Below are 60,948 nucleotides of genomic sequence, written 5' to 3'. Positions count from 1 at the left end.
AGTTATGTTTGTGATCATTAGAATAACCCTGTGAAGTAGTATAGAGAAGTTATCTTCATTTTATAGATGAGGAACTCAAGGCTCACAGAAATGAAATATTTACATTTTTGTAGTAAGTTGCAGAACCAGTACTGGAACCTGGGTCTTCTGACTCCTGGCCTTGCATTCTTTAAACTGTACTAGCTATCCCACTTTTAAAAGAACGTATGAGACACAATTGCAATCATACCTACTCCATCTCCAAGGGAGAATGGATGTATTCTTGTCATGGTATATTGACCTAAAATTTTCTGCTTGAAATTACCCAGATTCTGAACCTGTTTATAGAACGTATACTTGAGGAATGGTGAGAATTAGAAGAGTCCACAGTCCTTGAGGTTTTCTTTGATAATAATATCTGTAACTGCATCAAATACAAATTTGACATTCTGGGTGTCTGTGGCACAGGTCATGTGACTGTAGATTTCTTTGACATCTTTTCTCATGTTGAGGTCAAGGAATTGACTCTTGATATAATTCCCTGCATCCTCGTAAGAGTTGTTCCCTGGTTTTCCAGAAAAATAGTGAAGAAGTGGGATAAATTAACCCTTCTTAGTTGCTCACTTTTTAAGTGACTCACTTGATCCTTGAAATGTTGTATTAGACAGCTGCAGTTGGGGGCCTATTTTTAGAGGGAGGGCCCTCTCCTTTATTGCACTCCAGTGTTTCCCACTTGAGCTGAGCAAAGAAATTGAGGAGAGAGGTGTCTCTATGTCTCCACCCTTGGTTTCTGGCAGTTATCATCTGAGCAGTCTGTGGGTCTCCTGAATCTAATGTCTGCTCTATTCTGGAGACATCGGAATTTAAACCTCTAACTGAATGCTCAACTTTCTCGGGTTAGACATCCAAATATCACTTGGACATTAGAAAGCTCATAAGAGGAACTGAATATTAAAGGGATAAGGGATCATCAACTTGGCAAAGCAGAGGAGTTTCACTTACTACTCCTTGAAGACAAGTTCCTTTATGTCTCCTTGGTATAGGAAATGAGGCAGCCACCTGTCATTACTATGAAAGAATTGTCTCCAGCCCCTGGCACTTACCATCATACTCTGGAAAACAAATGCTGAGATGGACTTTCTTGATTTTTTCCTCAAAGAGGTCCTTCTTGTTGAGAAAGAGGACAATGGAAGTAGCCGCAAAGAACTTGTGGTTGCATATACTGTTGAACAGGTGCAGTGACTCATGCATACGATTCTATTAAGAGGAAACACCATCAGAGATATCAGGTTGGGCTTATGGGATATCTGCCTACTTCCTGTTCTTGCTCCCCTTGAAGAAACCAGTGTTCCAAATGTAAAAGGAAAGATGGGGAACAGCTTATCTCTTTTTTAGTGTGGTAGAGTAGAGCCAAAGAGATCTGACTTCCTTCTAATCCTCTTTATATCACAACTCTATGATTTGAGGGAAAGTCCTGAGCTTTTCTGAGTCTCAGTTTCCCTATCAGGATTATTATGAAGGTTAGATGAGATCATGTATGCATAGTGTCCATGATAGTAGGTGGTGTATAGGTGTACAGTAAATGTTATGCAGATCTTTGGCAACCAGGGCACAGCTTAGGATTTTGATATCCTTAAGGGCTGCTGATTCAGGGTTGAAACTGGGCCCAAGTTAACATGTCCACATACATCTCCAGGATGATTTTGATAGGCTTCTGTTATAAAGTCCAAGATCTCAGTTCAGGCAGGAACATAATAGGGATTATTTGGCCCTTGTGCCAAATGGTAAGGGCTAAAGAATTTCCCAGTGCCACAGCACAAGCACTTCTGCCTTATTTCCTTCTCTGATTGCCACTTTCAATGAGTGAGAAGTAGTGCTGTAATCTGCAGAGTCCAGAGGTTACCCAGTGCCCCAAACCAGCCTATTGTTAGGGAGTAGACCTTTAGGGTCTTGAAGTGTGCTATTAGCTGACTTGGGCTCAGTCTTTTCACCTTATAAAACTAATTAGTAGCCTTTTCTCATTGCTAATACTCCTATAAAAACCCTTTAAGGCCTTCTAGACTTCAAGGTTAAAGATGGAAGAGATCTTGGAAAATGCATGACCCTCTAAGACATTTTGGCTAGAAGATATTCAGAGTGCTCTAATGTGAACCTGAACTACTAAGGAGAAGGGAGAAGAACTGGAGCAGGGAATAGAAGGATAGAAGCTTTGTCTTCTATCAGTAAACTGTGGGCCTCCGTTTATAGAGCAGATGCATTTGTAAAATTGGCATTTTCCATGCCTTTGACATGCCCTGTCTTAAACTTGGAAGGTACCTGGATGGGCTGACACTGTTCCTGCAGAGCTCCTGTCTTGTAAAACTCCACAGGCTCAAGAGAACCACCTTCAGGTAGTTCTCCAGCTGCCAATTTAAGTGGCATGTGAGAAAACTGGTTTGCCAGTCTCTCTGTAGTCCTGTTGACACTGAGTATATATTTAGGCTTCCAAGTGAGGTTAGTATGCAACCCCACTATCATGTTGCATAAAGATACACATCGTATGTTGTTCTTTCTGCTCTATCATTTTCATCTCCTATCCTTTACTTCCATAGGCAGCCTGGGAGACTACTAAGTAACTCCTTTGCCTTGCGAAGTTAATGATCACTTATCCCTTTAATACTCAGTTTCTCTTATGAGATTTTTGATGTCCCAAGTAATACTTGGATGTCTAATTGGAGACCAAGCTCTCAGTAAATCTGGAGTTCTAAAGTGCTAACCTAGAACCTGCAGAAGAAGAGGTTTTCTTAGAATTATTTGCTTGAGACATTGGTCTGCTAGAAGACTGCTAGACTATTAGTGTTAGCTGAAATCACCCAAGTTGGGGTAATGGAGTGACACAAAGTTTAGAGGAAAGGTCACAGGGGAATTATCTATCAAAGCTGCTTGGTGCAAGGGTCACTCACCACTTCGTCATCTTCCACCAGCACCATATCATAGGCACTGAGGGCTGCACAGAAAATGATGCAGGTGACTCCCTCAAAGCAGTGGATCCACTTCTTTCTCTCTGATCTCTGCCCTCCCACATCAAACATCCTGAGAGAAGAAACACCTGTTTTCAAACGTATACCTACTGTGTGACCCACATGCACTTGGTGTTTACCCCACAGAGGTGGCAACTTTGGGGCCAGTTAGCGGTAAGATGGGAAGTGGAAAGGAAAGGGGGAGAAGTAGGAGGAAGTCAGACTGGGCTTTTGTGAAAGCCAAGAAGCATACCTATGTCCCTTTTTGGGTATCTGACATGCTCCCAGGGAACCGTGTACTCACCTGAAGTTCAAGTCTTTGACAGAAAACTTGGTCTCAATGATGCCTGTGGTTTTGACTCTGGATCGTAGCACATCTTGCTCATTAGGGAGGTAGTCAGGGGCTGTAATTCGGTCTAATTGATTCAGGTAGCTGGAAAAAAGTGATTGGCATTGATAATATTAAATTTTCCACAGCCAAAGTCAAGAAAGGTGAAGGGTTTTCCCAAAGGCATATAGCTAACTTAGTGATAGAACCAGCCTAGAATTCATATTGTTAAATATAGGAGTCTTTCCTTCAAACCCTCTTGTGTCCTTACAAAAGGAAGTGTGGGATGGGCTGAGGGACAAGCCCATTTGGGGCAGAGGTTCTGTCCCATTTAAGTCAAGTCAGATAACTTTTCCTTGTGTTTCACCTGACTACAAGGTTTTCTAGACCCTTGAATGAGACTTGGTGGTTTAAATGGGTGCCAAAATTCCATCAAGAAGCAGGAGTAGATTAAAAGAGATTTTAGAAATATATGAGATGTGAACCAGTGCAATGCATGGACCTTGTTTATATCCTGAATCAAGTTGAAGGGAAAACATTCGAGATAATTGGGGAAAATTGAATGAACACTGACTTGGATATTTGATGACATTAAGGAATTATTAAATATTTAGATGTGATTATTATGTTGTGATTCTTTTTTTTTAAAGAATCTTTTATTTTTTAGAGCTAACATAGTGAAATTTTTAGGATGAAATTATATATCTGGAGTTCACTTCAAAATATTCCAGTGGGAAATGGAGATAAAATGAAACAAGAGTGGCCATCGGTTGGTAACAGTTGAAGCCAGGTGATTGATTGTATTATTCTGCTTTTGTATTTGTTTGATAGTTAGCATTAAAAAGTAAAAAAAAAAAAAAAAAACAGATGTGAAGTGAGAGGACTGAGAGAAAGAGGGAGGGCAAATTAAGTATATGCCAGACATTTTCACATTTAAATTCTCATTTAACCTCATAAACCTTCAAGTTTCATATCCCATTTTACAGATGAAGGAAAAATCCAGAAGAGTTAAATAACTTGTCCAGGACAAGAGGCATTGTGCTATATTGTAAAAAACATTCAACTTTGTGGACAAATAGACCTGGATTTCAATCCAGCCTCTGCCATTTATCTATATGACTTTGGGCAAGTTAATTTTCTTCTCTGAACCTCAGGTTTTCCATCTATAAATAGGACTAATAAAAAATACTATCTACCATAAAGGCATATTGTGCAGATTAAATGAAAAGGTGTACCTAATGCACTGAGCAGTGCCTAGGCCTGAGCGAGTGAGTACTCCAGGGATAGTAAATGATAACTTTATTATAAGATAAGGTGATAAAACAGGGGCTAAACCCAGGTCTGTTTGCCTCTGAAGCTCATGCCCATCTATGATATCATGCTGTTTGAGGTAGGATTGATAAACTCTGCGTACCTTATCTTTTGGGGACCAACTTTGCATAGCTGGTACTCTCTAACCCCTGACCAACTTTCTTTGGTTTGCCCTGGCAGTTTGTGTCCTGTGCCCTGGCACCTTGACATAAGATGCTGTGGGTGAAGGAGATTTTCATTTTAGGCTAGTGACTTAAGTACAGCCTGTGTTGCCAGCTAGAAATTTCAGCCCTGAGAGGGCCATGATGAATCATGCCTCCTAGGAGAATGCGTGGCAGAACCGCAGGGCTGTATTAGTGTTCATGATTCTGAAAGGAGAGGCTACGTGTGTGAATTAAGAAGGCAGGGGCTGAGGGCTGTTAAACAGAGCACCTCTGTTTTGAATTTTGAGTCTTCAGCTTTGTAGGCTGCAGTGAACCAGTGTAAAGCAATACAGAGTGGTGGGAACTGTGGCAAATGTCCCAATGTAAAGGCATTAAATTCAAAGCATAGTAAAACACTGCTCAAGCCTAATAAGACAGGCATGCAGCCTGAATTCAGTCCTTGGGTCTCCAGCTGTCAGTGCCTAAAATTTTCAGCTGGCTGTGATTTCTCCTAGAAGGTTGCCGACGCCTCATCCCACCCCCTCCCCAGTCAGAGTCTTACTAGGATGCCGAGTCATTGAGCTGGTACTCTGCAGCTCTGTCAAAGCAGGCTTGCACCCCACTATCCTTCCACAACTTCTTGATGACCTCCACCAGCTCGGGAGGCATAGTGCCCTCCTCAATGGAGTCAGCCAGGTTGTTGAGCTGTCGCCCATCATCCTGTAAGGCAGAAACCAGGATGAGAATTACATGGGAGTAATGGCTTTCCAGGAGGCTTTTGGGAATTCTGCTGAAAGGAAAGCATTTTGCATTGCAACCAAAGCCTAAGGTGGAGATGGTGTCCAGCAAAGATTCTAAAATAAACACTGATTAATTTTTGAGGGTGCTTCTGAGATGCAGAGGGTGGCAATATATCCAGTCCTGGGATATCTAGTGGATAACAGAGGTCCCAGGGGCTTCCTCTGTGGTGTTTCCATCTTCCATCCTTAGTCCAAAAGTGAGTGTCCTGCCACAAAATATGGGTGCTCTGCTGCAGGGAGATTGGAAGTTTAAAGACCAGATTGATCATGAAATGGACAAGATGATAGACAGGAACCTATCACCTTTGTTTTTTCAATGATTGAAATCTAGGAAAAGGACAATAACTGGAACTAGGAATTTGGCCTATAAAAGTTCCACAGCCAGGGCAAAGAACCTGAGGGGAACAATTTAAATGGTAAAATAAGACCAAAAGGCAGAGGAAGCTGAGAGCAGATTTTTTTTTTAATGAACATTTATTATAAAGGTAGGAATTGCATGCTTTGCTAGGACTGAAGTAAAAAGATTTAAAGCTCAGCAAATGGGATTTTAGTTACATAAACTTTTTTCTGACCCATGTTTCCTCATAGCTCGTTGGCCACTGGCCTGTTCTCCTCATTAGCCTTTCCTCCCACCCTTAACCACATAGCGTTAACCACGTACCACACAGCTTGCTTCAGCAAAGTCAATGCCCAGCGTGGGCATGGCCCGGATGATAGCCAGGATGGACTGTAGCACATTCCCATAGATGATGGCCTTGTACTCCAGGCATTCTTCTGGTGAATAGCCATCCTGATGAATGATCCTGCAAGGAGGAGACACCCAGCCCTTAGTTGGACCTGAGTAACCAGACCTAAGGGATTGGGACTCTGGGAGGATTTAAAGGGTCATAAGAACCCAATCTCTCTATTCTTACTGCTGTACGGAAGTGGAGAGTGAGGGACACGGGGCATGCAGATGAGGGACATTGGGAATAAGATCCTTTATATCCTTTACATCTGGGTTCCTTAGGAACCCAGATAAAGAGCCCTTTATCCTCCATGCTTCCACTGGCTCTACTGACGTCTTCACCCTACCTCAGTCCTTTGGGGCTTTGTTCCTACTCACTTCATCTGTTTGACGATAGTGCTCTTTCCTGACTCCCCAGCACCTGCAGGGAGAAATGCTTATGCTTCAGATTTCCACCGGCTCTCCCCAACCCTCCAGGAGATGGCCCGTGAGAAGTCTAAGCCACTGCTCGCTTGGGAGCCTTGTTAGGGGAGAACACATAGGGATGATTACTGCCCCAATTTCTGCCAGCTTTGAGCTCAGGCCATTTGATCTGGAATTAGAGGAGAGTTTCTCAACCTCTGCAGTATTGACACTTTGGGCTGGATGTTTTTTTCTGTGGAGGGCTGTCCTGTGCATTGTAGGGTGTTTAGCAGCACTCCTGGCAGAGGCCAATAGCACTCCAGTCTTCTAGCTGTGACGACCAAAAATGTTCCCGACGTTTCCAAGTGTCTTGGGGTGGGGGTGGAGATGTACAAGATCTCGTTGAGAACCACTGATAGATTCAGGGGAACTCCTTTAACACATTTCTACTCTGCCTATTTTTACTCAGGAGAGTGATCTTGGGGTGGGATTGGAGAAAGCTGGATCACCTCACTGAAATACTATTTTTTCGTTATCTTACTGTTTCCATTATTGGCTAAAATGTTCTTAGATCCTCATTCACAGCCCACTCTCCCTCTATCAAAGACCCGCATACCCTTCAGCTCTCTCCCCCACTCTATACTATCCCTGATGCCTTAACCCCCCCCCCCCACTTATCCTGTGCTTGGTCCCTCTAAGCTTCTTACCCTGAATGTAGAAGAAAGCTGCTTAGGCTTAAAAGATCTCTCAGGGGCCTTGCCATCTCTTTCCCCTCTGTAGCCTCCTGGGCTCCTTGGAGTCTGCTTACAGAGATGTGATCTTTAGTGTGTCCTTAGGGCCATGCCACAGATTGGCTGAGGGAAAGGAGGTGCCTTAGTTTGGGGCTCTAGTTCCCAGGCTCCTCATGGGTTTGGAAACCCAGCCCAGCCAGCCAGTCTTCTGCTATAAAGATCCTACCTGCTCCAGCTTGCCTACCTCTGTACTACCATTGGGTTTCTTTCCTAAGCCAGGTGTCCCAAACTCTATTGTTTTGGCTCTGTTTACAGCCATGATCAATTTCTGACCGACTGAGGTGCTTTTCTTTTTTCAGCACAAACCTGTGATCTGCTTAGGAGCTCATCAAGCTGATGAGCCTCCCATCTGGCAGGGGCTTTAGAGGCAGCTGCTGAATAGAAAGCCAGGAAAGGACTTCTCTAAAGACTCCATTCATCCCCACTCAGGGCTCCCCACTTCTAATATTTTTACAAATTTTTTTACTGAAAGCAAGGAGAAGGAACCAGTATACTTGGTAAGAACCATTAGGCCTATCCTTGGCACTACATGACACTGATTATATGGTAGGACTTCTGAGTCCACTGTCCTTTTCTGAGTCCTTGACTCAGAGTTTCTGTTTGTAGATTCAGTAAGTGTCTGCAAGCCCAGAGTTCATGATATTTGCTAAGTTGTTAGGTGTTAGGTTTGGTTAAATTTGGAGATGGGTGGGTGCGTCCTGGCCCTCACACACTATTCCTGGTTCAAGGAAGAGCAGAACAGTTCCAGAGTAACTTTGGCATTCTGCATCTCATTGGGGTGGCTGTGCTCAGCCCTAGAGCTCCTGATCCCCTAGCCTGAGACTGGATGGAGAGAGGAAAAATGACCTTCCATCCCTCCTCCCCACACAGTGGGCTAGAACCCACCTACCATCCAGGATAAGCAGGAAGGAGCAGTACCTTCTCCTTCTCTGGCCCATCTTCCCATCTCGCTCACCCAGCAATAGCAGCTTGACGGTCTTGGCTTCCTTGTCAGCATCCTCCTGCAGCTTCTTTTCTAGCTCTTTGGACCTCTTGGCCAGTTCTTTGTCCTCAGCACTGGCTCCACTCCCCATCTTTCTGCCGTCTCCTCCTTGGTGGCTTCCTCTGGCCCTTAAGCTTGTCCTCTAGGGTTTCCTATCTGCGAGATGGAAGATAAGGAAAAAGTAAATTGGGATCACGTATCAGTTTCTTAGTCCTCCTAAAAAGCCAGTCTGTAGGGAGCTGGGTGAGGGAGTGGGCTCTATATTCTCGTACCCTGCCTGTCTTGCCTGAGGCTACGTACCCCAGCCAGAGACCTACTTAGTCTAGGGATTGTAGCCTTTATATGTAGCAATGTGATGGGTTGAGCCAATTAAGAGCTCAATATGACAAAGGGCAAAGACCTAGGGAAATGATGTGCTGGATTCTGACACAGGAGGATAGGATGCAGATGCTGGAACTCTCTGGAATAAGATAATGGTTGCCCCATCCTTTTGAGGGACTGATCCCCTAAAAGTCTCTTCCTTCTTAGATTCACTTGCATCTTAGAGCTAGAGATTAGAGACACAAACAGAGGAAGCTTTCCCCACGTTGAGACTCCAGGTTACACAGCTTCAAGACACCAACGTACACTCTTCCATCATAGCAGGCCACACCTGGCAAGGAATCTTTGTTTGGGGTTTACCCCTTTTTGGAAAGATTAGAAATGTTTCCTCCAGCTCCTCCAGTGGCTGCTGCATCAGGAAGCTATTAGCGTTGTTCCTTTATGTTGGCTCGTCTCTTTATACATACTCCTGTTATTAGCACTTAACTTCATTATTGTCTGTTTTACAGATGGGTTTCCTCCAGACTGAATTCCTCCCCCCGAAGGTCAGGTACCAAATCTGATTCATCTTTGAATCCTTCAGACCTTGTGGTTTATTAGTGGATCCTCAATGAAGTTTTGATGAGTGAGGGAAAGAAGGAAAAAGGGTATGTGGTAGAGAGAACGGGGCTGCTTACCCACTAAAGCCACCTGGGACCTAACTTCACTTGGCAAGTGAACTTTGCTGGTATTCAGTGTAGAGGGTTTGTGCTGCCTCACATAACAGTGCTTCCTTGGGAAATTAGACTCTAGCCTCTGGCTCCTCAAAGGTCAGGGCAGCCCTTCCTCTGGCTCTCGTCGCAGCTGCCCCTTCCCAGGGAGAAATGAATGTGCAGCCTACAAACTGCCTCACAGACATATCAAAGACTCTCTCCATTGGTCATACTTGTCTATGCCAATTATTTCAGTTTACTTAAATGAGTTGCTGTGGAAGCTCCTCAGAGGGACATACTTTAGAATGTTGCTACCGAAAATGTGGTGAAAGGCCCAGCACAGATCACCTGGGAGCTTCTTATAAGTGCAGAATCTTAGGCCTTAACACAGACCTTCTGATTCGGAACTTGCATTTTAACAGGATCACAGGTGACTCTAAGGATACTAAAGATTGGAAAGCTCTGCCCTAGGGAGTACTAGAGAACTGTGTTTTCCTCAAACTGGCCAAATCATAAGAATTACCTGGGTTGCTTGTTTCTATATTTCATCAAACTTTAGATGGCACTGAATGGAAGATCATTCTGATTTCAAAGAGGTTAATATATGTGTGTTTTTAAAAGAGTGTGTTTTAGAATCAATAAGTTCCTGTAGTAGTGCCAATTCTAGAGCCTGAGAAACTATATTCTAAACTAATACAGTTGGAAAAACCCTGATCTAGACTAGTGGTTCTCAGCTTTTGGTGTATATTGGAATTTACCCAGAGAACTTAAAAAAAGAAAAAAATACTGATTTAACTGGTCTGGAGTGCAGTCCAGGCATGAAGAGTTTCAAATCTCCCAGGTGATTCTAATGCGCAGCCAATGCAGAGAAACACTGAGCTCCAAGTATTTAACTTGCTCTTTCCTTTTAGAGTGGAATTGCGCAGCAGTGGCCAGGTAGACTGAGAAAGTGGGAGGTAGAACCTAGGTCTCCCATCTACCAGGTACCCTGAGCTATCCCTGATCACCTTCCTCCTACCCACTGCCTCTCACCTGCATATCTGGGTATCTGGCTGAGAAGCCCTGGGCCTGGAGCCCAGACTCTCAGGGCTGATGGAGAAGCAGGCAGCCACCAAGGTGCCTTCCATGGTGATCATCTTTTCCCAGTCAAAAATTGGCAGGTGCTTATTGACTTAAGGGAAAACAGGAGAGTCTTTGAAATTGTGACTGTCTTGGAATCTTGGCTATAAAGTTTCAGTAATGATACCTCACCAGCCCTGCCTAACCTACCCACAATATTGGTAACTTATACCTAGGCCAGAGCTGCGCTGCAGCCTGCACTGTTCAGAGCAAGGAACCGTCAGGAGCTGTGCTAGACAGTTTACGTGGCTCATCTCAGTTAATTCTCACACTGACTTCAAGGTAAGTGCTCTTGTCCCCAAATTACAGACCAGATAACTGAGACTTGAGGGTTAAGTAGCTTTTATTCAAGGTCATATAGCCTAGTAAACAAGCCAGGCAATCTTTCTTTCCACTACCCCACAAAAGCAGCCCGAGAAAGAACGTTGGGCAAAAAAAGACGGGCAAATGCATGAGCTCAGTAACAGCAGCACTTGCATTGTTAAAGGAGCCACTGACTTGTTTCACAAGTGGGGAAAATGTTTGAGCTTGTTCCTTTTTTACCTACCACCTCAGCAAACTTCTGTGCTGCTTCTCCTCGTTTCCTAGCTTGCTGGGCTCCCAATTCCCACTACTAAGCTGACTATGGGAACTCCTGGCCCTCACCTGCCCTCTAATTGCACAGACCTGCCCGCTACTATGCATGGACCATCCTGATGCCTCCTGCCTCCTGTCTTAAGCTCCTGTGCCTTTCCTGTGGCTCTTCTCCTTTATTATCCCATTTGGGTTCAGTGTCCTGGTAGAGTAGGTGCTATTCCCTCCCATTTTAGAGGTGAGGGAATTGAAGCACAGAAAGGCTATCCACATGTTACTAAACAAGTTAGTATCAGAATCAGCTAGAGCTCATGCGTCCTAGTCCACAGCCCGTATAACCCTGCAAAATTTTAGCTTCTTTAGCAACAGAGGAAGCTGTTCAGAGGAAGAGTGTGCGTTGGTGCCTTGAAGCTGTGTAATCTGGAGTCTCAACGTGGGGAAAGCTTCCTCTGTTTAGACTTTGTTGTTTGAATAGTTACAATATTTTGAATGAAAGAAAAAAAATCACTGTTTTCCAACTAATTTAATCCTGCTTCCTGAGTTAAGGGGAAGTCTTAGGATCTGTCTTATACCCAGTGGTAGGGATTGTGTGTAAAGCCTTGTCCCAGCTGGAGTTGGGGTGTGGGCATGAAGAAAGAGGAACTCCCTTCAGGGCCTTCCAGTCCAAAGGAAGATTTGGTGTAAATGCACAGAGAAACAATTTAGTTAAAGGAGCACTGTGCTAGTGCTGGAGAATTCAGAGCTGTTTAAAACCTAGCCTCTACCCCTGGTAGAAAAGACAATTACACATCTCACTGTCAAGTTGATAAATTCTCTAGTAGAAGAAGGGAGAGAAAAATTGCAAAATGAGCAGACTTTCAAAAGAGAAGCAGAACAACAATAGGAGGAGACATTTGGAGGAGAGGAAAGAGCATGAGAAAAAGCATGGAGGCATGAGGTACAAAGTGTGCTCAGAGAAGACTGGGAAGTTAGATATGACTGGACTGGAGTAAAAGTGTGGAAAGTGCATGGAGGGGAGGGCTGGGAGACGAGAACAGGAAAGGAAAATTGGGGCTAGCCAGTGAAGGGCCTTGAATGACAAAGGGTTTGGCTAAAACCCATTTAAGACTTATAAGCAAGTATGGTTGGATACAGCTGCATGGTGCTATAAACAATGCGGGGTGACTGGGGTGGGGGACTGGCTCCTGGGAGAAGCTGAGAAAAAGAGCTGAACAGCTTGATTCTAGAAGGATCTAGGCATAACGTTTGGTTTAGGAAACTCATGGCCAATGATCTTTTTGAGGCTGCAGGTATTCTCTCCCAAGTCTAATATTTGCTGAAAGTGGTTTGACCTTGGTAGGAGGCTGACATCACAGGTGAGCATCAGGCGAGAAGCTAAGAGAAGCAGTTCTTCAGAGAATTAAGGAGTGCATTGTCATTGGGGGCCTAAGGTTCAGGGAGGCCCATTCCAGGAGCCATCTGGGGTACAGGCTAGGCAATGATGAAGCTGGTTTCAAGCTAGGGAAGATCCCAGAGGCTCAAAGACAACATTAAGTCCCCAATATGAAAACAGCTGGAGGTCGGAGAGGATGACTCACTCCTTCATTTCCCAAACTGTTCTGCATAGACAATGAAACCCCACTAAGATTCTTGCTGATGTTGTATAGGTGGGGAGATAGCGGCTTAGCTGTAATCAGGGCAGACTTCCTAGCAGGGACAGCATACTGAAAGTCTAGAAATAGGGGAGGGTTACAGGGTGAAGGGTGTGTTGTAGATGGGACGAGGGAGGAGCATGAAGGGACTAGTGAACTGGTTTTCCTAGGTAGGGTGGAGGGCAGGAATTGCCACCTATGGGCTGGTTAGGTAGGTAAACAGGTAGGTAGGTCTGGATTAAGGGGGAATCCTAAAAAGACCTGGCCCAATGCAAGATACCACCCTTTAAAGTTATGTCAAATTTTGTATTGTATCAGAATATAGATGACCTTCTACATGGTTACCTGGGACTTGATTTTTAATTTTGAGATTTATTTTATTATTCAATGTTGAGAGCCCAACAGCCTCAAAATTAGGCCCCAAGACTAATTTAGTCCGGGGTTAAGACATAGGAGAGTCTTAACTAGGTGGAATGTGGAGGCTATTACAGATTTTTATAGACTTTTGTTGCTTTCCATTTCCTTGATTATAAAAATCATGGATATGCATTGAAGACAGTTTTTAAAATGCAAATAAGTATAAAGAGGAAAATAAATATAAGCCATAATTCCACCACTCACTGATAATCATTTGTTACACTTTTTGATGTGTTTGTTTTCTATGCATATATGTCACATAATTAGGGTCATACTGTATGTACAGATTTGTGCATCCATTTTTTTCACCTAACTTTACATTGTAAACATTTTCACCTTATTAAGAGATTCTTCAAGAACAATTTTTAATGGTTGTATTTCATTGTATGCATATGACATAATTTAAACATTTTCCTATTGTTGGACCTTTAAGTTTCCAACCTTTCTATGTGATAAACATTGCAGTTACGAACAATTTTGTGCATATTTTTCTTGCAGTGCTTTTTAGAAGAACAATTTCCTGGAAGTGGAATTACTGGATCAGATAATACGAACCTTTTTAAGACTCTTGAGTAGACGTTGCCAAATGGCTTTCAGAAAGATTATATCAATGTTTTTTACGACCACCAGTAGGATATGTGTGTGTCCCATCTCACTACCCCCTTGCCTGCTTTAGGATTTTTTTTCCTTTAATCTTTGCTAATTTGATGGGTGAACATGGTATCTCCTTGTTCTCTTTTTAGTTTTATTGATTCTTTGTGAGGTGAAGTTTCCCGCCCCCCCCCCCATGTTTACGGAGGCCATGGTTTTTTGAGTTTGTCCAGGGTGAAGAGCAGTAAGTAGGCAGGGATCAATGGAGGCAACACCAGGTGCCGGTAGGGAATAGGATTCAGGGTCCACAATCCAGTCTGGGGAGGAGGGGAGGAAGCAGAGTTCGGGAAGGAATTTGGTTGAGGTGGTGAGAATTGGGAGGAGCATTAGTACAACTGGGTGTGGGGGCAAAGGGCTCCCGCAAGGTAGAGACACAGGAATAGACTAATAGCTGCTAATACGTTTAATTATGTGCAGTGACGTTATAGGGCCTTTCTCCCACAGGTTTCCTTTAAGTAGGATTCTCTGCCACTTGGGAGTGGGGGTTCTGGTTGTGTGGGGTATCTGCAGTCCCCAAAATAGCCCAGCACCCCTTCTTTATAGACTGCAAGGTGAATCAACCTCTGAGAGTGTCAACAGGGGACCAAGGCCAAAGCACAGCAATGATATTACTGAACATTAACTGAGTAGTAACTACAAGCCAGGCACTTAACTTATATTAGTTCATTTATCCTAACAACTACCATATAAAGTGGGGTCTCTTACACTCATTTTATAGAGGAAATAGAAGCACAGAGAAGTTAACATTCCCAGTGGCAGTCAGGAAGTAGGTGAAGTCTGGAATTGAACCACACTGGCTACAGAGCCTAAGCTCTTGACCAACAAATACAGAAATAAATGTGGGAAGGGGAGTCAGAATTGCAGGACACACCCTGCCTAGCTACGCCTGCCGGGAAGGACTTCTGCTAAAAGAGAACCTTGGCACAATAATAATAGCTATCTTTTATTGGGCACTGGCTTTGTGCCAGGTATCATGCAAAGGTGCCTAACGTTTCATCCTCACAATAACCCCTTTGAGTGAGGTACTGCGATTACCCCATCTCGCTTTACTGGTGAGGAAGCTGACGCACAGTCCTTGCCCAAGACGCTGCGGGGCGGATGCCGAGCGGCGGCTGCCCACGTGGCGCCGGGAAGAGGAAAAATGGCGGGGGCGGGGCCGGGGCCGGCTTGGCGGGGGAGGGCCCGAGCAGGGGCGGGGCCACGGACTTGGCGGGGCCTGGGGCTGCGGAGAAGCGCGCCGGCGCTGGCGAGGTTTCAGTGGGGTTGCACCTGTTGCGTGACTCCACCACAGTCCAGTTACCCGAGTCCGACCCGAATACCCAGAAAGTGTGGAGAGAAGCCCAGACGAGTTCCGGGTCCCGCTCTCTGGGGAGCACGTGGCCTGCCCGCCTCTGGAGTGCGGGGCTGGGGGTCGGGACGCCGGGGTCTACAAGGCCAGTGCAGCGGCCCAGGTCGGCAGGGGTCGGCCTCCCTACAGCCAGCAATTTTGAAAGACTGTCTTACTTCTCCCATATCAGTGCCAGGGCAGGGGCCCTTGGAGCGACTTGCCGGGGTCTGGATCCCAGCCCTTCTCCCGTCCCTCGCGACCGGGCTTCCCGGCTTTGCAGACCCTGGAGAGCAGACATCCCGGTACCCCTCAGGGCTCGGGCAGCATGGCCTCAGGTGAGTGTGTGCGTGTGTGAAGGAGGGCAGGGTCTCTGGGACAGAGAAGTGCAGTGTCCAGGGTGACAAGAGGGTGGGCACAGCCTGCAGACCTACGGAAGGCGGACAGCTCCTCCCGGAGAGCGCCTGGAGAGCAGAGCCTGAGTGTGGAAAGACAGAAAGCAAAGTCAGAAGCCGCTAGGGTCTCTTTCCCAGACCCCAGAGAAGCCCCTGACTCCTGGCCTCCCTGCCTTCCTAGAGGGTAGCTTCTGTGGACAGTGGAATTTTCCCAAGACAGGCTCCTCCCTACTGGGCTGGGATTCTCAGTTCTACCCCATCCTCTCCGAGCTGGGCTACCCCTGGGGCCGGGGGTCCGACGAGGAAAAAAGGGGACTCTGCCCCAGAGGGGCTGGATTTTCATGGAATCCGCTGGCCTTGAGAGGAAAGTGTTCTGAGCTTGGGGGTGCTTGCACTGGATCCCTCTCTATTACTATTTGTTTTCTGCCTGGCTGGCTGGACCAGTTAGCCTGGACTTTGACCCGTTTGCTCCAGAGCCCTGGCAAGGGGCAAGGGGCAAGGGGCAAGGGGCTCCTGAGGGCTTCGTGGAGTGCTAGGGCTGGCCCTTCTCCATCTTGTTTCCTCACTTCCACCGCCCAGGGGAAGTGAGGAAACAAGTGACATGACCATCCGTGTAACTCTGGCGGACTGAGGAGAGGAAGGGAGGGTTAAAGGGGCAGGGATGGAGGCCCCCCCCCTCCTGAGGTTGCCTAGACAACATCAGAAATCATGGCCAGGGCCTCTTCCGCCTGCGGGGCCTCTGCTTCCTGCATCAGTCACTCCCGCTGGGGGCGGGGCAGAGGAAGGGGTTGGATGTGGCAGAGCCAGGCCCAGCTGGTGCGGCTCAGACTCCCCCCGCCGTCTCTGCGGCCGGAGCCATGGCATCCTATTCATCTGGTCCCGGCAAATCCAAGGCCAAATATCCCTTTAAGAAGCGGGCCAGCCTGCAGGCTTCCTCTGCAGTACCAGGTGAGTGTGTGCTTCCTGGCCTCAGGCTGGCTCTGCCCCTACCTCTCGCCCAAGCCACTGGTCCCCTCAGGAGGGGGGCTTCTCCTGCACCTTCTCTGCAGTGGTGCCCCTTGTCCCCTTCCCAGGGACAGCTGGCTTGGGAGGTGGTGTGGGGAGGGAGGTGGGGTGGAGGGTGACAGGGTTCTGTGTCGGGGATGCTGTCCTCTGTAACGAGGAGTGGGCATGGGTGTGGGTGCAGCAAGAGTGTATTTGCACACGTGTCAGTGTGTGGATGTGCTAAGACTGTTTGCATGTGGAGTGTGTGTGAATGGAGTGGGGGATGTGTGGGACTGACTAGTTTGCAGACTGGCCACACTGCTGGTGTCTGTGCCTTTACCAGGCAGGCTCAGGCTGTCCTCTTGCAGTTAGTTACTCTTTCTAGGATCCTAGATCTTGAACCCCCTTACTGGGGGTCTGATGTTAAGGCATACTTATTGCCGCCCGGCATCCAGGGTCTAGGGGCTCAACTGTATCTATTGTTTGCAGTTTGTTCATTCCTGATCTGTCTTGTGAGCTTCCTCAGAAGTATGGGGTGTCCTGGGGCTGGGCCCGTGCGGGGGCTCAGGCTGGGGCCGCTGCTGGCCTGCGTGTGCTCCTGCACCCTTTGGTTCCGCTCCCACTCCTGTAGGCATCTCTGCACCGTTTGGATCTTGCAGCGTGGTGCAGCTGTGCCCATCGCCCTGAGGGCTCGGCTGCCTGGGTCCGTGCTTGCTGAGGGATAGCTACCTGCCGTCTGCTGCTCCCAGGCCTGTGGCTAAGGGAAGACCACCCCCACTTTGGTGACCAGGTCAAGCCAGTGCCCCCACCCCCGGAGCACCTGTCTGTACTTGTAGCCTGATTTTGCTTGTGCCTACCTCCTGGTTTTCTTATGCTACTGAAGATGCTGGCCTGAGTTCTGTATTGGCCTGAGGGTCTGTGTTCTCTGTGCCCAGGTCTCTGCCTCCAGAGGGTGTGTCCCCTGAGGCTAGATCTGTATACCTTGGGTTGGTCACATGGTGGGAGCATCTGATTCTTGGGGGTCAAAACCTTGGGTACCTCTCTGCCTGCCAGGGCAGCCTTGGCAGTGAGTGAGGGGCTCTGGTCAAGTGGGTAGACAGGTTGGCAAGAATCTTGGAGCTGGTGGGAATGGCTGGGGAGTAGCCCTCTCTGGCTTTTGACCACCCCTCCCCACGCCGTGTGTGTGTGTGTGTGTGTGTGTGTGTGTGTGTGTGTGTGGGTGTGTGGGTGTGGGTGTGGGTGTGGTGCTGTAGCACAGACTCTGGGAGAAGGGACCAGCAGGCAGCTGGGTCTTCTAGACCTGGCCTCAGGAAGTGTGGAGGTTATTGCCTGTCTGTCACCTGTAGTGAACCCTGGCAGCCCTGTGTGGTGGCTTGGCAGGCTGGGGGGATGGCTCTGCATGCCAGAACCTGTCCTGGTCACCCCAGCATTTCTGTGGAGACCCTGGGTCACCCTGCTAGGAGAGGTGGTTGAGATTAGGGCCTTTGACTCAGTTCTGCTGACCCGATACACACCAGCCCTGGAGGTCTGTGGTCAGTCTCTCTGGAGGGGGTTAGAAGTGGGGAGGAGCCGTGTAGGGTCAGGGTTCTTGGGGGATGCAAGGGCCTTAGGCTTTGTCTTAACACTCTGAGGGCAGAGCTGGTGCCCATCTTCCGCTTTCTGCTCTGCCCTCTTCCAAGTAAGAGACAGTGTTCCCACCCTGCCAATTCTGTTCTCTTTACACCCTCACTGCTCATTGCCTTGGCCTACGCTGGGCCCAGAAGCTCCTCCCGCCCCCAGTGGGTGGGACTGCATGTGGGGAGTGTTTGGAGGGTCCCAGGAGTTCATAATCACAGATGATGGTACTTTCCAGAACTATCTTGCAGAGCCGTATCTCTGTGCGCCTTATAGCAGCTGTGGCTAGGCAGGGCAGGACTCCTTATCACCCCATTATAGGCAGACTTGAAGCCTCCGGAAGGTAGAGACTTGCCAGTAATTGGGAACAGAGTCAGACTCAAGTCCTCCAAATTCTAGTCCCACTTCTGAACCTCTTCTCCTGGGCAGTCTGTCCCCAACGATAGGCTTGGACGGGGGCTGGAGGTCTAGGGGGCCATGAACCAGTCCCCTGGGCAACAGGGAAGCTCTGTAACTGGTCCTTTCCTGGACCGAGCCTCTACCCCGGCTGTCAGCCAGTTCCTCTCCCCAGCAGGGGCCCTGTCTCTCCCAAGAGACCCCGTAATCAGGGGCCCAGAGGGCAGTGGTGAGACAAACAAGGCCATTGGGCAGAGGAAGCTGGCCTGGGGCTGTTGGGTATGGAGGTGAGGAGGGCTGCTCGTCCCCTCCTACTCTTTGGCTAGCCAGGCCCTACACACTATCCCCTAGGGCACTGCATTTTAAGGAGGCTTGTCCCTTCCCTGCCAGCCTGCCCTGCCCATAACGGCCTGCCCTGCTCCACCCCCTTGGGGGCCCCACTTTGGGCTGGGCCCTGGCACTGTAGAGGTTAAGGGCCTGTTCAGTTTGGGGGTTCCTCTTATCTCCCAACTCTGATACTCCTTCCCTTGATTTCTTTACTCCCCTGAGCTTCCCCAGTCCCCTGCTTGCCGTCATCCCAGGGTCTCCCCTGCATGCAGCTGCACTTGGTACAGCCCGTGCCGGCCCCTGAGCTGTCCTGGAGGACTGGCTGCAGCTCCACTCAGCAAACAGGCGGGCAAGGGGCACAGGGCTGCTGGCCGGCGCTGCCTGACTGCAGGTAGGGCCCAGGCAGGCACCAGGGCGAGGGGGGGCTAGGTCCTGGATCTGGGGCAGGCATCCCCTCTTCTTTTTGTCCAGCCTTAGGACAGGACTCTGGGGTGTTGGGAAGTGGGCCCAGAGACTTCAAGGCATGCTGCCTGGTAGAGCCTCTAGTCCATCCTGAGCCACAGTGGAGAGGGAAGAGGAGGGTGCTGGAGGGGAGTACCCCCCACGGCTGACTGGGAGAGCTTCCTGCTGGGAGGGTGGGGCTGGGGAGCCCAGGGAGGGTCCTCTGGGGTGGGCTGGGAGCTCAGGCAGCCTCTCTAGACTATCAGCTTCAAGGCCTTTAGTGCCAGCCTCCTGTTGGAAGCTGAGGAATTCTTCCTTCCATGGAGAGAGACTCTGGCTTCTGATACTCCCTTCCCCAGGGCCTCCGGCCCAGATCCTGGGGCCTCTGAGTGGCGCAGACTGTTTGTGGCAGCTCCCTTTGGAGGGGCAGCCAGCAGTGGGAGGGGCAGGCTGGGGCCAGTCCACATCTTGGCAGCCCTGGGGTCCTGGGGGAGAGGGCAGGCCTCCAGGGAGGAGGTAGGGTTCCTGCTGCCAACCAGGTCCTCCACTTCCTCTCTTCCTCTTCCTTTGAAGGCTGGTCCCCAGGTCAGAGCTGAGTGGCAGCTGTGGCTTCCCCGGGCTTTGTAGGTCTAGGGTATCAGGCGCAGACCCTGGCCCTTGAGAGGGGGATCTGCTGGTCCAGAGGCAGGTCTGATCCTGGATTGGCTGCCCTGGAAGCTGTGCACTTGGCATCGCTGGTGTGGCCTTAATGAGCGCCTGGAGAGAGGGGGGGTGGGGAGTGTGTGTGTGTGTGTGTGTGTGTGTGTGTGTACATGGACACGTGGGTGCCTGCCTGTAGCAGGTACTCACATGGAGGTTCTCTCATGGCCTGATGGGGTGGCCCCTAGTCCAGGATTCAGATTTTTATTCCTGGGGTGAATGAATCCACTTGTTCTAGGGGCAGACTCGTGGCCCCACCCATGAGCCTGGACTGGGTGAGGGGCCCCCGTGCCAGACTGCAGGTGAGGTCCACATGCGGGCTCACTTCTCAGCCTCTGAGGGGTGACTGGCCTCTCTCCGGGGCTGGCCTGGGGCAGGCAGGGGCCCAGGGCTTCCAGTGCACCCAGGCCCTGCCCTTCACCCTTTGACCCTGCATCACTGTCTCCACAGAGGCTCGGGGTGGGCTGGGGGCCCCTCCGCTGCAGTCTGCCCGATCCCTGCCAGGCCCTGCCCCCTGCCTCAAGCACTTCCCGCTCGACCTGCGCACGTCTATGGATGGCAAATGCAAGGAGATCGCCGAGGTATCGCCTGGCACCGCACCCTGTGTCCCCTCATCACTGCCGCCATGCCTAGTCTTTGCTCCCCTCACCCCTTCTCCACCTCACCTGTCCCTTTACTTCACGCTTGGCTGTGCCCTGATCCCCTAGCCTGTACCAGGTACCCCCAGCTCCTGTGCCTTCACCCCATCCCCAGGTCCTGATGGCCAGGCCACACTGACCCTTCCTTCCCTCCCACCAGGAGCTGTTCAGCCGCTCCCTGGCTGAGAGTGAGCTCCGGAGCGCCCCATACGAGTTCCCGGAGGAGAGCCCCATTGAGCAACTGGAGGAGCGGCGGCAGCGCCTGGAGCGGCAGATCAGCCAGGATGTCAAGTAAGCCCCCAGGTTCAGAGCCAGACAGGCCACCTCAAGGGGCAAGCCATGGGGTGGGGGGCACAGCCAGGCGGCCGTGGGGTGGGGGGCACAGCCAGGCGGCCCTGGGGTGGGGGCACAGCCAGGTGGCCATGGTGTGGGGGCACAGCCAGGCGGCCCTGGGGTGGGGGGCACAGCCAGGCGGCCGTGGTGTGGGGGGCACAGCCAGGCGGCCGTGGGGTGGGGGGCACAGCCAGGCGGCCGTGGGGTGGGGGGCACAGCCAGGCGGCCGTGGTTTGGGGGGCACAGCCAGGCAGCCCTGGGGTGGGGGGCACAGCCAGGCGGCCCTGGGGTGGGGGGCACAGCCAGGCGGCCCTGGGGTGGGGGGCACAGCCAGGCGGCCGTGGGGTGGGGGGCACAGCCAGGCGGCCGTGGGGTGGGGGGCACAGCCAGGCGGCCGTGGGGTGGGGGGCACAGCCAGGCGGCCGTGGGGTGGGGGGCACAGCCAGGCGGCCGTGGGGTGGGGGGCACAGCCAGGCGGCCATGGGGTGGGGGCACAGCCAGGTGGCCGTGGGGTGGGAGGCACAGCCAGGCGGCCGTGGGGTGGGGGGCACAGGAAGCGTGGGGTTGGGGGGAGGGACACAGGACAGTTTGCCCAGTATCCCTCTGTCTCCATCCGGACGCTTTCAGAGCCCCATCTCTTCTCTTCCAAGCAGTCCTCCCTCTGGGGCCCCCTGGGGAGGCGGTGCAGAGCAGTGGTGTGAAGCATAGGCTTTGGAGTCAGGCTGCTGGGTTCTGGTTCCGTCTTCTACCCACCAGCGTGGCCTGGAACATGTTGCTTAACTTCTGGGTGTGCTTTCTCATCTCCGATGTGGGGCAAGAGCAGCATCCACGGCATAGGGTTCTACATCCCTGTGAGGACCACAGGTGACACCACGTGCACAGCACCTAGGACAGTGCAGGCACCTGGGAGCAAGGGCCTCCTCAGCTGCCTGACCTCTCACTCCTCTCACCTCTAGGCTGGAGCCGGACATCCTGCTTCGGGCCAAGCAAGATTTCCTGAAGACAGACAGTGACTCGGACCTCCAGTGAGGAGGGCAGAGGGGTACGGGGGATGCAGGGCTGGGGCCTGTCCCACTGCTGTCTCCAGCCCCTCCCTCGTACCCTCCACTTGTAGGCTCTACAAGGAGCAGCGTGACGGGCAGGGCGACCGGGGCCTGTGGGAGCGAGATGTGGTGCTGGAGCGGGAATTTCAGCGGGTCACCATCTCTGGGGAGGAGAAGTGTGGGGTGAGTGTCCCCGTCCCCTGGATCCTGGGGGGCTCCCCAAGTCTGGGCAGCTGGGGGTAGAGGCCAGAGAGGATGTTTCTCTTTCTTGAAGCTGGAGGGGCAGAGGGTCTGGCTGGAAGCTAGTTGCTGTGCTGAGAGCAGAATGGTCTGAGGGTTTCTGGGGTCAAGGCCCAGGGAAGAGGTGAGGGTGAGTCGGGTCTGGGTCTGGGACTGGGACCAAGGAGAGTGATTCCCCGTCTCCAGGTGCCGTTCACAGACCTGCTGGACGCAGCCAAGAGCGTGGTGCGGGCACTCTTCATCCGGGAGAAGTACATGGCCCTGTCGCTGCAGAGCTTCTGCCCCACCACCCGCCGGTACCTGCAGCAGCTGGCCGAGAAGCCCCTGGAGACACGGACCTATGAGCAGGGCCCGGACACCCCTGTGTCCGCTGGTGGGATCCCCCATCCCTGTCCTACTCCAAGTGCCCTGGTATCCCAGGCTCCCTGAGCTTGGTGCCCAGGAACCTCAGCCTGCCTGCTTTGTCCCACACACGAGTTCATTCCAGCCTCTTGGCATGCGGGGGTGGAGGCAGGGGCAGGAGCTGTCCTGCTGGGGCTTCTGGGCCAGGCAGCGGGTGGCCTGGAAGAGGCCTGGCCCTGACTCCACCCTTCTCACCCCTGCAGATGCCCCAGTGCACCCCCCTGCGCTGGAGCAGCACCCGTATGAGCACTGTGAGCCGAGCACCATGCCGGGGGACCTGGGCTTGGGTCTGCGCATGGTGCAGGGCGTGGTTCACGTCTACACCCGCAGGGAACCCGATGAGCAGTAAGAGGGGCGTGGGGCATTCTGGGGGGGAAGCTGTGGCGGGCTGCATCGGCTCGGGAGGGCCCACAGGGCCTGGCTTGCTCTCCTCACTCAAGCTCCCCCTACACGCCAGCTGCTCAGAGGTGGAGCTGCCGTACCCCGACCTGCAGGAATTTGTGGCAGATGTCAACGTGCTGATGGCTCTGATTATCAATGGCCCCATGTGAGTCTGTGCCCGTACCAGACACTCGTCTCCCCTCCCAGCCCGGATTCTTCCAGCCCCAGCCCTGCCCCAGACACCTGTCACCCAGTCTCCCACCCTTTCAGTCACCGAGTCCTAGATTTTCCCGTCATCTGCTGCCCCCTTGGCAGCCTCAGGCCTGCACCTTCCTGCTTCCTCCCTCTGCTCTGCTACCCAGGCCCTCCCAGGTGCTTCCTTGCGGGCCTGAGCCCCTGCCTGCTTCTCCTTCTGCCCAGAAAGTCATTCTGTTACCGTCGGCTGCAGTACCTGAGCTCTAAGTTCCAGATGCACGTGCTGCTCAATGAGATGAAGGAGCTGGCCGCCCAGAAGAAGGTGCCACACCGAGATTTCTACAACATCCGCAAGGTGGGTCCTCACCCCCAAGCCTGACCCTGCACCTCTGCCCAGCCTCCCCCTCCAGGGCCTGGGTCCCCACCCAGCATCCAGTTTGAAGAGTCCTCTCCCATCCCACCGCCCAGGCTCCGGACTGTCCTGGCCTCCCGTGGACCCAGCAGTCCCCGTTCCCCCCCAGGTGGACACGCACATCCATGCCTCGTCCTGCATGAACCAGAAGCATCTGCTGCGCTTCATCAAACGGGCGATGAAGCGGCACCTGGAGGAGATCGTGCACATGGAGCAGGGTCGCGAGCAGACGCTGCGGGAGGTCTTCGAGAGCATGAATCTCACTGCCTACGACCTGAGTGTGGACACACTCGATGTGCACGCGGTCCGTCCCAGTGGTAGAGGGGCTGAGGGGCTGGGCCAGTGTGCGGGCCAGGGGTCAGGGGTGACTTGGGCCTGCCCTTCTCCCCCAGGACAGGAACACCTTCCATCGCTTTGACAAGTTCAATGCCAAATATAACCCTATTGGGGAGTCTGTCCTCCGAGAGATCTTCATCAAGACCGACAACAGGGTTTCTGGGAAGTACTTTGCTCACATCATCAAGGTAGGGAGGAGGGGCTGCCAGGGCCCACGTATAGGGAGGGGCAGCGTCGGCCTGCGGCAGCCCTCCCTGAGTGGGTAGCTGGGGGCTTGCATAGGTGGGTGGGGAGGGTGGGTGAGAGGCATGAAGGGGTCTGACTGAGCACACCTGGTGGGCACGAAGACAGGGACGGGTGAGAAGCCTGAGGGTGACAGTTGCCTCACACGTCCCAGGAGGTGATGTCGGACCTGGAAGAGAGCAAATACCAGAATGCGGAGCTGCGGCTCTCCATTTACGGGCGCTCAAGGGACGAGTGGGACAAGCTGGCGCACTGGGCCGTCATACACCGTGTACACTCTCCCAACGTGCGCTGGCTCGTGCAGGTGCCCCGCCTCTTGTGAGTGTCCCTTGGAGTGGGAGGGTACGTGGGGGCAGAGGTCAGGAGGCCAGGGCCTCCTCCTGCCCTCCTGGGATGGCTGACCCTCCCCTGTCCCAGCCGAGCCCTCGGAACTGGAGGGACTCCCTGGTCCACTCACGGTCTGTCCCGCCCGGCACACCCAATGTGGCTCAAAAATGCTTCTGTGATTCTGCCCTGACCTGCACATACCTGTGTGCACTCGTCTCGCCTGCAGTGACGTGTACCGTACCAAGGGCCAGCTGGCCAACTTCCAGGAGATGCTGGAGAACATCTTTCTGCCACTGTTCGAGGCCACCATCCACCCTGCCAGCCACCCGGAGCTGCATCTCTTCTTGGAGCATGTGAGGGTGTGGCCCAGGGCTGGGTGTGGGGGGGACACTGCCTCAGGCCTGGCTGCGGCTCTGGACCTGACCCCAGTGTCCTGTGCCAGGTGGATGGCTTTGACAGCGTGGATGATGAGTCCAAGCCTGAGAACCACATCTTTAACCTGGAGAGCCCCCTCCCCGAGGCCTGGGTGGAGGAGGACAACCCACCGTATGCCTACTACTTGTACTACACCTTCGTCAACATGGCCATGCTGAACCACCTGCGCAGGTGCCTGCTCCTGGGCTCCGCTGGTGCCATGTCTCTGGCTGCCCTGCCAGCTCTCAGCCAGCAGGCCTTGCTTTGGGCCTGCCCTGGGCTGGGGCCACCAGATCTCTGACCCACCTCTTGGCCCCAGTCTTAGATGGGATGGGTTCTCTGCCCTCGGGGCTCTGTGGGTCAGCCCTTGCTGACCAAGGATCTACCCCTGCCCCCTGGTCCTAGGCCCACAAAGTCACTGGGTGGGGGCTCAGGAGCCCAGGCGAGCCAGGCTTGGGACCCGACGCTGTCTTCACGCCCCCCAGGCAGAGGGGCTTCCACACGTTTGTGCTGAGGCCACACTGTGGGGAGGCCGGGCCCATCCACCATCTGGTGTCGGCCTTCATGCTGGCTGAGAACATCTCGCATGGGCTGCTTCTGCGCAAGGTCAGGCTCCGCACCCCAGCCTCCCCTCCTCCCAGCCCTTCAAGCCTCTTCAGCAACTGGTCCTCCTCCCCAGCTTGGACCCCAGCCTCCACACGGAGGCCCGAACTTGGATTCTGGCTGTAACTGACCCTCTGCAACTCAGGCCCATCCTGGACTGCCCCCTGTCCCCCACTGTGACCTGTAACCCCCAGAGCCAGGTGTCCTCCCCAGGCTGGAGGCCACCTGACAGGCCTGCCCTCCCTGTTGCCTGCCCAGGCCCCGGTCCTGCAGTACCTGTATTACTTGGCCCAGATTGGCATCGCCATGTCCCCGCTCAGCAACAACAGCCTCTTCCTCAGCTACCACCGGAACCCACTACCTGAGTACCTGTCCCGTGGCCTCATGGTCTCACTGTCCACCGACGATCCCCTGCAGTTCCACTTCACCAAGGTCAGCACATGGCGGCAGCCTGGTGGGCGGGTGTCCTGGGACACGAAGACCACCCGGACAGGGCAGGTCTCGGGGCTGGTGCTGCCCTCTGCTGGTGGAGTGCAGCATGCCTCATGGCAAGTCCATGGGAGGGGCGGGTGGCAGGCCCGGTCCCCCCGCCTGAGGGAACCTGGCCTGTGCAGGAGCCACTGATGGAGGAGTACAGCATCGCCACCCAGGTGTGGAAGCTCAGCTCCTGCGACATGTGCGAGCTGGCACGCAACAGTGTGCTCATGAGTGGCTTCTCCCACAAGGTACTGCACCCCCTTGGCATCCCCTCTCCTCCCCTGCTCTGTGTTTTGGGAAGGTCCCAGGGTAGCTGGCCCCTCAGAGCTGGCTGCAGCCCTGCGCGTTGTCCTGCCCCTTCAGGTGAAGAGCCACTGGCTGGGACCCAACTATACCAAGGAGGGCCCTGAGGGCAATGACATCCGCCGCACCAATGTGCCGGACATCCGTGTGGGCTACCGCCATGAGACCCTGTGCCAGGAGCTGGCGCTCATCACGCAGGCCGTGCAGAGCGAGATGCTGGAGACTATCCCGGAGGAGGCGGGCATCACCATGAGCCCGGGGCCTCAGTGAGCCCAGCCCAAACAGTGCCCCCGCGTCTTGGCACCTTGACCACGTTCTGTCCTCAGACCCCTCCCGCCCTGTTGTGGTCTCTGCATGTGTCTGTTCTTTGTTCCGTCCTGCATGTCTCTACCTGTATCTGTGCCGCCCAGGAGCCGCTTTACCCTTGTCTTGGCTTGGGTGGCACCTGATGGCCCAGGTTTGAGGTCTGCCCTGCTGGTGGACCTGTCCCAGGATCCTCTGAAGGCTGGCTGTCCTGCGGGCATCTGAGTGTCCACAAGAGCCAGGGATGGTTGTGGGGGTCTGGCCCTTGGGGTCCTGGCTTGGGCAAATTTGAGCTTTGGCTGGGGCTTGAGTTTGGGCCTCCGTCTTGCTTATGCGGCTGAGGGGCAGTCAGGTGTGGCCTGTACACGTGTGTTGTGGGCACGGACTGCCAGGGATCTGCGGCAGGTAGAATTGGCTGAGTCACAGCCCTAGCTGCCTGGGCTTGGGCCCCGGAGGTGCTGGACCAGCACCTCTGCCAAGTCACGGCCCAGCAGCTTTCACCGTCCTTCCTCTGGTCCATGTGCTCACCTGGTGTCAGCTTCCTGTGCCTCTGTGGGAGGGGGCAGCTGCCCTGTGCTGTGTCTGACGCCATTGCAGCTGGAGGGTCCTGGATCTGCCACCAGCCCTGAGGGCAGTATCCCTACTATGGTCCCCAGAGTTTTGACCAGACCTGGATCCCACCTGGTCCCCTGTGTTGTGTTCTGGACCGAGGCCTTTGCTATGAATTGCGGTGTTTCCTACAATCCCATCTTTCCTAGTGCATGAGAAATAAAGATTATTTAAGTAACGAGGCAGATGGGGTCTCTGTTGGGAGAGGGAGAGCCGTGGTGGATGGTGGCTGAGGTCGGGTCCAGGAACACTGCGGATGGAGATACAGCAAATTCTGAGGGGAGTGACTGGGCTTGACTGAGTGTGTTTATGCATGTGGAAACTGACAAAGGCAGCGGGGTGGGAGGAGAGGCCCACCGGGGACCTGTCTGCTGCCCCTAGGCCCTTGTCCAGCCTGCCCCCTCTGAAATGGACTTGGCCCCAGGTCTCGGGCACATCTCTGTCACATCAGTTTGGGGAGTAGCATCCCCTTTCCACCTTCTACTTCCTCCTCACCTCCAGCCTCTTAGGACACCCTAGTAGATGTGGGAATGTGAGATTACAAGCAAGCCTGAGGCCAGTGGTTCTGAAACTCTGGGGACATCAGGCCCTTCTGGGGAGCTTGTTTAAAACGCTGTTTCCAGGTCCTACCCTCTGCGATTCTGATTCAGTAGGTGGGAGGCATAGCGCAGAAATCTGCAAGCTCCCGGCAGATTCTCTTGCAAAGGGTTGGAGCAAGCGTTTGCCTTCTGAATCCAGACCTAACCAGCTTGGCTTCAGTCCCATGTTTAATTCATGACTTTTGGAGCACCTCCTTGGGCACAGAGGTTGCTGGACTCTGTTGCCCGTGTAAGGAGGAGAGTGGAATGTGCCCTGTGCTGTGCAGGGTCTTGGGTTGGCGATGGAGAAGCTGTTTGCTGCTGCTGCTGCTGCTGAGGGAGGGGAAAGACGGCTGGTCGCTTCAGACACAATTAGCCCTAGAACAGTGTGATCCTGCCTAACTGAGGGCCTGGAGAGGGAACAGGAGGCTGGCTGCCTCCCCACTCCTGGGCAGCTCGCTCTGCTCCAGCCCCGCCTCTCTTCCTGCATCTGCATCTTGCCTAGCCCTCTGGGCAGAAGCTCCCCTGATGCCACTGCCTCCTGAGGGCTACTGGCCAGGCGCACTCCTGGCCAAGGCCCAGGGTTCTTCTGTCTTCAGAAGGCATCTCTAGCCAATTTGTTCTAGCCGTTTACACAACGTAGAGCAGAACGTTAGAGCTGGATGCTGGGCAAGAGACTGTACAAGTCTGGCTGGTTTCTGGTTGGGGAAACAGGCCCAGGAGATGCAACTGGCTGGTGGCGGAATCTGGGCTGGAGCCAGGGGAGCTCGGGGTCCAGGGCTCCCCACCTCACACTGGGCCTGCATCTGCCCAAGGGAGGATGCTTTAACAGGCTGAAGGGAACTTACTTTTCAAGGAGGTGAATGTATTTAATAGTAAAAAACATGTTGTCTTCATCTGTAAGACAAGGAAGGAGGATTAGAAGATCTTTCTAGAAGGCAAGAATTACCTGTCTCATTTGCTAGCACTTAGGACAGCCAAGGCTCCGTATTTTCTCATTGAACTTGTCATATAATAGAATCCTTCATTCCATTTTCTCGTCCCTTGTACATTCTTCTCAGTGTTCTGAGGCCTAGCTGTAAGAATATTACCAATTTAAAAAGTTTCTTAACAACCTCCCCACTGTTTTTTTTTAAAACAACTTGCTTCTAGATATTTTGTCTCTCAGAAATTTCTCTTTTAAACATTTATTGAGAGCAAATAATTTTAAAACAGACCTTAGTACTTTTTTTTAACTGAAAAGAGTAATTTTCATTTAAAAAGTTTGGAAAATATAGAAAAAATGGGAAGAGGAGAAAAGCCCACTCATAATCTACCAGTTTCAACAAATATTTGGTCAACTTCTGTCTGAGATCCATTTATATGTTTAAAATATATTTTATATATTTACATATTCCTTTCACTTCTTTTTAAAAAGGCATTTTAAGTTGAGATCATACATGTATAATTTTGTATTTTAAAAATATTTTAATGTCCTTCCACATTTCATTAATATTTTTACGTTCTTTATAAATTTTAATCACTGTACACTGCCCCATGATGAGCCTCACCATAATGGCTCTTCTTTGTTAAGGATAACCATGGCCTAATGTCATGGCTACCAGTGTCTGCTTTGGCTCCAGACCACTGGGGTTTGAATTTTGGCTTCACTGCTTACTGGCTGTGTGACCTTGGGCAAGTTACTTCCCCTCTCTGTGCCTCCAGGTCCTCACCAATTTCATAGGGATAATAACAGCACTTTTCTCATGGGTTGATTTTGGATTCACTGAGTCTCGATATAAAGCACTAAGTGCTCAATAAATATTAAATATTATTATCTTTGCATATAGGGCTTTACAGATTATTCCTAATCTAGATGACCGTGAATGAAATGACCAGGTCCAAGATATCTATCTTATTGCTTCTTGATAGAATGAATCAAAGTGTGTCAACTGCAGTTAAAGTCCTTTCCCCGCCTTCTCTCTCACCCACTCCAGTGCAGTCCTTCTACCTCCTTCCCTTTCTTGGAATTATGTCATGCCCCTCCTCGTGCCTGCTTGGGAGGTGTGTGTGGAAGTTTTGTGAAGAGGCTGCATCTTCCCTCCTCTCCCTCCTTCCTCGATGATCGGGATCCAGGGCTTCTGCCTCTTGCGTGGAGAAGGGAGTGGAGTGGATGGCAGAGGGAATTCAAAAAACTGGTCTGCTCTGAAGGGCCCCAGACAGAGTGCAATAAAACAGGCAAATCAACTTGTCTCGGCCAGTCTGCTTTGAATGGGCCCGGCCCTGAGTGACGTCTGCACTGGGGGACTGTCTCTTGTCAGTCACAAAACGCTGTGGCTGGGCGGGCTGTGCCAGGCCACATCACACCCTGCCCTGCTTCACCTCCTGGTGCCCCTTCCTGGGGGACTTGAGGGGAGCAGAGGGGCAATTGGCTGTGCCCCCAGATGGAAGGGGCTGGTAAGGCTTGGTTAGGATGACAGTGATCCTGATTTCCAAACCTTACGTGAGAACGTTCGCCCCATCAAAGCATTGCCTCATTCATAAATGAATGTATATGGAACTCCAATAAAGATTTAAGCATTAAATCACGTTTAATCCAACATTTGGCAAATCATTTTGTTTTCAAAATGAGAATAAAAGTACCCAAATAAGGATGCCCTGGACCATCCGGGGTCGGGTGCTCTAGCAGCTGGACCTGCAGGGGCAGGCTGCATGTCTGGAGATGGAGAGGAGCCAGTGTACTGGCTTCGCGAGCAATCCCGTCCTGTCCAGGGGCCAGGGGTGGACTTCTAAAGGCCCAGGAAATGCTGGAGACTTGAAAGAAAAACTTTGGGGGCTGAAAAATACGAAAAAGCGTCAAAATTGCTAAATGTTTAATGCCTTCAGAAAGTAACATGTCAACTTTAATATTTGTTAAGTCTGGTATCCATACAAATGTCACTATGTTTGAAAACAATTTGTAGGTTGGATTTTTGTCATGAGTTCCAGAATATGCAGGAATGATTGAAGAGAAATCATAGCCAGTAGTAAATTGAAAGAGTTACTCAGAGTCTAGTAATTTCAAAAGCAAATTCATAAAAATCCTTTTACATTTCAAGCAGAGTTATATTTAATGAGGAATGTGGGTGCAGTTTTAATGTTTGTGGCGATGAGGGTGGGGCCTCCGAGAGTCTGATGCAGGGTCTGGAAAGGGCTGAAAGCGCCCTGCCTTTATATGCAGTCCTGCTCTGGGTGGGGATCAGCTCAGCTCTGGACTAGCCTGGCCCCTTTGCCCTCCTGCCTCCCTAATGAGTCTAGGCAGATGCAGGGCACCTATTACTGCCACAGGCATCTTCTCTAGGTCTGTGCAGGACCTTGTGTGCCTGGAGTTTGTCTCCATTTTGCAGATGAGGAACTGACTTGGATTTGAAACCTGAGTGTTCCACTTATTAGCTGGGCAAGTCCCCCCTCCTCCCTGACTTTCTGGGTTTGGGGGTGACAACCCATTCTCAGCCTGTGTTTTCCATGTGGGGTAAATACCTCCCGGGCACCCGGCACTGGGCTGAGCACTTTACAAGTGTGAGTGCATTTCATGTGCCTAAGGGCTCTGCATGCTAGCTCTCATCATGAGGCTCTGCCTTAGAGAGAAAATTGAGGGTCAGGAAGGTTAAGTAACTTATCCAAGGTGACCCCACTGGCAAATGGAAGAGCTGGGATTTGAAGCTAGAACTGTCTAGCTGCAAAGTCCTTGTTCCTCCTACACTATGACGGTCCCTGGGGCGGGGGTGGGGGGGGCCTGTGAGTGCTGCATGTCTGGTGGGGGTGGGTCTCTGTAGAATTGGGTGCTCAGGGAAGGGACGGTGCCTGGCTCTGGTGAGCAGATGGACCAGCAGAGGCAAGGCTGGAGGCACAAAGGCTGTGGAGGAGGCTCCTGTAGCCTCCCAGGTGCGAGTGGGAGTGGAGAGCTTTTGTGGGGAGGCAGTTAAGACCAGTGGTGAAGAAAGGGGTGGCAAATAAAAGAGAAAGGGGTGGCAGAACTGGCCTCAGTGGCTCATACAGCTTGATCAAAGACTGAGTATGTGAATGCCCTGAGGCAGGTGTGTACTCCAGTTGGCCACAAGCCCCATCCCTCCCTGATGCCTTTTACCTGGCCCAATCCACACACTGCCATGGAGGTATCTGACTTTGTGATCCCTGGGTTAAATCACTGTTTCGCGGTACAGCTCTTTCACTTTATTAGCTGTGATCTTGGGCAAATTGTATGAACTCTGAGCTTCAGTTCTCTTATCTATAAGATGGAGACACCAAGGTCTCCTGCACTGGCTGTTGTGGACATTAAATACCGTATATAAAGCTCTTAGCAGAGTGATCAGCACACAGAAAACCCTTGGTGCTCATTTGAAACTTATGAAACCTTAATGCCCTTTTTGCTTCCTGTCTCTATCTCTCCATCCACCCCTCCTTCTCCCCAGCAGACCATGGAGTCCAATTCCTGCTGCTGCTTTTTGCTCACATCCCAGAGGCAGCAAAGACATTTACTGGGCGAGAGGCACGTGCTGGGGCAGAAGTGGGGGGAGGAGAGCAGCAGAGAGGAGACCCCTTGGCTGTACTCACTGAGGGCCTCAGTGGGTGAGCATCTTAGCAGAGGTCGAGATGGAGATGGTATTCAAAAGCTGCAGAGGGAGGCAACCCTGCAGGCCTGATCCTCTGTCTGTCATGGTGTCCGGAGATGACCAGTGCACAGGACCCGACTCCCTCTGACCGAGGTCACAGGAGACATGCAAGTCTCACAGCAGAACAGGCAAGTTACTCACCAACTTATGAGAGGGAATCAAAACACCAAGCAGAGGATTTTCTCAAAAGTCAGTCAGCAGTGGCTTGGTGAATGGTGAGATGCAACCAGGGTTTTGAACAGCCTCTGTTGGCCCTGCGGCTCCTTCTCCTCTGCATCCATGTGTCCCTGAGCAGAGCCATTCTAACTCATAGAGTGCCTTTGTGTATTTAGAAAAAGATGCCCCTTCTCTGAGGAGACGGGCCTCATGCTGGGGAGCACAGCTTGGTGAGCAGAGAATAGGCTGGCTTTTGGTCCCTGATCACCCAGGGGCTCTTGTCAGTGGATACCCTGTTGGATGTAGGTAGCAGACTGGCCCTGGGGCCCCTGGGCACCTGCAGCCTGAGGGTGTGTGTGCAGCCACGTTGTCACTGATGCCACTGGCTCTCGCATCTGCTCTTGGAGGATGTCATCCAGCCAGGTCTGGGAGTTCCTGGCAGCATCCTACATGAGCTTATGAGTCAGATGAAGCTGCAGTCACCTCTGGTCCATCCCTGTCCTGTAGCTGACTAAGGCTCAGTGGCCACAGAGCTGCCCCGGTGCCTCAGTGCTGCTGTCGGGGTGCACGTGTTCATGCCACGGTGTCCCCTGGACAGTCTGCCTCAGGCGCTGGAGACCCCACTGTGAAGAATCGGGCGCATGGCTCTCTCCCGCCCTCTCTGCCACATCCCGTCCCTGTGCATCTGGGGCCTTGCAGGGCTGCTTGAACACCTGGGTCATGCGCAAACCCAGGGCTGATGTTCACCCGCGTTATCACCTTTGTGGCAGGATAGGAAAAGGTGGCCCCTTTGGGCAGACGTGGCCTTGACAGCTCACAGAACTGATGGCATTTTTGGGTAGAGAAAAGGGTGTTCTCCCCCACCCCAGGTAATCACAGGCAGCCATGCCAGGGTGAGTTCCTTGGTGAGCAGAGGGTAGACTGGATTTCAGCTTCCCCTTGCCCAGCCGCAACCGGGCACTGGTAGCCCTATGCAGTTTCCAACATGTCCACACGGTGGCGGTACTGAGATCCTTGTGAGAACCCCACGGGCTTCTGCCTGCAGCTCCTGGCTCTGAGGCTGGGCTGGGGCACCCTCTCCAGGCACCCATGCCACTGACTCATGCAGTGGGCACCTGTGGGGCCCCGCCCCACTAGCCCAGTAGGCAGACTGGCTCACGTACGAATCTTCCCAGTGAGATGTGGCTTAGGCTAAGCCAGGAGTCCCCCAGGAGTAGAGCTGCCCAGGGGCCAGCTGATGTGGACACCCTTTGTCCTGGACAAGGATTCTAATCCTTTTTTTCTGTTTTAAAGATTTTTTTTTTTTGATGTGGACCATTTTTAAAGTCTTTATTGAATTTGTTACAATATTGCTTCTGTTTAATGTTTTGGTTTTTTGGCCACAAGTCACGTGAGACCTTAGTTCCCCAGTCAGGGATCAAACCCGCACCCCCTGCATTGGAAGGTGAAGTCCCAACCACTGGACCTCCAGCGAAGTTCCAGGATTCTAATCCTTTTGCTGTGCTGTTCTAGACCTCGCTCTACCCCTTTCTCTCGTTACCATATTCTTCTTTCAGCTCTGTGGGCCACATGTGGGTAGGCCCCCTCTCCTTCTACACTCAGCAGGTCCTGACTGGGTTTCCCGGCTGCCCCTGCTGCTCATCTGGAGCGCCTCTTAGTTTTTTGTTTTTTTTGCGGTACGCGGGCCTCTCACTGTTGTGGCCTCTCCCGTTGCGGAGCGCAGGCTCTAGACGCGCAGGCTCAGCGGCCATGGCTCACGGGCCCAGCCGCTCCGCGGCATGTGGGATCCTCCCGGACCGCGGCACGAACCCGTGTCCCCTGCATCGGCAGGCAGACTCTCAACCACTGTGCCACCAGGGAAGCCCGCCTCTTAGTTTTAAGACGATTTCTGCAGGAGTTCATTTTATCTCCTCTGAGTGGATTCTCCTGTAACCTTCAGAGCTTGAGGAAGGCCTATTTGTCCCTGCCATGTACCAGCCGCACCCCAGTCCTAGTCGAGGAGAGAAGGTTCCTTGCTAAGAGTGCTGGCAGAGGTCCATTTGGGCTGTGGTGGTCAGCGGGGAGGAAGCTCTGGGCTCCAAGGAGGAGGTGGGCTTTGATCGGGCTCGGCGAGGATGGAGAGAACCTTCATGGAGGAGGGGGAGGGAGGAAGACACCCTGGGGCTGCATGGGGGCATCTCCCCCTCATCCTCTGGTGTGGGGTCAGCGTCCTGAAGGCCACAGGGGCAGTGCCTCGCTGGGGTGGGACCTGGAGGGGTGTCCTTGCCTCTTGGAGACGGGCTGAGTCAGCTGGCATGGGAGGCTTGTTCAGTACTTTGCTCCCCATGGGTGCCCAGCATATAGCTCTGGCAGGGAGTTTGGGGGCCTGAATTCCTCCATCAAGGATAATGATATCAATCACTAACATTTATTAAGCACTTTCCATATGCCACACACTGTTTTAGGAACTTTACATGTATGACCTAATTTATCTTCAAATCGGCCGTATGAAATAGGCACTATTATTATTGCCATTTACAGAGGAAAAAGGCACAGAGCAGTTAAGTGACATTCCCAGGGTCACACAGATAGCAAGTGGTGGACCCAGGATGCCAACCCAGGAGGTCTGTCTCTACCTGTTGTGCCCCACTGCCTTCTTCCTTTGGGTTCTGTGGATGAGGTGGCCAAGGAGCCCATGATGGCTAGGCAGGGTGGAGGCTGGTCCCACAGATTGTAAGCGAAGGCCTCACCAGCCCCTCTCAGTGAATTTCCACGTGTAGGCTGTGGTTACAGCCCTACCCTCGGGGATGGCAGCCTGGGCCCTGCCCTGTCTCTGTGACCCCAAGTTAGAATCAACTCTTTGTCCCCACTTTCTGTTTCACACCTGCCAAGCCGCAGCGCCACCCCCTGGACTCCCTGTGAATGCCCCACCTACACCTATAGACCTCTTCTGGCCCTTAGGGTCTTCCTTTGATCTCCTTACTACCTTCTGGCTCCTGAGCAGAATTATTTTTCTCCTTGGAACTACTTACCACTTATATGGCTATGACATATATAGTCCTAAGTGCAACCCTTATCCAAGACCTGGAGAAAACAGAATGCCTTCTACCTGCCTCTACCCTGAGTCAAAGAGAAGTTACTATCATCACTTACCTCAAAACTGGGGCTCAGGAAAGGATGGCCTTTTCAATAACTGGATGTGCATATGGAAACAATGCCAACAACTCCAGCCTCACACTAAATACAGAAGTCAATTTCACAGGTCTTGAAGATCTGCTTTATGTGAAAATATAGAGGAACATCTTGATGACCCTGGAGTGCCAAGATTTCTTAAACAGGAGACAAAAGCACTAATCATGAAGGAAAAAAATGATAAATGAGATTTATATTAAGATAAAGAAATTCTGTTTATCAAAAGCCACAGGATGAGAGCAGAAAATAAAGGGCTTGCATCCAGAATAAAGTGTTCCTACAAAGCAATAAGAAAAAGACAACACTAGAAAATAAACAGAGGTCTTGGTCAGGCATTTCACAGAAGAGGACATCTAAATGACCAGTAGGGCTTCCCTGGTGGCGCAGTGGTTGGGAGTCCGCCTGCTGATGCAGGGGACACGGGTTCGTGCCCCGGTCCGGGAAGATCCCACATGTCGCGGAGCAGCTGGGCCCGTGAGCCATGGCCGGTGAGCCTGCGCGTCTGGAGCCTGTGCTCCACAACGGGAGAGGCCACAACAGTGAGAGGCCCGCGTACAGCAAATAAATAAATAAATAAATAAATGACCAATAAACACACAAAGAGGTGTTCATCTTCATTTGCCATCAGGGAAATCTACGCTGAGGCCTCAAACTGCCACTACCAGACACCTGCCAAACTGACCAAAAGGAAAAAGCTTGATGACACCAAGTGCTGACGAGGATGTGGAGCCACTGGAACTCTCATGTGTTATTGGTGGGAGTGTCAACGGGTGCAACTACAGAAAACTGTTTGGTAGTATCTGGCAAAGCAGAACATAGGCACGCCCTGTGGCCGGGAACCCCGCTCCGAGGTAGAATGTCATAGCAGCACCATCCAGGTAGCTCAGCAAGGAGTCTGTTCAGTGCTGGTCAGCTGTGGAATAAATAAATGTATATGGCAGACTCACACAAAGGAATGCTAGACAGTGAGGAAAATGAACAAAGCACAGTCATACACAAACGTGGAGGAACGTCACACGAGCAGAGCTGCTGGAAGAAGCCAGACACAAGAGCACAGTATATGCTATGTGATTCCATTTACGTAAACCTCAAACCAAGCCAAACTACTCTATGGCATTAAAAGTCAGACTAGGGCTTCCCTGGTGGCGCAGTGGTTGAGAGTCCGCCTGCCGATGCAGGGGACACGGGTTCTTGCCCCGGTCCGGGAAGATCCCACATGCTATGGAGCGGCTGGTCCCGTGGGCTGAGCCTGTGCGTCCGGAGCCTGTGCTCTGCAATGGGAGAGGCCACAACAGTGAGAGGCCTGTGTACCGCAAAAAAAAAAAAAAAAAAAAAAGTCAGACTAGTGGTAACCCTTGGGGGTAGTACAGACTTTTAGGGCTGTTTGGGGGTGTTAATAATGTCCTATTTTTATCTGGGTGCCGGTTATCCAGAGTGCGGATTTTGTGAAAATACATCAAACTGTGCACTTGTAACTGTGTACTTTTCCTATATGTATTTAATATGCCAGTAAGAAGGTAAAAGCCAAAATCATGGTTAAGGGTGGAGCTAACCCACAGACCTGCCCTGGGAACCCTGGCGATCCGAGTCAGGGCATTCTCATGCACAGGACCAGGTAGAGACTGCAAAGGAGACTTGGGCTCTGTGGTCAGGTCCCTGGTATTAAGGTGGGAGGCGCAAGGATGGCCCTTCACCAGAGGAGATTTGCCTCCACCTGGAGCTCACCTTGATGCAGGGGATAAAGGAGATTTGGAGGCCTCTTGCTGAGTCGGGGTTGGATTTGGCATGGGTGGCTAGAGGGGAGGCAGTGTGGGCCAGTAGAGAGTGACAAACCGGCATAAGTCTGTTTTCCTGCTTCCAAGCTTCAGGCTTAGTGTCTGCCAGCCTTTCCTACCCTATCCTCATAGAGCCATGCTATTATTTTCTTAAAATTGATTTTAAATTAATTCACTTAAAAAATCAGTCTCAGTGCAACTTCACAACAACTAGGATGGCTATAATTAGAAGGAAGAGAAAGGAAGGAAGGAAGGAAGGAGGAAGGAGGGAAGGAAGGAAGGAGGAAGGAAGGAGGAAGGAGGGAAGGAAAGAAGGAAGGAAACCAGGAGAGATTGAAACCCTCATATATTGCCAGTGGGAATGTAAAATGGTGTAGCCGCTGTGGGAAAGTTTGGTGGTTACTCAAAAAGTGAATCATAGAATTGCCATCAGACCCAGCAATTCCACTCCTAGGTATATACCCCAAAGAATTGAAAACTGGTATTTAAATAAGTACATGAACATATATATTCATAGCAGCACTATTCACAATAACCTAAAGGTTAAAATAGGTCCATCAACAGATGAAGCGATAAACGACACCAGTGGAATATCCATGCAATGGAATATTATCCAGTCATAAAAAGGAATGGAGTACTGATCCACGCAACAACATGGATGAACCTTGAAAACATTACGCTAATGAAAGCAGGCAGATCCAATAGGTCATATACTGTATGACTCCATCTATATGAAATATCCAGAACAGGCGAACCCATAGAGACAAGAAAGCAGATTGGTTGCTCCTGGGGCTGAGGAAGGAGAACAATGGGGAGCGGTTGCTTAAGAGGTATGGGACTTCCTTTTGGGGAGATAAAAACCTTTGGAACTAGGTAGACATGGCAGTTACACAACATTGTAAATATATTTCTTGCCACTGAATTGCTCACCTTAAAACGTTTAATTTTATGTTAGGTGAATTTCACCTCAATATAAAATGAATTGTGAGAAGAAACAACCAGTCTCGGTTTCCTTACTGGTAAAAAGAGGCTAATAATACTACTTACTTCATGGGAGGTGGTAAGGAATAAAACAGTGTGTGCAAAGTGGCTCGACTGCAGCTTGTCAATATAAAGGTGGCCGTTGTTCTCTGAATGCCACTTCCTAGGGTTGCAACAGGGAAGACCCAGGCTCCCTGCTGGCCCCTGGGGGCTGTGGCTTACATCCCTGGGCAAAACCCCCGAAGAGTTCTAGCTGCGAGGTGGCACGTAATGGGCTGTCGCTCTCATGTGGACAAAGGTGTGCCCCTTGCAGGAGTAGTGGCACTGCTGGGGAGCAGGCAGGGTTCTGTGGGAGGCCTGGAGAGGCTGAAGCTGGACATTCCCTGGGCAAGAGGGAAGGCGTGGCCTCTCTCCCTCCTGGGACCTGCACATATGGCCACCAGGGTCGCTGCTGGAGCTGTCCTCCCTGGGAATCGGGCTGGGACTCAGGCCTTACAGAATACCAATCACTTAAACTTGCAAACCTCCTGGTAACCATGCAGTCTACTAAGTGTGAGTTATGTCGGGGTTCACCAGTCTTCTCATGTCGCCGATGATGGGGTTCAGGGCAGGCTACGCCAAGATGTCCCCCTCTGGCATGTAGATTATTTTGAGCTGAAAACAAGCAAGGCCCAAAAGACTCAGGAAGAACCTTTGAAATTCCCTCTTACTGCCTAAAAGGATTTAGGATAGGAAGCCTGTCCCAGGAAGGAGCTAACTATAGTAAAGTATGAATTAGGTGTGCTAGACAGAGAGGAACCTAGCAAGGCCCTTTTGATCAGTCCTCTCTGTGTCCCATTGTTTTTGGCTGGCCCAGCAAACATTTGTTTACCAAACATTAATCTTTTTATCTTCCTGTGAATTACCTTACTTACTTTTTAAATTTTATTTTATTTTTTTAACATCTTTATTGGAGTATAATTGCTTAACAATGGTGTGTTAGTTTCTGCTTTATAACAAAGTGAATCAGCTATACATATACATATATCCCCATATCTCCTCCCTCTTGCGTCTCCCTCCCTATCCCACCCCTCTAGGTGGTCACAAAGCACCGAGGTGATCTCCCTGTGCTATGCGGCTGCTTCCCACTAGCTATCTATTTTACATTTGTCCATACCACTCTCTTACTTCGTCCATATATGTCCATACCACTCTCTTACTTCGTCCCAGCTTACCCTTCCCCCTCCCCGTGTCCTCAAGTCCATTCTCTATGTCTGCGTCTTTATTCCTGTTCTGCCTCTAGGTTCTTCAGAATCTTTTTTTTTCTTAAGATTCCATATATATGTGTTAACATACGGTATTTGTTTTTCTCTTTCTGACTTACTTCACTCTGTATGACAGACTCTAGGTCCAGCCACCTCACTACAAATAACACAATTTCATTTCTTTTTATGGCTGAGTAATATTCCATTGTATATATGTGTCACATATTCTTTATCCATTCATCTGTCGATGGACACTTAGGTTGCTTCCATGTCCTGGGTATTGTAAATAGAACTGCAATGAACATTTTGGTACATGACTCTTTTTGAATTATGGTTTTCTCAGGGTATATTCAGCCCAGTAGTGGGATTGCTGGGTCGTATGGTAGTTCTATTTTTAGATTTTTAAGGAAAGTCCATACTGTTCTCCATAGTGGCTGTATCAATTTACATTCCCACCAACAGTGCAAGAGGGTTCCCTTTTCTCCACACCCTCTCCAGCATTTACTGTTTGTAGATTTTTTTGATGATGGCCATTCTGACTGGTGTGAGGTGATACCTCATTGTAGTTTTGATTTTCATTTCTCTAATGATTAGTGATGTTGAGCATCCTTTCATGTGTTTGTTGGCAATCTGTATATCCTCTTTGGAGAAATGCCTATTTAGGTCTTCTGCCCATTTTTGGATTGGGTTGTTTTTTTAATATTGAGCTGTGTGTGCTGCTTGTATATTTTGGAGATTGATCCTTTTGCAGTTGCTTCGTTTGCAAATATTTTCTCCCATTCTGAGGGTTGTCTTTTCGTCTTGTTTATGGTTTACTTTGCTATGCAAAAGCTTTTTTTTTTTTTTTTTTTTTTTTTGCGTTATGTGGGCCTCTCACTGCTGTGGCCTCTCCCGCCGCGGAGCACAGGCTCCGGACGCGCAGGCTCAGCAGCCATGGCTCACAGGCCCAGCTGCTCCGCGGCATGTGGGATCTTCCCGGACCTGGGCACGAACCCGTGTCCCCTGCATCGGCAGGCGGACTCTCAACCACTGCGCCACCAGGGAAGCCCTATGCAAAAGCTTTTAAGTTTCATTAGGTCCAGTTGTTTATTTTTGTTTTTATTTACATTTCTCTAGGAGGTGGGTCCAAAAGGATCTTGCTGTGATATATGTCATAGTGTTCTGCCTACATTTTCCTCTAAGAGTTTTATAGTGTCTGGCCTTACATTTAGGTCTTTAATCCATTTTGAGTTTATTTTTGTGTTTGGTGTTAGGGAATGTTCTAATTTCATTCTTTTACATGTAGCTGTCCAGTTTTCCCAGCACCATTTATTGAAGAGGCTTTCTTTTCTCCACTGTATATTCTTTCCTCCTTTATGAAAAATAAGGGGACCATAGGTGTGTGGGTTTATCTCTGGGCTTTCTATCCTGTTCCATTGATCTATATTTCTATTTTTGTGCCAGTACCATACTGTCTTGATTACTGTAGCTCTGTAGTATAGTCTGAAGTCAGGGAGCCTCATTCCTCCAGCTCCGTTTTTCTTTCTCAAGATGGCTTTGGTTATTCGGGGTCTTTTGTGTTTCTATACAAATTGTGCAATTTTTTGTTCTAGTTCTGTGAAAAATGCCAGGGGTAGTTTGATAGGGATTGCATTGAATCTGTAGATTGCTTTAGGTAGTATAGTCATTTTCACAATGTTGATTCTTCCAATCCAAGGACATGGTATATCTCTCCATCTGTTTGTATCATCTTCAATTTCCTTCATCAGTGTCTTATAGTTTTCTGCATACAGGTCTTTTTTCTCCTTAGGTAGGTTTATTCCTAGATATTTTATTCTTTTTGTTGCAATGGTAAATGGGAGTGTTTCCTTAATTTCTCCTTCAGATTTTTCATCATTAGTGTATAGGAATGCAAGAGATTTCTGTGCATTAATTTTGTATCCTGCTACTTTACCAAATCCATTGATTAGCTCTAGAAGTTTTCTGGTAGCATCTTTGGGATTCTCTATGTATAGTATCATGTCATCTGCAAACAGTGACAGCTTTACTTCTTCTTTTCTGTTTTGAATTCCTTTTATTTCTTTTTCTTCTATGATTGCTGTAACTAAAACTTCCAAAACTATGTTGAATAATAGTGGTGAGAGTGGACAACCTTGTCTTCTACCTGATCTTAGAGGAAATGGTTTCAATTTTTCACCATTGAGAACAATGTTGGCTGTGGGTTTGTCATATATGGCCTTTATTAGGTTGAGGTAAGTTCCCTCTATGCCTACTTTCTGGAGAGTTTTTACCATAAATGGGTGTTGAATTTTGTCGAAAGCTTTTTCTACATCTATTGAGATGATCATATGGTTTTTCTCCTTCAATTTGTTAAGATGGTTTATCACACTGATTGATTTGCATATATTGAAGAATACTTGCACTCCTGGGATAAACTTGATCATGGTGTATAATCCTTTTAATATGCTGCTGGATTCTGTTTGCTAGTATTTTGTTGAGGAGTTTTGCATCTGTGTTCATCAGTGATATTGGCCTGTAGTTTTCTTTCTCTGTGACATCTTTGTCTGGTTTTGGTATCAGGGTGATGGTGGCCTCGTAGAATGAGTTTGGGAGTATTCCAAAACTTTGCTATATTTTGGAAGAGTATAAGAAGGATAGGTGTTAGCTCTTCTCTAAATGTTTGATAGAATTCGCCTGTGAAGCCATCTGGTCCTGGGCTTTTGTTTGTTGGAAGATTTTTAATCACAGTTTCAATTTCAGTGCTTGTGATTGGTCTGTTCATATTTTCTATTTCTTCCTGGTTCAGTCTTGGAGGGTTGTGCTTTTCTAAGAATTTGTCCATTTCTTCCAGGTTGTCCATTTTATTGGCATAGAGTTGCTTGTAGTAATCCCTCATGATCCTTTGTATTTCTGCAGTGTCAGTTGTCCCTTCTCCTTTTTCATTTCTAATTCTATTGATTTGAGTCTTCTCCCTTTTTTTCTTGATGAGTCTGGCTAATGGTTTATCAATTTTGTTTATCTTCTCAAAGAACCAGCTTTTAGTTTTACTGATCTTTGCTATTGTTTCCTTCATTTCTTTTTCTTTTATTTCTGATCTGATCTTTATGATTTCTTTCCTTCTGCTAACTTTGGGTTTTTTTGTTCTTCTTTCTCTTTTGTTCTTCTTTCGTCAAATTTCTTTAGGTGTAAGGTTAGGTTGTTTATTTGAGATGTTTCTTGTTTCTTGAGGTAGGATTGTATTGCTATAAACTTCCCCCCTAGAACTGCTTTTGCTGTATCCCATAGGTTTTGGGACATCGTGTTTTCATTGTCATTTGTTTCTAGGTATTTTTTGATTTCCTCTTCGATTTCTTCAGTGATCTCTTGGTTATTTAGTAGTGTATTGTTTAGCCTCCATGTGTTTGTATTTTTTACAGATTTTTCCTGTAATTGATATCTAGTCTCATAGTGTTGTGGTCAGAAAAGATACCTGATACGATTTCAGTTTTCTTAAATTTACCAAGGCTTGATTGGTGACCCAAGATATGATCTATCCTGGAGAATGTTCCATGAGCACTTGAGAAGAAAGTGTATTCTGTTGTTTTTGGATGGAACGTCCTATAAATATCAATTAAGTCCATCTTGTTTAATGTATCATTTAAAGCTTGTGTTTCCTTATTTATTTTCATTTTAGATGATCTGTCCATTGGTGAAAGTGGGGTGTTAAAGTGCCCTACTATGATTGTGTTACTGTCGATTTCCCCTTTTATGTCTGTTAGCATTTGCCTTATGTACTGAGGTGCTCCTACATTGGGTGCATAAATATTTACAATTGTTATATCTTCTTCTTGGATTGATCTCTTGATCACCATGTAGTGTCCTTCTTTGTCTCTTGTAATAGTTTTTATTTTAAAATCTATTTTATCTGATATGAGAATTGCTACTCCAGCTTTCTTTTGATTTCCATTTGCATGGAATATCTTTTTCCATCCCCTCACTTTCAGTCTGTATGTGTCCCTAGGTCTGAAGTGGGTCTCTTGTCGACAGCATATATATGGGTCCTATTTTTGTATCCATTCAGCCAGTCTACGTCTTTTGGTTGGAGCATTCAATCCATTTACATTTAAGGTAATTATCAATATGTATGTTCCTATTACCATTTTCTTAATTGTTTTGGGTTTGTTATAGTAGGTCTTTTCCTTCTCTTGTGTTTCCTGTCTAGAGAAGTTCCTTTAGCGTTTGTTGTAAAGATGGTTTAGTGGTGCTAAATTCTCTTAGCTTTTGCTTGTCTGTAAAGCTTTTAATTTCTCCATCGAATCTGAATGAGATCCTTGCTGGGTAAAGTCATCTTGGTTGTAGGATTTTCCCTTTCATCACTTTAAGTATGCCCTGCCACTCCCTTCTGGCTTGCAGAATTTCTGCTGGAAGATCAGCTGTTAATCTTATGGAGATTCCCTTGTATGTTATTTATTGTTCTTCCCTTGCTGCTTTTAATATTTTTTCTCTGTATTTATTTATTTATTTTGTTTTGCGTTACATGGGCCTCTCACTATTGTGGCCTCTCCCGTTGCAGAGCACAGGCTCTGGACATGCAGGCTCAGCAGCCATGGCTCACAGGCCTAGCCGCTCCGTGGCATGTGGGATCCTCCCGGACCTGGGCACGAACCCGTGTCCCCTGCATCGGCAGGCGGATTCCCAACCACTGCGCCACCAGGGAAGCCCCTCTGTATTTAATTTTGGATAGTTTGATTAATATGTGTCTTCGCGTGTTTCTCTTTGGGTTTATCCTCTATGGGACTCTCTGCACTTCCTGGACTTGATTATTTCCTTTCCCATATTAGGGAAGTTTTCAACTATAATCTCTTCAAATATTTTCTCAGTCCCTTTCTTTTTCTCTTCTTTTGGGACCCCTATAATTCAAATGTTGTTGTGTTTAATATTGTCCCCGAGGTTTCTGAGAGTGTCCTCAATTCTTTTCATCCTTTTTTTCTTTATTCTGCTCTACAGTAGTTATTTCCACTATTTTATCTTCCAGGTCACTTATCCGTCTTCTGCCTCAGTTATTCTGCTATTGATTCCTTCTAGAGAATTTTTAATTTCATTTATTGTGTTGTTCATTATTGTTTGTTTGCTCTTTAGTTCTTCTAGGTCCTTGTTAAACGTTTCTTGTATTTTCTCTGTTCTCTTTCCAAGAGTTTTGATCATCTTTAATATCATTTCTCTGAATTCTTTTCAGGTAGACTGCCTATTTCCTCTTCATTTGTTTGGTCTGGTGGGTTTTTTATCTTGCTCCTTCATCTGCTGGGTGTTTCTTTGTCTTCTCATTTTGCTTAACTTACTGTGTTTGAGGTCTCTTTTTCACAGCCTGCAGGTTCATAGTTCCTGTTGTTTTTGGTGTCTGCCCCCAGTAGCTAAGGTTGGTTCAGTGGGTTGTGTAGGCTTCCTGCTGGAGGAGACTGGTGCCTGTGTTTTGGTGGATGAGGCTGGTCTTGTCTTTCTGGTGGGCAGGACCGCATCTGGTGGTGTGTTTTGGGGTGTCTGTGAAGTTATTATGATTTTAGGTAGCCTCTCTGCTAATGGGTGTGGTTGTGTTCCTGTCTTGCTAGTTGTTTGGCATAGGGTGTCCAGCTCTGTAGCTTGCTGGTCGTTGAGTGGAGCTGGGTCTTAGTGTTGAGATGGAAATCTCTGGGAGAGCTTTCGCCATTTGATATTACATGGAGCCGGGAGGTCTCTGGTGGACCAATGTCCTGAACTTTGATCTCCCACCTCAGAGGCATAGGCCTGACACCCGGTCGGAGTACCAAGACACTGTCAGTCACACTGCTCAGAAGAAAAGGGAGGAAAAAAAGATAGAAAGAAATAAAGAAATAAAGAGAGAGAGAGAAAGAAAGAAAGAATGAATAAAATAAATTTATTAAAATAAAAAATATTATGAAAAATAAAAAAATTAAAAAGTAATAAAAAAAGAAGAGAGTAACCTAACCAAAAAACAAATCCACCAATGATAACAAGTGCTAAAAACTATACTAAAAAAGAAAAACAAAACAAAAATGGACAGACAGAACCCTAGGACAAGTACACACTCACAAAAAGAGAAAAAGGAAAAAACAAAATCTATCTATATATATATAAAAGAGAGCAACCAAATCAGTAAACAAATCTACCAATGATAATAAACTCTAAATACTAAACTAAGATAAACATAAAACCAGAAACAAATTAGATGCAGAAAGCAAACCCCAAGTCTACATTTGTTCCCAAAGTCCACCACCTCAATTTTGGGATGATTCGTTGTCTATTGAGGTATTCCAGAGATGCAGGGTACATGAAATTGATTGTGGAAATTTAATCCGCTGCTCCTGAGGCTGCTGGGAGAGATTTCCCTTTCTCTTCTTTGTTCGCACAGGTCCTGGGGTTCAGCTTTGGATTTGGCCCCGCCTCTGGGTGTAGGTCGCCTGAGGGAGCCTGTTCTTCGCTCAGACAGGATGGGGTTAAAGTAGCAGCTGCTTCAGGGGCTCTGGCTCCCTCAGGCCGCGGGGAAGGGAGGGAAACGGAGTGCGGGGCGATCCTGCGGCAGCAGAGGCCGGCGTGATGTTGCACCAGGCTCAGATGAGCCGTATGTTCTCCCGGGAAAGTTGTCCCTGGATAACGGGACCCTGGCAGTGGCGGGCGGCACAGGCTCCCGGGAGGGGAGGTGTGGATAGTGACCTGTGCTCGCACACAGGCTTCTTGGTGGCAGCAGCAGCAGCCTTAGCGTCGCATGCCCGTCTCTGGGGTCCGCACTTTTAGCCGTGGCTCGCGCCCGTCTCTGGAGCTCCTTTAAGCAGCGCTCTTAATCCCCTCTCCTCGCGCACCAGGAATCACAGAGGCAAGAAAAAGCCTCTTGCCTCTTCGGCAGGTCCAGACTTTTTCCCGGACTCCCTCCCGGCCAGCCGTGGTGCATTAACCCCCTGCAGGCTGTGTTCACGCAGCCAACCCCAGTCCTCTCCCGGTGCTCCGACCAAAGCCCGAGCCTCAGCTCGCAGCCCCGCCCGTCCTGGCGGGTGAGCAGACAAGCCTCTCGGGCTGGTGAGTGCCAGTTGGCACCGATCCTCTGTGCGGGAATCTCTCCGCTTTTCCTTCCGCACCCCTGTTGCTGCGCTCTCCTCCGCGGCTCCGAAGCTTTCTCCCTCCGCCACCCGCAGTCTCTGCCCGCAAAGGAGCTTCTAGGGTGTGGAAACCTTTCCTCCTTCACAGCTCCCTCCCACTGGTGCAGGTCCCGTCCCTATTCTTTTGTCTCTGTTTTTTCTTTTGCCCTACCTAGGTACTGGGGAGTTTCTTGCCTTTTGGGAGGTCTGAGGTCTTCTGCCAGCGTTCAGTAGGTGTTCTGTAGGAGTTGTTCCACATGTAGATGTATTTCTGGTATATCTGTGGAGAGGAAGGTGATCTCCGCGTCTTACTCCTCCACCATCTTGGAGGTCTCACCTTACTTACTTTTGAAGTCTCAAACTCCTACCTTAAACTTCTCTTTGGTCCAGTGTGTGTGTGTGTGTGTGTGTGTGTGTGTGTGTGTGTGTGCGTGTGTGTATTTCATCTTGCCTTGCTGTCTTTGAAATTCTTCATACTTATGTGGATTGCCTGTGTGCACATAATAAATTTTTCTCCTGTTAATCTGCCTTACGCCAGCCAGAAGAACGCAGAGGGGGAGGGGAAAATCCCCCAGCCCCACACTGACCCATGGCCAGATGATCCCTCTAGGCTCCTCTCCTCTCCTCTCCTTCTCTTGCCTACACCCTGAATAGAGTAGAGGGGTTGCTGTGTCTTCTACACCGAGGGGGTGAGCTTGGAGTGGAGGTCCAAGGCCCAGCCACCCCCAACTACCGCACTAATGGCCTTGCCTCTGCCTTCAGGGCAGGGCTGATGCTGAGAGGCAGGCCGAGTGGGGGAGGGCTCAGACCCAGGGGCTGGTGGGTTAGAGTTGGTCTCCTTGCTGGTGGTTCAGGGATCTGGGGATCCGAGGTGTGTCTGACCCCTCCGTGTCACAAAGTCACAGCCTTTCCTTCTCTCCCAGCCACTCCTGCATGAGCCTGTGTCAACCTCTGCTTCATGTTTAATTGGGCAGTTCTCAGCCAGGCTGGAGTCGACCTGGCATCCCAGATTGCCTGCTGAGACCACAGCTCTCATTGCCCCTCCTCTAGGGGTGTCCCCAACTCCTGATGCTCTCTACCAAGGGCAGAACTCCCTGAACCAGACCACCATCACCACCATCGCTACTTAGAGGTTCCTGCTTCTCCCATCCCAGGTCAGACCTCCTGAATGCATACAAGGCCCAGTCCAGACTTCTGGAGCCAAGCCTACAACCTGCTTTGTGCTCCTGCCAGACCAACTTGTTGCCACCATCGATTGAGAGAAAAACGCACAATGCACGAGTTGTGAGCGTAAGTTTTATTCAGGGTCTTACAACCTATAGCTCAGGAGACAGTCGCTCAATAGTTCTGAGTAAAATGCTCTGAAGAGGCAGGGAGAGAAGCCAGTTTATACGTGATTTTTAGCTAGGGAGTACGTGCAGTCAAGCATACATCTTGGTGAAAGATTGCCGCCAGTCACAAAGGACAGATATCTCAAGTTAAGGACTTTAGTGCTTTACTGTGCACGGGAAGGTGCGAGAATCTGGGGTCATTAAAATTCTTCCTGTGACATGCACCTAACTGTCTGCGGGCTACTTGTCCAAAGCACAGAGCATCCTGTTATTGTCTTCGTTTCCTCCCTCTGAAGCACAGAGTGCCCTGTTGGCCAGCGACTGCAGTGGGTTAATGTTTGTAGAACTGGGTGATGAGCAATGCTCTCTGATCTTTACTTACAGTTTCTCCCCTTTTGGTGATAAATTCAATGAAGATTTGGGAGGCATTTCATGACCAATATGTCCCACTGTGCTAGGAAGGCTCATTCCTAGGTCAAATGAGGATTTTGTTGACAGGCCACTCCATGTGTCATGACTGGAATGGGCCCTTCTAATGGTAGCTGTAAAAGTCTCTGGACCACCTGTCTGACTGTTATGGTCCAGGACATGATTCTGCCTTGTTGTTTCTTCCTATACCAAGAGTTACACTATTACAATCATTTTAATCTTACATTGCACTATATATTTGATCAATAATTTCAGGTCACTTAGTCATCATTATCTTTGTCGGAGGCTCACTTACTCATTGGGAAATATAAGAAACGACAATCTTGTAAATAAGCCGAATACAATATAGCTAATAACAAGTAAAAATTTAAGTCAAGAACTCCCATTAGGTGCAGCCCAGTTTATCCCTGGTTACCTGACTCAGTCCGTTCTGTACCACGTGCTCTCTTTAAGGGTAATGATGTATTGGTGTTGTTCATAAGGCACCCAGCCCACTTTCCTACTGTTATTAGGCTGTTTATCCTTAGTATGATTTGACAGTTTCCAACATAAGGAAACCTTCAGCCCTATGTAACTAATTCTTGTTGATCTTGATCTTCTGTGAACAGTTTTAGGAAGTCATCAGTTTCTCCACTGGAGTTCTATAATTTCTAACCTAGTTCAGTGGTATGGTCTAAAAGTTATCAGAAACCTCTACTTGTCAAAACGTTCTTTCTATGAATTGTGTTGAAGATAAGGCCTTTTGTAAAAGCATCAGAGTAACACAATAACTGTCTGTAAATGACAAGACTTAAAATGGCATGGTTAAAGATCTGATTATGATGCAATTGACAAAGAAATTTGGTTATTTCTGTGACATACAACATTTCAAGATAATAACTAGAATTGTGACTGATAACATTATACCAGGGCATATGCAAATTTAGTATAATTTCTAGAGCATTTATATTAATAACACTTATCCATACAATATAACCTAAGAGGGTTTATTATCACTGATTTGACAATGCTTATCACGTAATTTAATATACCAAATAAGCCTAATTAGTTTAATATCTTTCTTTGAAATTTTCAGAGCCCCTCTGAAATGTTCCAAAGTTAGCTAGGAGTCAAAAGGACTTCATTTAGAATTTGATTTTGGAAAGTTTGTCAAAGATATCAAAAGATTTTAAAACACTTGGCCAAATAGAGTCATAGGTCACTGGGAAACAATGCTTATTCACTTAACCAAAGTGACCATAAAGATTTCAAAGGCAAATACACAAAGTTTCAACAGATTACTTAAAAGGTAAAGAAACTTTACAATCTGTTATCAAAAGCAGATTGATATTCCAAGAAAACTTTGTCCTCTTAATAGAAAACCAATTTCTAGTTTTGTACCATCTTACTTTTAGTATTAAAATTCATTCATTCAATTAAATTCATTCTAAACTTAGCCAGTCCTGACCATGCACAAAACTCTTTTCTCAGGGTTTCTTCTACAAACCTTTTACAACCTTCTTTGTTATCTTCAGATTTTGTTCTATGTTTTCCCTTTCTCTCTCTTTCTCTTTTTAACCTTTCTTTAGGACAAAATTACTTTTTTCCCCTTAATAAAATGCATTTCCATTCCTTATACCTTTGTTTCCTTGCATACCAAGATGTTTTTCCTTATTAATTTTAGTAGTTTTAATCACACATATTAATTAGAATTCTTAACCTTTAAAAAACTTAATTTCTAGTGAAAACTAAGAAGCAATTATAAACTGTCTTTCACATTAACAGTCTGTAGATTGGCAAATTTATGAACACATTCCACAGCCTCTAGAAACACACATTTCCTCACAGTATAATTTATTTCCTCAATGTGGCACAAGATGTGTGTCCGATAAACTCAAACATCTTTCTTTTTTTTTTTTTCTCTAGTAAGAAGACAAAAGTAGATAAATTTAGACTTGCTTAGCAATTAATGCATAAGTATTTTATCTTATTTTGGAAATAATCTGGAGATTCAATGAATTCCCATAATTTAATGTAGCAAAACTCTAAAGTTTCAAGTTACTAAAAAGATCTGGAGAAAGTGCTTTTAAGTAGACATACCATAAACATAATTATTCTTAAAAGTTTGCCTAAAAGCTCTAATCTCATTTTACATTTAATTTACTTATGAAAAAATTCTCATACCAACTTAGTTTTCTTGCTGACAAATTTTGTTAAAGAGATAACATGAACATTTCATTTTTGGTAAACCTAGGTAGAATAAAAGTTTTACATTTAATGTTGATAACTCGACAGATAGGCCTATTTAATTAAACCAACCAACAAACTTGTTTTTATTTACTAAGGATTAATCCTAGGTCACGTGATCTTAAAAGAATTTGGGTTAGTTTCTATTACATTTAGAAATATTTAATTCTGACTTCCCTGGTAATCCAGTGGTTAAGACTCCACACTTCCATGGCAGGGAACATGGGTTTGATCCTTGGTCAGGGAAGTTCCACGAGCCACACGGTGTGGCCAAAAAAAAAAAAAAAAAAAAAATTAATTCATAAACATTTACTTTTAAGCCAGTTAAATAGAGCTGCTTTACAAATTCATTTTGGCAATACTCTCCGGAGTTAGAAACATATCATATCTATAGTGTATACGCAGACATAATAGATAGACAAAGAGATGGCATAGCTCTCATTTTAAGGTTTTAGTTATGAAACAGATATAATACAAAACTCACTAGTTTATAAATAACAGTTGGAATAAATTAAGCCTACTTGTCTGAGTTTTAAAAGGCCTATTTTCCCTTTTTTTCCCTCTCAGTCTCAGGAATTGGAGATGGTCTAGATAAGAGTGTCCTGAGAAAACCTGGAGAAACATTCACATCTCAAAGTCACAGGGAGATAAATGTAATTTCCCCCCAGAAGGACTTTTGTTCCCTTAGGGTCAGAACTTTGAAAAGATGTTTTTTTCAATATGGCTTTCTCTAGCTGCATACACACACAAACAGTTTGGAGCCCCGTCTTGACCATTTCAGGGCGAGATCTCCTTTAGTTCTCACTTAAGTAAGTACTTCTAAGTATTACAAGCTCTGTACATACATAAACCCGGCTGGGGTGTTAGTCGGGGTTTGACAATCTGGCGCCCCTTTTTCTTTTTAGTTGAAGCCTTTGTTTCCCATTTCAGTGTTGGTTTGTCAGGATAAAATTACTATTGAAAATTGTGTGGCAGGCTGGTGTGCTGTTTGTGAGCTGAACTCCTCTAGGTGTCACCCGAGAGTCGTTTCAGCTCTTTTACGTGTCTGGCTTCTCACTGCAGCAGTCTAAAATCACTGTGGCTCTCAGAGCACTGGATGGTCAATCCTTATGTGTGTGTCTCTCAGACAAGCAGTTTTTATTTTATTTATTTATTTATTTTTCAACATCTTTATTGGAGTATAATTGCTTTACAATGGTGTGTTAGTTTCTGCTTTATAACAAAGTGAATCAGTTATACGTATACATATGTTCCCATATCTCTTCCCTCTTGCGTCTCCCTCCCTCCCACCCTCCCTATCCCACCCCTCTAGGTGGTCACCAAGCACCGAGGTAATCTCCCTGTGCTATGCGACTGCTTCCCACTAGCTATTTATTCTACGTTTGGCAGTGTATATATGTCCATGCCACTCTCTCACTTTAGACAAGCAGTTTTTAAATTACTGAGTGGTTTTCTCTAGGGGACCACTGCACGGTATGTGGACTCACCTCCACCACTCCTGTAAATTTCTCAGTTGCCTTAGAAGGCTGTACCCGGCCAGTAGGAGCTCTGTCCCTTATCTTCGGAGCTGAAAGCTCTTATATGATATCTTCACTTTTATTCCAACAAACTCTGTTAAAGTAGCTAATTAAAGAAAAACACCAGGCCAGCCCCCTACCTAGTCACCCAGTCCAAACCCTCTCAGTGTCTTTCAACTGAGCAACTTTCTCACTGTCTTTCAACTGAGAATCCAGGTACCTCTTCCTGCACTGCCTTAAGTTCAGAGAAACCTTCTCCTCATAGCAAGGAGCTTACCAACCATCAAATAAAACTCAGGATCATCAACCAAGATGTGAGATCTGAAGCCAGGAGAGACTTACCCAGTTGACTGGACTTGCTGATGAGGTGTATAGGCACAAGGAGACTTTGCTGGTACCAAGGCTCTGGATCCTTGTAGAGTTCAGGGGAAGGAGAGAAGTTTGCTCTGGGTCCCTTTGTGGTCACCAAAACTGTTAACCAAAAGAAAGAGGCACAATGTAAGGCTGTGAGTTTAAGTTTTATTCAGCATCTTGCTGAGGACTGTAGCCCAGAAGACAGTCGCTCAGTAGCTTGGAGTAAACTAATCCAAAGAGGTAGAGGGAGAAGCCAGTTTATATGTGATTTTTAGCTAGGGAATATGTACAGTCAAGCATACATCTTGGCAAAAGGTCCCTGCTAGTCACAAAGGACAGATAACTCAAGTTAATGATTTAAGTGTTTTCCTATGTATGGGAAGGTGCAAGAATATGGGGTCATTAAAATTCTTCTTGAGATATACATCTAAGAGGTCTGCAAGTCCAAAGCACAGGGCATCCTGTTATTATAGTCATTTCCTCTGTCTGGAGCACAGAGTACGCTATCAGTCCGCAACTGCAGTGCGTCAATCCTTGTAGAACTGGGTGATGAGCAATGCTCTCTATTCTTCTTTGTTTACACCTCCCTCCATATGGTCCCAGCCTTTCTCTGACACTTTCTTTGTACTTAGAAGTTTACTTCACTAATCTTATCATGATGTGCAAAAGCCCAAATGTTTGATACAACGGGTCTTCTGCAGCCCAGTGAGGTTTTTGAGCCCCAATCCACTGCTTTGAATCTTTCCAGCACATTCTTTCTGGCTTATGGTCTCTCTCGGGTGTATCAGTTACCTTGTTGACACCACTTCAAGTGTTTATAAGATCTACTTACACTGAAATATTCTGGCCTTGTGAAGTTGCATTTCTTGCCGATAAGGGATACAAGGGACACAAAGCGTTCTAAGAAATATCCACTGTGCTTTGTGTGTGAGGGTCCTTTGCTTACTGCCAAGTTTGTCTAGTATCAGCTCCCACAGTGTTTGGAAACAGTCTTGGATCGCTGTCGGATCTTCCGGTCCTGTGGTTTCACTCCGTAGGCTTTTCAGGCAGTGCGGTGTCCTGGGTAGCACTGGGCCTTGGGGTTGGCTGGACTTAATCAAAAACATTTCGGTGACTTACTAGCTGTGTGTCCTTGGGCAAGTTACTTAATTTCTCTGAGCCTTAGTTTCCTCATCCATAAAATGGGGGGAGAAATATGTCATTTTTGAGAATTCATTGAGAGATGTTTCGAGAATTCATTGAGAGAGTATATGTAGTAGATGTGATTGGCACCCAGAAATATTGGCTGGGATTATTAGTCAATGCAAACAGACCCCTGCTTTACAGAGGAAGACAGCTTTTTTCCAAACATCTTTGGCTGCCAAGAAGTTATTGTTCCCCAAGACATCCAGGAGCAGAGGTCAGGGAGAGGGGTATTTCAGGGTGCAGGGGAGAGGCGTTGCCACGTGGTGCTAGGGACCTGCACCCTCAGACAAAAGTAGGAGAAAGGCCATTTCCAACTTCTGCTGGTTTGAGGAGCTGGGCCCTCCATCTGGGCTGGGTGAGGCAGAGACAGCGTTGTTCTGAGGAATTAGGTAAAAGGCCCGCAGCCAAACGTGGGATCAAACCTCAGAGAATAACAGAGCTTTGAGGGGCCTTAGATGAGCACTCAGGCCCCAGTCTCAGGAGAGTGGCTGCAGACCCCACAGGCAGCGAGCCAGGCCCGGCCTGAGGATGACACACACTCACGGAACATTCGCCACGTGCAAGGCACTGATCAAAGTGCTTTTCACATGTTAGGAGATTCAGTTTCCCAAGCCACCCCCCATTAATGGCTTTTGTGAAATCCGAACTTTGTCTATTTTGTTCACTGTTGAATTTCACAAGGGTTCCTGCCACATAGTTGATACCTGGTACAAATTCGGTGAATGAACAAACCCTGTGAGGTTTGCCAGAGGAAATTCAAGTATGCAGAGAGATTAAGTAATTGCCCAAGATTCCCCAGCTGGTAAAGGGCCAAGTCAGGACTGGAACCCAGGCCACAGTGAGAAGCTGTCTGCAAGCCTCTGGATTCCCAGTCTCCCCAACTGCCTGTTTTCACAGAACGTCTGACCAGTTTCTTTCCCTTCTTGTGACCTGCTTACTTGGAGCTTTTCCTACCTTGGCTATCTGTAGATATTTGTAACCTCAGGAGAGTTACGTTTGGGGCACTTAGCTTCACCTGCCCTTGATTTCCCATTTTCACAGAATACAATTTTCCTATATTTCAATAAAAGGTCTGGTTTACAAGTTTGCAGACTCTAGTTTTTCCTGACAAGGGTGTTGCAGGGAATTAGATCTCCAGGGTTGAAGGCTGGTGGATTTGCATCCAATTGGAAATCCTTCTGGGCTGTCCAAGCGTGTTCTGCACGTTCAGTGAGGATGTGAGAAATGGGTGTGATGGTGTCTGAACCTGCCCTTCCTTCTGGGCAGCCTGTGAGGGTGTTATTGAGTCCAAGCTTGTACTGCTTACCACACGACAGGCCAATGAATCGAGAGACGAGCTGCTGGGCAAGGAATAGCGACTTTATTCGGAAAGCTGGAAGACCGAGAAGATGGTCTGGAAGAACCATCTTGCCTGAGTTAGAATTCAGCCTTCTTTTATACTGAAAGGTTTGGGAGTAAAGTCCTGGTTCTGGTCAGCTGGAGGGCATGTGTTAGTTTCTTCCTCCCTGCAGTCATTCACAGGTGGGCCTGGTCAGAGTGTTTCCTGTGAGCTAAACAAAGGTATTTTAGTTTAATGCTCATTACCTGGGAGGCAGGGCTCCCAGAAATGGGCCATTATGTATAATTTAAGCTTACAGGTGACTTGTAATCACTAATCTCTTTAGTGATTAACTTGTAATAGCAAAGTTTCTTCCCTATTACAAGGGGTCATCTGTTAGAGAAGAAACTAACTTGGAAATAAATCAAGGATAAGCTAGAAAGAGAGTAGCCACCGGTGTGGCTGGGTCTCCACTTCACTTTGGGGGCTCTTCTGCTCCCCACCTCTCCGCGCCGTCCCTCCTCTCCCTCTACCCACTTCTCACCATTTCCCCTCCCGCCTCAGCCCCGGAACCGCTCATTCTCTGGTTCTGGAGGCTGGAGAGCTTTGAGCATTGCCCTGCCCAGCCTGGGGATGTTCTCTCCAGTCTGGGCCTCTCAACCCTCCCTGCCCATCAGCAGCATTTGTGGGTCTGGAATAAATATATGCAAGTGCCCTGTACCACCACCCTCCCCAGATTCGAATTCAGGAGGTCTGGGGGAGAGTTGAGGGATGTGCATTCACAGACTCTGTCCACCGGTGATTCTGATGCGGGCCTTGATTGACAAACTGCTCTTCTGTCTTGCCAGGTTTCCTTAACTTGGGATTATATGACAAAGAGATGAAAGGATGCATTTAGAGTTACTGTGCTGATTCTGTGAAAAGAACTAATGTGCTCAGGAGGCTTACTTGGGATTTTCTTCCCCAGCTTTATGGAAGTAGATATAATTGACACATACAATTGCATAAGTTTAAGGCATACAATGTGATGATTTGATGTATGTATATGTTGTGAAATGATTACCAAAGCAAGGTTAGTTAACAAATCCACCCCCTCACATAGTTACCATTTCCGCACAGTGTGTGGTGAGAACATCTAAGATCTACTCACTTCGAGTGGACTTTCGAGCAACTTTTGAGTGCACGATGCAATATTGTTTACAACAATATTGTTTCCCCATGCTGTACGTTAGGTCCCGGGAGTTTGTTCCTCGCACAGCTATAAGTTTGTACCCTTCAACTAACACCTCCTCACTTCCTCCACCTCCAAGTTCCTGGCAACCACCAATCTATTCTGCTTCTCTGAGTTTGGTGTTTTTAGATTCCACATATAAGTGAGATCATACAGTATTTGTCTTTCTTTGTCTGACTTATTTCAATTAGCATAATGGTCAAGGTCCGTCCATGTTGTCACAAATGGCAGGATTTCCTTTTCCTTATTTTTTTCAAGGCTGAATATCATTCCCGTGTGTGTGTGTGTGTGTGTGTGTATATATAATATATATATATACACACCATATTTTCTTTATCTATTCATCTGTCGACACTTAGGTTGTTTCCACGTCTTGATTGTTGTGAATAATGCTGCAATCAACACGGGAGCACAGGTATCTCTTTTTTTTTTCTTTTTGCGGTACGCGGGCCTCTCACTGCTGTGGCCTGTCCCATTGCAGAGCACAGGCTCTGACGCGCAGGCTCAGCGGCCATGGCTCACGGGCCCAGCCGCTCCGCGGCATGTGGGATCCTCCTGGACCAGGGCACGAACCCGTGTCCCCTGCATCGGCAGGCGGACTCTCAACCACTGCGCCACCAGGGAAGCCCCCCAGGTATCTCTTTGAGGTAGTGATCTCATTTCCTTCAGATAAATACCCACAAATGGGATTGATGGATCATATGCTAGTTCTATTTTTAACTTTTTGAGCCGCCTCCATATTGTTCTCCATAGAAGCTGTACCAATTCACATTCCCACCAATAGTGCACAAGGGTTCCCTTTTCTCTATATCCTCACCAGCATTTGCTATATCTTATCTTTTTGATAGCCATTTTAACAGGTGTGAGGTGATATTTCATTGTGGTGTTAATTTGCACTTCCCTGATAATTAGTGATGTTGAGCACCTTCTCATGCACCTGTTAGTCATTTGTATATCGTCTTTGGAAAAAATGTCTATTTGGGTCCTTTACCCATTTTTTAATCAGGTTTTGGGGGGTTTTGCTATTGGGTTGTATGAGTTGCCTATCTTGGATGTTACCCTCTTATCAGATATATGGCTTAGAAATGTTTTCTCCCATTCTGTGAGTTGCATTTTCATTTTATCGATTGTTTCTTTTGCTGGGCAGAACTACTTGGGATATTGTAACCCGTATGTTCCCAATCTACGTTGAGATAACGTTTCATTTTTACGCTGATTTGTGAATGGCAGGAGCCTCTTTGACCCAGGTGCCAGCTCATATATACTTCCTTTCTGCTAGCTGCCCAGAGCACTGCTCTATGAGTGTCCCCTGTTCCCCTGCTCTGACTCCAGTGTGACGGCCTCGAGCTGGGCACAGCTGTCTCCTGTGGTGACATCCTTCATACCCCAGTGTTTCCACTTCAGAGCCTTGAACTGAAAGCAGGTGGAAAGCAGTTAACAAGACCTTCCTCCAGGTGTGAGAATAATGGGAGGAATTACCATCATTGCTATCATCATCATCTTCACAGCTAACACTGTGCGCCAGGCAGCTCCAACTGCTTCATTTCATCCTCACAGCGACCCAATGAGGTAGGTACTGTTATTATCCCCATTGAACAGATGAGGAAACTAATCTCTCAACTTCAGGCAGCTAAGCCAAAGAAGCTAGTGTGTCTCTAGGAGGGTTTACGGGTAGCAGCCACAGGCACAAACCTTACTGAGAGTCCCATGTAACTCTCAGAAGACTTTAAACAGGAGATGCAAATTCAGCCTCTATCAGCATGGCTCCCCACACCTGGGATTCCAGGTCAGATTGCCTCACTCCCCACTCCATCCCTCCCCCATCCTTCTCTTCCAATCCTCTGACCATTAGTGGAGGAAATGGGGAACAAATATCCCCTTCGGGGAAATCCTCTCCCTTCCCCACTTCAAGGTGTGGTCTGACTCCAAAAACTCATGTTTGACAGGTGTCATCGTTCACCATCACTTTTCTCAAGGTTTGGGTTGGGGCTTAAGTAAGCACTAGAGAGGGACATCCCAGCCCAGCTCTGAGGCTCTCACCTTGTCTGGGACACAAAAAGTTGCCATAAGATTAAAGCATAAGCACCTACTAACCCCCAAAGTATGAAGGAGGGCACGCCTCCCACGTTAAACAAAGTGATCTCTTTAGACAAAGAGGACAAACAATTTCTCATGGCAGTTCTTTTGTTTTTGGTCTTCAAAATCTCTTTAAAATGCTTAACCAAAAGCTGAAGTTCGTGCAATGGAGTGATTTTCCAATTTTGGTTTACATTTTGATGTTAAACCATCAACAAAAAAGTGGGAAGGGAATTAGAATAACATCACGAGCTAATTCTGATTAATGTCTAAAGGAGATGATAAGGGAGACAGTTTCTCACGTTCTGTAATTGCGCTAGCTAAAGAATATTTCAGGGAGGAAATGTTTTGAGTCTGAATTACTTTTAGAAGCTAGTTTCCTAACACTACTTAAAGAAAGCTGACTTTTGGACAGTTGGGGATTTTGTTTGTTTTATTTTATTTATTTATTTATTTATTTAATTTATTTATCTTTGGCTGTGTTGGGTCTTTGTTTCTGTGCGAGGGCTTTCTCTAGTTGCGGCAAGCGGGGGCCCCTCTTCATCGCAGTGTGCGAGCCTCTCACTATCGCGGCCTCTCTTGTTGCGGAGCACAGGCTCCAGACGGGCAGGCTCAGTAGTTGTGGCTGACGGGCCTAGTTGCTCTGCGGCATGTGGGATCTTCCCAGACCAGGGCTCGAACCCGTGTCCCCTGCATTGGCAGATTCTCAACCACTGTGCCACCAGGGAAGTCCTGTTTGGTTTATTTTAAGGTGCCTGTCAAATGAACAATTTGTCCGTCGTAAAGTTCCCCAAAAGTGGCCAGTGGAATTTCAAATTGTCTGGTGAAGCTGTGCCAGTTAGAAAGATACACAGGAATGAGCATTATAGTGGGAAAGAATGAATGGGGCTGGTGTTTGGCTTGGAGGGGGGCACAGTTTCAGATGGAAAAGCCAACATGAGAACTATAGTGTGACTATCCATAAAAACATTCAGTGTGACCTGCACCTCTGGGACTTGGTCAAAGGCCAAGCATCACCCGGCTGGAGTCGGACAAGAGCTCCTGCATCCAGGCAGACAGAACTAAGGTGGTTTCTAAGAGGAGGGGAAAGAGACAAAAACACGGGTTACTAAACATAATTTAAATTTGTCCTTATTTCTTAAAATGCCAGTAAAGTAACAGAATATGGATGCTAATGCATGTATATTTGTGTTGGCCACCTCAAAATGTTTACATGCTGTGAAATAAATGCTCGTAAAAGACAGCTGGATGGCTTCTAAACTTTCCTCTGAGTTTCTCTTGTGTCTAAAAACAAGAAAAAATATTGGTTACTGTAATTAAAGATAATAATTAGTGTAGTTAGTTAATTGTCTTAGATATAGTAATTGCAGAGAGATATAGGTATATACACAGAATAAGAGGTGATTTTCTGTTTATTTAGAAAAATTATTACAATTTATTCAAATGATAAATTTAATATGACACATATTGTTTTAGTTAATATATGGAAAAGTTAATTATATTTTAAAGCTATATTTAAAAGCTTTAAATTATCTATTTTATATTTATATATCTACATATACCTAAATACATACAAATAAAGGAATATTAATAGATCCTTTACTACAATCTGTTACAAAAATAATGTACCAAAGGAGTAAAATTAGAATTCGATCTTTCATGTAAAATGACTAAATTATTTTATGCCCAGATTAGCAGAGGTTCCTTTTATTTTTTTAACCAAATGATTATCATAACTTTCAGTGCTTTTCTCATACTCTTAAATCATTTTGTTGGAAATTCTCTTGGTTAGCCCTTACCTAATTTTGTTTGTAGTTTAAAATGCTATCACAGATCTAAATTCACCCTTAAAATATAGACCAGTCCAGAAATTGAATCAGCTCCAAAGGCTAAAATACTTGCCCTCACCTTGGCCTGCCAGCTGGTTAAAAAGTAAAAGAACAAGCATGTATACTAATAGTAGATGTGCTTTTGGGGTAGTCTGCAAATTTGGAATTCTTTAGACGTGAAGAGTTTTCTAATTTTGACAAAACATATAAAAATTGGACAAGTTACGAAAAACCTTTTAGCTGATTTGCTGTTACCTAAAGAAATAGCTATAATAAAAGTAGAACTTCATTCAAAGCACCAAGACCCACCACCACCTGGTAATGCTTTTAGCTGACCATTCTGCTACATAAGCAGTGGTAACCAAGACAATTGCTCCTGTAATTGTAAAGAAAAGAGAGGCCTTGGAGGAATTCAAAGGGGCTATTCTTAACTGTCAGAGACAAATCCCTAATTTGGAAAAATGGAAACTGGAAAAATTCAGAAGTGGGGAAAATTGCATAAGGATAACTTTTGGTGCTCTCAGAA

At 48.1% G+C, this 60,948-nt stretch overlaps 2 protein-coding genes across 8 annotated transcripts; one reads left to right on the top strand and one right to left on the bottom strand.

Moving 5' to 3' along the window:
• Positions 1-353: 353 nt before the first annotated feature.
• On the bottom strand, positions 354-8,553 carry GNAT2 (G protein subunit alpha transducin 2). The gene is made up of 8 exons (XM_060142423.1): positions 8,436-8,553; positions 6,666-6,708; positions 6,222-6,363; positions 5,323-5,480; positions 3,283-3,411; positions 2,922-3,051; positions 1,083-1,236; positions 354-544 (listed from the first exon to the last, which is right to left on the bottom strand). The coding sequence occupies exons 1-8, from the start codon at positions 8,551-8,553 to the stop codon at positions 354-356; spliced, it is 1,065 nt and encodes a 354-aa protein (XP_059998406.1).
• A 6,411-nt stretch (positions 8,554-14,964) lies between these two features.
• Positions 14,965-27,483, top strand: AMPD2 (adenosine monophosphate deaminase 2). Of its 7 annotated transcripts, none has more exons than XM_060139424.1 (18): positions 15,396-15,528; positions 20,497-20,627; positions 20,845-20,975; positions 21,974-22,042; positions 22,132-22,243; positions 22,487-22,673; positions 22,906-23,047; positions 23,160-23,249; positions 23,504-23,633; positions 23,800-23,994; positions 24,083-24,214; positions 24,424-24,587; positions 24,823-24,949; positions 25,039-25,202; positions 25,496-25,616; positions 25,872-26,045; positions 26,228-26,338; positions 26,454-27,483. In XM_060139424.1, exons 1-18 carry the CDS (start codon positions 15,519-15,521, stop codon positions 26,661-26,663), a joined length of 2,400 nt encoding a protein of 799 aa, XP_059995407.1. In that variant the 5' UTR covers positions 15,396-15,518; the 3' UTR covers positions 26,664-27,483. The 7 variants fall into 7 exon arrangements, 6 of the variants coding, with proteins under 6 accessions (XP_059995404.1, XP_059995407.1, XP_059995408.1 ...); XM_060139425.1 differs by lacking the exon at positions 20,497-20,627 and adding an exon at positions 20,285-20,348 and having other exon boundaries at positions 15,438-15,528; XM_060139422.1 differs by lacking the exon at positions 15,396-15,528 and adding an exon at positions 15,616-16,533.
• The last annotated feature ends 33,465 nt before the right edge of the window (positions 27,484-60,948 follow it).

This window comes from Lagenorhynchus albirostris, chromosome 2 (genome assembly GCF_949774975.1).
Source record: "Lagenorhynchus albirostris chromosome 2, mLagAlb1.1, whole genome shotgun sequence".
NCBI classification, from domain to species: Eukaryota; Metazoa; Chordata; class Mammalia; order Artiodactyla; family Delphinidae; genus Lagenorhynchus; species Lagenorhynchus albirostris.
The sequence above is the reverse complement of the archived record's forward strand: the minus strand, read 5'-3'. Positions and strand labels throughout refer to the sequence as shown.

Coding starts and splice junctions, on each gene's coding strand:
- AMPD2 (XM_060139421.1), top strand. CDS start 14,965: ATGCCGAGCGGCGGCTGCCCACGTGGCGCCGGGAAGAGGAAAAATGGC. Junction 25,617..25,871: donor ATGGGCTGCTTCTGCGCAAG/GTCAGGCTCCGC, acceptor TTGCCTGCCCAG/GCCCCGGTCCTGCAGTACCT. Junction 26,339..26,453: donor TGAGTGGCTTCTCCCACAAG/GTACTGCACCCC, acceptor CTGCCCCTTCAG/GTGAAGAGCCACTGGCTGGG.
- GNAT2 (XM_060142423.1), bottom strand. CDS start 8,553: ATGGGGAGTGGAGCCAGTGCTGAGGACAAAGAACTGGCCAAGAGGTCC. Junction 6,364..6,665: donor ACTATCGTCAAACAGATGAA/GTGAGTAGGAAC, acceptor TCCTCCTTGCAG/GATCATTCATCAGGATGGCT. Junction 5,481..6,221: donor TTGCTGAAGCAAGCTGTGTG/GTACGTGGTTAA, acceptor TCTGCCTTACAG/GATGATGGGCGACAGCTCAA.